This window comes from Rhinopithecus roxellana, chromosome 11 (assembly GCF_007565055.1).
Source record: "Rhinopithecus roxellana isolate Shanxi Qingling chromosome 11, ASM756505v1, whole genome shotgun sequence".
NCBI classification, from domain to species: domain Eukaryota; kingdom Metazoa; phylum Chordata; class Mammalia; order Primates; family Cercopithecidae; genus Rhinopithecus; species Rhinopithecus roxellana.
Window position 1 is genome coordinate 27,471,842 of NC_044559.1, and position 72,089 is coordinate 27,543,930.

The following is a 72,089-nucleotide window of genomic DNA, read 5'->3' on the forward strand; positions in this document are numbered from 1 at the left end:
AAGAGCTGCTGAAAGCCAGAATGTTGCAAAAACCTACATTAAGAATAAGGAAAAAGAAAGCCATGGGAAACAATAAAAGTGAAGAAGAACCATAAAAATGCATTTTGATAAAAACCTTAAAAAAGAAAGCTATCCAGAAGAATGTTGGAATCAAAGTACATCTAGTAATGTCAAATTTACAGAATTTCAAAGACAATGGGACTGGCTTGCTTTGGGGAAGGAAAGGTGCAATTTGATAAGTGATTTTTGTAGAGTCACAGGATAAAAAATTAGTTATCAAGGGACCAATTATGAATAAGTGAAGTGGCTGCAGTGAGAAAATAATAGCCAAATGTTTTGTGGAGCTGGACATTGAAGAAAGCTTGTTATATTGAGCAATATAAAAACTGAAGTCAGGGAAACGTTTTCCTGTTTTTATAGGGGAAGAATGATATAATGGGGAAAAAGAAAGTACAAAAGGGAATAATTGGTGGATAAAGATGCTGAGGATGAAGCACACTTCTTAAAGAAAATATAGGTGGAAAAGAGGATTATTTCCTCTAAGATGAGAGAGAAGAAAATGAGTAGAAAGAGAATTAGGATACAGAAGGAAAAAAAAAGGAAATCTGAAATAGAGATGAGAAAAGCCAGCAACATTTGGGATACACCTGATAAAGGAATTGAGTTAAAAATCTTAGAAGTATTAAGGTGATGAGACTTATGGATTACGGGGCCAAAGGAGCAGGCAGCTTGAGCAAAGCAAAGGGTTTTTGATCACTGCCATCAGAGTATGATAGGGTTTTAGCAAAGAGTATCAGCAGGGGCAGGGAGAATATATCATTGCATGTGTTATTATATTCTCTATTACATTTATTTATTTTTTTCCAAAGTGTAAATGATTTAAGAATAGGACTAAAATGTATATCACCCAGAACACTTAGCACAGTTGAATGCTTACAATAAATTTTAATTAATTTTTTCTGCTAAAAACCTTGCAATAAAACTAAACACTTTCCTACTAAGATAAGAACAGGGCGAGAGTGACCCTGCTCACTACTCCTTTTTAACATCATACTGGAAATCCTAGCTAATACAATAAGACAAAAAAATGAATTAAAATATATTCAGGTTAGGAAAAAAGAAATAAAATAGTTTTGCTGACAGATGAAACAATTTTCTCAATAGAAAATCTCAAAGAATGTAAAACAAAAACAACAAAAATAGCCTCATGGAACTAATAAATGATTACAGCAAGGTTTCAGAATTCAAGATAAATATACAAAAATCAAGCTGCGCATGGTAGCTCATGCCTGTAATCACAGCACTCTGTGAGGCTGAGGCGGGTGGATCGCCTGAAGTCAGGAGTCTGAGACCAGCAAAATTAGCCTGGCACAGTAGTGCAATATATATATATATATATATATACACACACACACAAAAAAAAAAATCAAATAAGTTGTTTTCTTTTTTTTTTTTTTTTTTGAGACGGAGTCTCGCTCTGTTGCCCAGGCTGGAGTGCAGTGGCCGGATCTCAGCTCACTGCAAGCTCCGCCTCCCGGGTTTACCGCCATTCTCCTGCCTCAGCCTCCGAGTAGCTGGGACTACAGGCGCCCGCCACCTCGCCCGGCTAGTTTTTTGTATTTTTTTAGTAGAGACGAGGTTTCACAGTGTTAGCCAGGATGGTCTCGATCTCCTGACCTCGTGATCCGCCCGCCTCGGCCTCCCAAAGTGCTGGGATTACAGGCTTGAGCCACCGCGCCCGGCCAAATAAGTTGTTTTCTATATACCAACACTGAAAAGTTGGAATTTGAAATTAAAGCCACAATACTATTTACCAACACCAGACAAAAAATACTTCAGTATAAATCTAACAAAATATTTATAAGATCTAAATGAAGAAAACTATAAATTGTGATGAAAGTAGTCAAAGAGGAGCTAAATACATGAAAAGATATCCCATATTCATGAATAGAAATATTCAATATTGTTAAGACATCAGTTCCTCCCATATTAATTGATAGATTTAATGCCATTCCTATCAAAATCCAAGCAAGTTGTTTCATGGCTATCAACAGACTGATTCTAAAGTTTGTATAGAAAAGCAAGAGTCCCAGAATATCCAACACAGTACTGGAGAAGAACAATATTTAGGACTGAGTTAAAGACTTACTGTAAACTACAGTGATCAAGACAGTGTGGTATTGGAAAAAGAATAGACAGCTAGATTAATGGAACAGAAGAGAGAGCCCTGAAATACACCCACACAACTGATCCTTCACAAAGGAACAAATGCAATTTAATGGAGAAAGTTTGGTCTTTTCAACAAATGACACCAGAACACCTGGACATCCACATTCAAAAAAACGAATCAAGACACCAACCTTACATCAAGCTTGTTTAACCCATGGCCTGCAGGCTGCATGCAGCCCAGGACAGCTTTGAATGTGGCCCAACACAAATTCATAAACTTTCTTAAAACATTAAGAGATTTTTATAGCAGGGCACGGTGGCTCACACCTGTAATCCCAGCACTTTGGGAGACCGGGGGGGGGGGGGTGGATCACGAGGTCAGGAGTTCGAGACCAGACTGACCAACACGGTGAAACCCCGTCTCTACTGAAAATACAAAAATTGGCCAGGCGTGGTGGCAGGCATCTGTAATCCCAGCTACTCAGGAGGCTGAGGCAGGAGAACCCCTTGAACCCGGGAGGCGGAGGTTACAGTGAGCCGAGATGGCGCCATTGCACTCCAGCCTGGGCGACAGAGCAAGACTCAGTCTAAAAAAAAAAAAAAAAAGTTAAGAGGTTTTTCTTTTTTTAGCGCAGCAGTTATCTTTAGTGTTAGTGTATTTTACTTGTTGCCCAAAGCGATACTTCTTCTTTCAACGTGGCTCAGGAAAGCCAAAAGATTGAACACCATTCACAAAAAAATTAACTCAAAATGGATAATAGACATAAATGTGAAACAAAAACTGATAACACTTCTAGAAAATGATATCACAGAAAATCTTCAGGCAAATGACTATGTAATGTAAATTAATGGCCACTGAGAATAGACACCATGACCACCATGTCTGCGGGGAAGCCACTCACTCAGGGCTTCGGTGAGATCTGCAGCTTCAGTTGTAAATATCCACTAGAGTAATATCCACAGTATTACCCGAATTTGTTGCCTTGAAGTGCACTTTGTCTATAACCTAAATATTTCCTTCTACATTTTTAATCTGTTTTCATGTATACCCTTCCTGTAATAAGCCTCCAAGCACGTTTCTGCTTCACGACCCAGAGAAGAATGAGACGGCACACTATCACTGACTACACATAAATTAGAGAGGTTTCATTAGCAGGGTCCTCTTCACAGATGTCCTGTCAAAAGCAGGTTTCAGGGTGAGAACAAAGGACATATGAAGGAGTTCGCGGAATGGGATGGAAAAAGAAAGCCTGTGAAAATGGAATCAAACCATAGGGTGACAAACTTCATTGCCTTCAAATTATGCCTAGAAATAATAACAAAATAGCATTCAAGTCAAGTTCAGCCCCATTTCCCTAGACTACACATCATAATTCTACTATTACACTGACACTGGATTGTACGTAATATTACTTAAAAGATTACACCATTTGACTTGGTGCAGTGGCTCACGTTTGTAATCCCAGCACTTTGGGAGGTCCAGGTGGGTGGATCACTTGAGGTCAGGAGTTCAAGACCAGCCTGGTTAACATGGTGAGATCCTGTCTCTACAAAGAATACAAAAATTAGCCGGGTGTAGTGATGCATGCCCGTTGTCCCAGCTACTCAGGAGGCTGAGGTAGAAGAATGGCTTGAATCTGGGAGGCAGAAGCTGCTGTGAGCCAAGATCGCACCACTGCACTCCTGCCTGGGCAACAAAGGGAGACTGTCTCAAAAAAAAAAAAAAAAAAAAAAAAAAATACACCATTTGAAATTCAGAAATTATTTCTGCATATGTCTTCTTTTTTCCTTATAACAGGAACCTTTTCTTTTATTCTTTTCTCTGCCATCAGCCACATGTAGTTTCACCTTGGAAGAATGTGGTTGATCCAGGTATATTTGCTGTTAATTGGAATGCCAAGGTAAATATAATTAGAACAGACTTTCATAGGATATAACAATTAAAAAATTGGGAGCCAAGTTTGGTTTGAAGTTGGGTTTCTATGGAAATAGCAAAGCTCTCAGAATAACCTGCCAGAAAAATCTGAATTCAGTATGAAGTATCTGGATACCAACAGCAGGTAGACAGCAGAGATGAGAGTCAAGAAAGAAAGATCAAAAGTGATTAAGAGAAAAGAAATAAAAAGTGGCAATGGCAAAAATACATGTTATTGAAGAAATGACCATGCAATGGATCTGAAAGAAAAAAAAATCTAGAGGGAAAGAAATGTGTGAGGTAGTATTAAAGTTCATATCGAAAAGTACAGCGATTATATTTAAAAAGAACATCCATATTCTTTGCCCAAGAATGTCATGAGAGTGAATGCCATGACATTAAATTATAATCTCTCTGGGGAAGAGGTACAAGCAAATTTACTAAGGTATTTAAAATTGCACTTTAAAATTTTTAAAAAGGAATTCTTAAAAATTCCACTGGGAGCAATAATTCATTGGCAACTATATCAACTCGACAAAACGTTTCCAGCTCTAATTTCATAGGGCTGGATTAAGTTCTTATTTTTATTCTCTGTATTATATATATTTAATTACCATCTTCAGAACTTTAAAGAGAGCTAAAAATTGAGGAAATGATGTCAGATGTCCTCAAGAAAATAGGCATGATTTCAAAAATTACATATTTAAATCTCAGATCACAATGAAACATTAAAGACTGATAGGGTTAGCAAAAAACTTAATTCATCTTCGCTCATCAAATCTGTATTATGTAGGAATTTTATTGCATTGATCCATTCTATTCCCAGCAAGCATTTACTCCAAGCTTGTCAAGAGATCAGCAGCATGGACTAGAAGACGCAGCATTTGTTTAGGGCAGCCAGGACCTGGTCAAGGCCTCCTCTCTCTTTACTGGCCACTTGGCTCAATTCAGTATATATATTTTTATCCAAAAATTGGAAATAAAAATACCTGCTCTGCTTACTTCACAAGGGTTTAGCAAGGATGGAATAGATGATTGGGTACTGAGCTCTGTCCAAAAAATTACATAACTCTTCCAGGCCGTGAGCCAATTTTATATGACAGTAGGAGAAACACATACCGAAAATATTTAAGTGCCAGACAAAATTGAATATATGATTAAAAAGAGCAATACATATAGAAAGTGCCATAGCAGTTCAGAAAACGGGGGAAGCCAACAGAGACTGAGTTAGATGTGTTTCTACAATCTCCCTAATGACCCACACTTTGCCTTGAAACGCGTCTCTAACCTGAAACCTTCATGCTCTGTCTTCACACTGCTTTTTCATTTGTTCTGTCCCCAGATTATAGCTGACCACTTACTATAATTAAGTCATTCTTCAACCTTCTGCCTGAGGTCTCCTCCACTGCTTTTGCTGGACCCAGGATTTAGCACTGAGTGTGGGAAACGTGGCTCCAGGTCCAGTGCGCTCTGCCCTTCTCATTTGGTACCTGGGGAGAATTCCTTTTCCTTCCCACTCCTAAATTTCTCTAATTCTCTGATTTCTAAGGCTGCTCTTTAAGAAACATTCTGGGATGAGTTCACGTCTTTTGCAGGGACATAGATGAAGCTGGAAGCCATCCTCCTCAGCAAACTAATACAGGAACAGAAAACCAAATACCGCTTGTATAAGTGGGAGTTGAACAATGAGAACACGTGGACACAGGGAGGGGAAAATCACACACCAGGGCCTGTCGGGGGCTGGGGGATAAAGGGAGGGAGAGCATTAGGACAAATACCTAATGCATATGGGGCTTAAAATCTAGATAACGGATTGATAGGTGCAGCAAACCACCATAGCACATGTACACCTATGTAACAAACCTGCACGTTCTGTACGTGTATCAGAGCTCAAAGTAAAAAAAAAAAAAAAAAAAAAAAAAAAAAAAAAAAAAAAACAATAAAATAAAAACAAAAACATTTTGTGTACTTCATGAAGCAATTCTGCCACAGGCCTTAATGATGGCCACTTCTCATTCCAAATCCCTACCCTACGTCCTCACTGTTTCAGGTTCCGTTTTGGTTTTAAAATAAATGATTCATCGAATTCTCCTGAAGCAAATGGCAGGAGACATTCTGCTTTGGTTGTAATAAAATTTCATTGCAAATGCACTGATAGAAGTCACAGTGAAATATTACAGGGTCTAGAGACCAAAGAGAAAACAACCAGGAATAAAGGAAACAAAAAAGGAAATCTTCTGAACACAGTTCTGGGGGAGAACTTTACCTTTAGATGGTGTAATGGATATGCCTCAGCCCTTTTTCTCATGCTAGTGCATTAGTCCATTTTCACACTGCTATAAAGAAATACCTGAGACTGGGTCATTTGTAAAGGAAAGATGTTCAATTGACTCACAGTTCTGCGTGACTGGGGAGGCCTCAGGAAACTTACAGTCATGGCAGAAGGGGAAGCAAATACATCTTACATGGTGAGAGAGAGTGTGTGTAAAGAAGGAACACTGCAACACTCCTAAAACCGTCAGGGATCTCATGAGAACTCACTCACCATCATGAGAACCCACATGGGGGAAATGCCAATCACCTCCTTCCCTCTACAGGTAAGGATTGAAAGTCCTTCCCTCTACACGTGGGGATTACAATTTGAGATAAAATGTGGGTGGGGACACAGAAGAAAACAGCATCACTAGCCATTGAAACAGTGCTATGTTTTGTCGGAAGAGTTTTGTTTTGTGTTCAGGGGCAGAGAGGATGTTGAGTGAAAGCGATTTAAGATATTTTTGAATTCTTGGTGTGGAGGAAATAAAGGGTGATTATTACTGTGTTGTTCAACACTGCGTCAACACCCTCTTTTCTCTGATCTGGACCAAGAGCATCTCCAAAGGAATGGGGATCTGTCCAAGACAAGAGCTTCCCAAAGCTGCTGCCCTGTGTGTAAAGTGACTCAACCATCCGTGATTGGCAACGAACTAGGTTCTGCAGACTGTGCTTCCCTGATTCAGGTCAATAGTTGCTACTGATTTATAGCTATGGTGGGATAATTTAGGCGGAAGGACATAGCGTCTTGGTTACAGAGATTTACGAAGTTACCTGACCAGCAAACCGCATTATTCGTGATGCCCGCCAACCAGGTTTCAGAAACATTTTTTTCAGTGACATTCTTCTAAAGCATCCATCAAAGACAGCCCCCAGGAACATTTTATTCCTGATTGCCATATTTTCTTCACTTATTGTCATTTGGTTAAGCAGACGTTACGATGCTAAATCGGCTTCGTATTATGCACAGAGGTACTAGCTTCCAATACCTTCTGAAATAAGCAAGCAGAAGGGGTAATTAAATCTTGTCTTTTTCTTCACGTTGCTCGGCATGTTCTTTTATTTTTCTGGCTCCTATGCTGACAACCCAGCAGGAGATTTTATAAGCCCAAAATACCTGATTACTTCCCAACCCCAGAGAAAGGGACAGAACGTGCTTGGGAAGAAGGAAAGCTAACGGCAGCTTTGCTGGAGGTGAGAACAGGGTGAAAGTTGAGGAAGCTCAGTGTGGAATGGATTCCAAACAGCTTGGGCAGGGGTGACCTTGCTGTCTGCTGTGTCCTGAGAGACAGGTGTCACACTGCAGTCACATCACTGTTCTTTCATCATGTGATGAATTTCCAATACATCCCTGATATGGCAGGGGAGGCAGCTTCCAAAGTGGAACCATGTTCGAGCATTCTGTCTTCTACTGCTACCTCAGTGGAATAAACATAGAAGTTGTGATTTGCTTAGAACAACTCCTGGCAATGAAGGGAGCGGCTGAGACACCGGCCCGGGATTCCAGGCCTTCTCTGAGCAAACACACAGTGCAGGTCACCTGTGCTCTGCTCCTGTAACGACGCCACACACTGTCTGGTGCGTCCGCACTGCCTGGGCCTGGGAACACTCCATTCCAGAGAAGAAAGAAACCTGATGTGCTCATCGATCAAGACCATGACTCTCAGAACAGGCATCGAACTAGCCGTCTGTGGTTGGATAGAGAGGCCCTGGGGCATACCTTCAGACCTGCTAGAAAGTTGGCCTCATAACTGGCCAGCTTATTCCAGGAATGTTTTCACTTTTTTGTCTAAGGTCAAGCTGATCACACTGCCGAGGCTACAAGCACACAAAGGCTGCAGGCGCAAAAACAAAAGATGAAAAAACAGACGCCCAGCAGAGAAAACAGGGTCAAAGGTGCTGCCGTGCCTGTGAGGCCTTCGCTGGCTGCCTGCATTCCTGCGGCAGCCAGCGGCCATCCTGTACCTTCCCGCCAACTGCAGAGACCTCAGTCCACCCTCAGCTCTGACCTGTGTCTCCCAGCCTGCCTCTGCACCTGCCTGCTAAAGCCCTCCTCAGGTTCCTTTGGTAAAATATTGAGTGATGAATTTTCTCACCAGGTTCTTAAGGCAAAGAAGAGTCCATGTTGGGTGGAGGCTGAGAGACAGGCCTCCGTGGAGGGGGGATGGAAGAGTTCTGTGTGGGAGTGTGGTGGTCTGGCTGGTGATTTCTTCATTTGCAGAGGGGGCAGGTTTGAAAGGGAGGTGAGAGATGAGAAAGAAGATGAGGGAAGGGGAGGGGAGGGAAGAGGAGGGGAGGGAAGAGGAGAGGAGGAGAGGAGAGAGGAGTGAGGAGGAGAGGAGGGGAGTGGGGAGGAGAGGAGGGGAGTGAGGAGGAGAGGACAGAAAGGTCTGGAGAAAGAGCCAGCCAGCCAAGGTGGAGGAATTTTAAAACACAGATATCTGTCCTTAACTTTAACTGAGTTAATGAGTGAATTTTCCCACCAGGCATCTTACCGGGATGTCAAGTAAGACGGAGGCAGAGGTTCAGGTACTGATGGTCACTGGGATGATACAAAAATTGACAGAAACTTGATGTCAGAGAAGTCCCACTTTTGTTCTGTTTTGCTTCATAACTGTTGTTTTTTGTCTTGTCTTTGTTTCTGACTCCTGGCCTTTGTCTCCCGTCCCCTGCCTGACCAGCCAGATGCACACACACTCCAGTCCCACACAGAGTCCCCTCAACTCGCTCCAGCCTGCCAAGCCTCTGCACAAGGCAATTTCTTCTTTTTTTCCTGGTTCGACCACCTCGACCCGGTTTTTCATCTTTTTGTTTTAACTCCTTTCGTGTATCACCCACTTTCCCTATCAACTGTGCTGCACACACTGGATTCTGCTGTTCTTTTTCCGAGTTAATTCCTACCTGTCCTTCGGTCCTCAACCTGCATGTCAGCTCTTCACGGAACCAGCTCCTCCACCTCCCTGAAAAGGTGCAGACCTTCCATCCTGTGCTACCTGATCATGGGGCTTCTTCATGGAATGTATCACAGTTGTCATCAACTAGTCACTTGGATATTGACTTGGATGAGATCTATTTCTCCCTGTAGCTATTTTTGCCTAATTGCAAAAAAAAAAAAAAAAAAAAAAGAAAAGAAAAGATGGTTTCTTCCTCAGTATTTCTGAGTGTCTTTCTGATGAGGGGAAGGTGTGTGCCTGGCCATGCTGCTGTGACCCACCACTGCCTGGCTTGACCTTCTCCTCCTCCCGACACCTCTGAGATGTTATCGTCTCCCATTATGCTTCTGCTCACTGCCGTTCTGTTTGATCTTAACCTGAACGTGGCTCCCATCAGGGCTCACACAGCGCTCCTGGTCACTTGCAGTGATTGACTGAAGCTTTGCGGAGGATGGTGTGCAGTGCCTATAGTAGAAGATAAATTAATCCAGTTTAGTCCACAAACGCTCTATAGTGGTTGATTATAGTAGCTTATCACAGAAATTTTGCATCATTTAACAGATTGATAGATTCAAATTTTAGTAGCTATAAAGTGACATTTAAAACAAAACATTACAAGATGGCAACTATGCTTTTACATTACTAGTGTTTTAACAGAGACCCACTTCTCACTCAAAACCAGCTGAAGTTAGAGTTTTGCCACAGCTAGCTCAGATGATGTCTCTTTCTCCTCTGCATTCAAAGCACTCATTGAACTCCTGGGAAAAGACTTATAGTTTCGAGGGCTACTGAGAGTTTTATGTGTCCGTCTTGTCTCAGGAATTGCATTATTCACTCATTGAGAGTAGTGAGGGTGTTTGCTAGTTCTTTGATTTGACGTAGAGTTTGACATGGAATGGTAATCAATACACGTTGACTGATGTGTTGGTGAAAACTGGGGGGCCCTGATGTCCCAGTAGAGTAAGAAACACGAACCCATGCTTTTAGGTCAACACCGCACTACGTCATAAATGGACAATTTATAAATCACTTGAATTTGCTATTTTTAACAAGTATACGAATCTTTGCGTAGCACTCTGAAAGATTTCATTGAAGCCTTACCAATGAAAAGTTATGATTTTAAACATGAAACAAAGCTAGGTACCTGTGCATGCAGCTTGACAGTTGGACAACCTGCCGGACCCTGCTGCACTTCGAAATGTTGCCACACTCAGCACTTCATCTCCAACTGAAAAACACTCAGAGAAGCGGCTCATGAGATGTTTAAGAAAAGCCTTCTGCGCCATCCCAAACTGAGTGTTAGTGCCTGGCCTTCCTCCGGCATCTCACAGGTATCTCTAAAGTAACCAAACCAACAGCCAAGTAACCAAACCAAAGTCATCCTTTTTCTCCATCCACCCCAAATTCTGGTCTGGGCCGTGTAGTCTCTACGTGGACATGTGGGGCCACCTTCTATGTGGGGCCTCCCAAACCAAATACCTCTGCCTTAGCCCAGCCCCATCCTGCCTCCTCACATCTGGTCAACAGCCAAATCCACCTCTCTGTGTTTCCTGAACTCATCCCTTTCTCTTTAATCCCTGTGCAACTGCCTTCCTTCAAGACTTCCCCGCCTCTTCTCTGCACTATCACCTACCTCCTAGCTGGCTTCTCTTGCCCCTTCTGCAGCATGCTTTGCACAGATGCCCTGGTGACCACACCAAAGACAAATCCCATTAGGTCTGTCCTGTAACTCAAAGCCCTCAAGGATACCCGGCATTAACACTCGAGAGTCTCCACTTTTAAAGCTGTAACAAAACCTCTCCAGCATCAGCTCCTAAAAACCCCGCCTTCAGTTCTAAATTTTCCAACTAGAAGCAAAACTTAAAGTTTCTCAAACATCCCCACTGCTGCATATCTCATTTTCTTGGTATCTGCTGTTCCCTCTACCTAAAATGCCACGAATCCAACATCAACTCAGCTTGTTGTGATGGTTAATTTTATGCGTCAACTGGACTGGGTTAAGGGATGCCCAGAGAGCTGGTTAAACATCCTCTGGGTGTGTCTGTGAGGGTCTTTCCAAAAGAGATTAGCACTGGAATTGGGAAACTGGGCAAAGAAAATCTGCCCTTAACAATGTGGATGGGCCTCATTCCATGTGTTGAGGGCCTGAGTAGAGCAAAGAGGTGGAGGAAAAGAGAATTTGCTCTCCATGTTTAGCTGAGACCTCCATTTTCTCCTGCCCTTGGATATTGTTGCTCCTAGTTTTCAGGCCTTCAGACTTCAGATATATATGGAGAGAGAGAGAGAAAGAGAGAGAGAGACAGACAGACATAGGTTATATATATATATATATCCTATGTCAGAAGACCTGAAATATCTAATGTAGAGAAGCGTATATACATATGTGTGTGTGTGTGTGTGTGTGTGTGTGTGTGTTAGTCCATTTCATACTCCTATGAAGAAATACCTGAGACTGGGTAATTTATAAAGGAAAGGAGTTTAATAGACTCACAGTTCTACACGGCTGTGGTAGAGGCTGTCCTTGGGTGAGGACACGGCCAAACCATATCATATATGTGTGTGTATATATTTGTGTGTGTGTGTGTGTATATACACACACACACAATCAATAGGATATATATATTTGTTCTGTTTCTCTGGAGAACCCTGACTAACATACTTGTCAATGTAGAAACATAACAACTTTCTTTCTTGAAATAAATAAGTGACCTCTTTCAGGTAGCTGTTGATGGACTGTCCAATATGTCTAATTATTTTCTTATTTCAGCCACTTCTCTACATTAGATACTTTTGATAGTCAATATATAGAATTATACTTTGAATCACTGAGCACAGTGCATTAAATCTTATACATGGAAGATTCTCATTAGATATTTATTTAGGACGGCTTTCTAATTGCTCTTACATTTAGTTGACAAGCACGAAAGCATTTTATAAGAGTTAGGAAGCAGCTGCTCCGACCTCATAAATGAAGGAAAGGAGAGGGCCACAAGGCCATTCTACCTCACACCCTGTCACCCACCAATCTACAATATGAGCTGTTAGACAACCCCTTTAAGGAGAAGTTTACATCCTGAGTATTGCCAAAGATCGGAAGTGTGTGGCTTACAGTCTCATGCAAAATTCAGATCTTAGAAAAGAGGAGCTGAATGTAGAGCCACCCAGAGCCTAAGCAAATGCATTAAAAGGCTCTCAACCTTGCAGCAGAAGTTGCGAATAGAACCCAGATAACTGACCATCCCAGTGGAATGGCACTGGGCCTCTCCCACTTAGCAGGACTTGTCTTTCTCCTGTCTCAGGTCTGGTTCCCCAGAAACAAACCAGAACTCACCAGAATTAAGACCAGAATTTACCTTCAAGAAGGGGAAACTGACAGGGAAGAGGAAGAAGAGGAAGGATCCCACCCACAGCCTCATCTCAGGTGAGGTCCCTGGCACTGCAGTCTGGCCCCACAGGGGAATCCTGAGTGTTCACTCTCTCCAGGGGCCGGGGAGTCAGGCTTTCAGACACTGCCACACAAGTGAGTCCAAGGCGCTTCTCTCTGACCCTCCAGGCAAAGCAGCTCTGGGAGCCCTAGGAGAAGCCCCCACAGAGGCAGCTCAGGAGCTAACGCTAAGAAGTAAAGGCAGCAGAGGCTGCCATTGAGATTTATTCTTTATCATTCCATTACTTTTGTTAACGTTTCTTTTTGGCCAGGCACGGTGGCTCACACTTGTAATTTTACCATTTTGGGAGGAGGCTCAGGCAGGCGGATTGTTTGTGCCCAGAGTTTGAGATCAGCCTTGGCAACAAAGGGAGACTCCCATCTCTACAAAAAATACACACATTAGCCTGGTGTGGTGGTGGACGCCTACAGGCCCACCCACTCGGGGCTGAGGCAGGAGGATCAGTTGAGCCCAGGATGTGGAGGCTGCAGTGAGCAATGGTCACACCATGGCACTCCAACCTGGGGGACAGAGCAAGACCCTGTCTCCAAAGCAAAACTCGTTTTTTCTTACATAACTGAACAAGTTGTAGAGAATGTAGGTAAGTCCTTATATGTGAATATTATATAGTCACCTAGGGTGTCAAATCCGAGAAACAAAGGGTTGGATATTTATAGCACAGTAAGATTTTTTAACTTCTAATTAGCACTTACTGCAAAACTTGTATAGCACATGGATTGAATCCTATTTGTGGTTTAAAGAAAGAAGAGCTATTAGATATAGGGATGTAATCGTTGAATTAGGATCTAAACATCTCACAACAGACCTACATATTTGGAGGTCAATAAAGCAGGCTCAGTTATATAAAAAAGAACCATACAATTCCCTCAGAGGCATCACTAAGTAGCGATGGAAAACATGTGCTCTGGAATCAGCCCCACATTTTCACCACTCCTCCACGATATGCACTGTGAGATCGTCAGCAAGTTATTAACCCGCACTGTGGCTCAGTGTCTTCATCTAATGGGTAGAGATAATAGCACCTATCTGCAGGGTGGTCATTGTTGGGGATTTAATGACACAGTATACATAAAGCACTTACTCTACTCAACAATTCCAGCCATCTCTCCTCCACAAGAAGCAGCGTAAATGAAAGATATTGTTCATGTGATCAGATGGAGATTGAGGTGTAAGGAGACCTTCTTATCAATAGGAGGACGTCATAACCAAATCACATGCAATAGGTTATTAAAATGTCAGAGACTGTGATAGAAATTTGATATATACTGTATCTTTGCATCCTCAGAGCAGCCTAAAAACTAGGTACTATTATTCATTGATTTATGTAAACAGAGACTCCGAAAAGTTAAGTCATACAATATACAAATCAACTAGAATTTGAACCCAAATTAACACCTTAAGATAGATACAGAAAAAGGTGTGCTAACCTCAGGGAGGGAAAAATAGAACAGTTAAAAAGCATGAAACTAGGACATATTCGAGGAGCCTGGACACGGTTCTTATAAACAATCAAACCACAATTAAACTCTCATGACACTTGTCACAAGAAGAATGTGTGTTTGTTCCAGAGGTCAAAAGTATAAGTAGGAGATAGAAAATGGGTTAGAAGAGCATTGATAGCTTGGTGATGAGATAATGTCCATTAAAACCTTAGCTTTTAATAGTTCTGCATCTTTTTAAGCAGTTATCAGAAGGTAAATATTGCCCAGTGGGACCTGAAATGTGAAGGGAATATTAAAACCATCTACCAATCCCACTCACATTCCAGGCAGAGAATGACTATGCTGAAACCAAGGGCCACTGAAGCAAATGCTGGAAATATTAAGTCTGGGCATCTGGTTCGAATTAATTTCAATGGCAGAAGAATATTATCAATTACATACTAAAATAGAATTAACAATATTAGTGTGGAACACAGAGATACCAATCATTATTTACCTCAGTGGACTGAGGTAACCTCCAGAGATCCCAACTCAACCCAAGCAGGGGAGCCTTTGGCTCAGAAAACCTTGCTCCGTGTTCAGCACGCAGACTGTGTATGCATTCGGTGCTTCCCAACTGAAATGGAGACCACCACGTTGTTACAAAAGGCTGGCACCGTGGTGAGCAAGTTCCTGTCTATCAACTCCAGGGTGCCAGCGCGAAGGGGTAAGACTCCAGGCACCCGGCTTGAAGACACATTGGCCCAGAATAAACGCCGTTCTGCCAACTGTGGGTATTGCAGCCAATTCTTTTCTCAGTATCCTTGTCTGTATGAAGGACAGTCATGGAAGTTGCATGAGACATGCATCCAATGTTTGCCACAGAGGAAGTCCTCTGCAAACATTAATTCTCATGTTATTAAAGCGTCTGCCATTTTCTGGTGACTTCCTCTTTTCACATTAATCTGTCTTATTCTGCTATCATCCTTTTCATGTCACAAACCTGAAAGCTAACAAAAGATTGCCAGTTCCACTACAGTATATATTCTATCCTTTGGTCTTCTATTTTGGCATAGTCTAAAACACTGTGCAGCACATAGAATTGTCCAATAAATTTTTGGCAAATTAAAGAGATTGGAATATTAATAGCATTAGCATTCGTTCTATATTTTCTTTGTGCTGGGCCCCGTCCTAAGTGTTTTACATGCTTGAACTCCTTTAATCTTTACTAACAGTCTTGAAACGTAAGTACTGTATGAATGAAATACATTTTTGATGAATTAAAAGAATGCCATTTTCGTTGCCATAGCAACGTGGGTCTGAAACTACCAATCCGAGTTTAGAAGACATAATCACTGTTTTCTGCCTCAGTTTTAATGTGCCATTGAAGGTATTTACATGAAAACAGCTACGGCATAGGGCCTGCCCCCAAGGAGATTTTTATCATGGATATTATTGCTTCCCAAGATTGAAAGTGGTTGTTCTAGAATCTAGATCCCCAAAATCTGGTAGGGCAGCATTTCGTGAACTAAGGCACCCAGACCCAGGAGGTCCTTGGTAACATTTCAGAGACCTGTAAAACCAAAGGAAGAAAGTTGGTGAGTATTTGGGAAGTTGGGTTTGGATTCAATTGTTAAACAACTTAAAACATTAGTTTCTAGTGAAACACACATGATGTATTACAGAAAGTTAACTGTTTGCATGAATGTTGAATATATATGTTGAGTTCACCTCAAACTGCCTCAGACAGACACCCCCAGGCTTCCACTGTTTCTGCTTACACTCGGGCAGCCCAGAGTGCATCACAGAAATCTCTGGCACGCTGCAGCCTCCACCTGCAAAGGAAATGTGCCTCATTGAGGGCAGAGCTGCTCATCATGATGGCAGCAACCAAGAATGTGGTGGAGGTGAGTCTTTAAGGTGTTATTCTTGAGCACAACATGAGCAACGCGGAGTTACTGCTATTATTTTGTTTTAATTTTCTCACAACTCACCAGCCTCCATGGACTGATTTTTATAATCTGTGCATAATGGTGCAAATTGGGCAAGGATGGGAATACGCCAACAGCAAGTCTGTACCATGGTGGTGGCAAAGGGCAACGCCTAGATACGGGGCCCAGGATTGACCTTGTATTTACCAAAGGCAGTTTTGCAGAGGTTGTCTTTAAAATACCTTAGAATCAACCTCAACATACATTTTTAAAGCAGAAAAACTTTGGTATCAGGATTCAGTTTTCTTTTTCTTTTTTGAGATGGGGTCTGGCTCTGTCACCCAGGCTGGAGTGCAGTGGCGTGATCTCGGCTCACTGCATCCTCCACTTCTGGGGTTCAAATGATTCTCCTGCCTCAACCCCCTGAGTAACTGGGACTACAGGCACACGCCACCATGTCTGGCTAAATTTTTTTTTTTTTTTTTTTGTATTTTTTGGTAGAGACAGGGTTTCACCATATTGGCCAGGCTGGTCTCGAACTCCTGACCTCATGATCTGCCCACCTTGGCCTCCCAAAGTGCTGGGATTACAGGCGCGAGCCATGGCACCTGACCCAGGATTTGATTTTCTAATTACTTTTTCTCTTAAGTGGATGGACTTTTTAAAATAAGTTTTATTTTGTTTTTAATTGACACATAATAACTGTACATGGTTATGGGGTACAGCGTGATGTTGGATATATATATAGATAGATTGTGTAATCATCAAATAACACAAGGATGACTGACCTATCCATCCACTCAGACACTTGTCATTTCTTGTGGTGAGAACATTCAAAATCCTCTTTTTTAGCTATTTTGAAGTATACATTATTATTAGTGGCCGTAGAACACCAGAACTTACTCCTTGTATCTAACTGTAAATTTGTACCTGTTGACCAACCTCTTCTCGCCCCCTCCCCTTCCCCTCTTCCTAGCCTCTGGTGACCACTGTTCTACTCTGTGCTCCAATGAGATCAACTTCTTCAGATTCTACATCTGAGTGAGATCGTGCAGTGTTTGTTTTTCTGGGTTTGGTGTATTTCACTTAATGTAACTTTCTGCAAGCTTATCCACGTTGCTGAGAATGACAGGATCTTATTCTCTTTTACAGTGGAATAGTGTTCCATTGTATGTGCCTTATTTTCTTCACCCATTCATTTACTGATGGGCACTTAGGTTGATTCCATATCTTGGCTATTGTGAATAGTGCTACACAAACATGGAAGTGCATATGTCTCTCCCATAGGCTGATTTTGTCATCTTTGCATGCATATCCCAGCAGTGGGATTGCTGGATCATCTTTGGTGTACAAGGCCGCTTGTATAGTACTTTATTCACAGAACACAGTCTAAAACTGTTTGCCAAGTGAAATAATTATTAGAGAATAACAGTGATGGTCTGGTTAAAATACATTCTATAACAGGAATTTTTAAGATCCCATTTATATAACAATCTCTAAATTTAAAACATGATTCATGCTATTTATATTAATTAGGTAGTAAAACAAGAAAAAAGGAGTAGAACTGAGCTGAACTGTCAAATTATTCTTTTGGGTTTTTTATTGGTTTGTTTTTAATAAAAACACATGAAAGACAAAAATAGGTGGCACATGCAGCTTTACTATCACCAAGTCACTACTTGCTAATATTTTAGAAATTCTTTAGTCTTTTTTGCATATCTTATAAGGTAATTATACTACCATGTTATTTGTCATCTAACATAAGCACGTTTTACATTATTAGAAACTTTTACAAACATTTTGAAGAGTACTTGATATTTTGTTGCCTAGTGGTAACATGTTATAACTAATCATTTCTATATTTTTAAATTTAGGTCATTTCTTATAATTTTATTATTATTATAAATACAGCTTGATGAAAGGTTTTGTATGCATCCAATTTATCCCATATTTTGGGATTATTATCTTAGGAAGATTTTCCAAAGTAAGGAAACTGAATTAGCGGGTATGAATATTTAAGATTTTTGCCAATTTTCTTTCTTAAAAGGCTTGCACTTATTTATATTCATACCAGCAATAGACCTGGGCACCCATTTTTCTAACTGAAAAAATTACACATTAAAAAAGATATCATTACTTTTCCATGCGAGTGTTTTGAGCAACAAGAATGGCTAAATGCCAGAACTGGGATAGGTAGTTAGTGCTACATGAATGTAAGCATGAAGTGCTATGCTAGTAAAGAAAGTTAAAAGGCAATTTAAAGAGTTAGCTTTGAAAGATAAGTAAGACTTAGAAGGGCAGAAGAAAACGGATGTAAAAAAGGACAGAGAAACAAGATCTTTGTGTGGCAGAGAAGGGTTTTGTTAGAACAAGAGGTTTATTGATGGGAATGGTGTGTGTGATATAGAATTTGATGTCAACTTGACTGGACCACAGGGTGCCCAGATATTTGGCCAAATATTCTGGGTGTTTTTATGAAGGTGCTTGTATGAGGTTGACATTTAAGTTGATGGACTGAATAAAGCAAATTGCGTTCCCTAATGTGGGTGAGCCTCATCCAATCAGTTGAAGGTCTGAATGGAACAAAAGACTGACCTCCTCTGAGCAAGTGGAAGTTTTTCCTGCCTGTCTGCTTGTGAATTGGGACACTGTTTTTTTCTTGCCTTCAGGCTTGAACTAAAACATCAGCTCTTTCCAAGTCTTGAGCCTTTCATTTGTGACTGCAACTCACCCATGGACTCTCCCAGGTCTCCAGACCGCAGACTGCAGAGCTTGGTATGCAGCCTCCATAATCATGGGAACCAGTTCCTTATAGTAGATCTTTTCCTCTGGATAAGCACATCCTGTTGGTCTGTTTCTCTGGAGAACCCTCATACAGCACCTTTTAACAGTTTCCTACATATTCGCTGACGAGCTGCATTTCCTTACTTTTGAATTATCTGTTTATGCTGTATACCTATGTATCTATTACGACATTTCGTATTGATTGCTGTGAAAAAATTCTATCAATTTTCACAGTGTTTGTTAGTAATCCTTTAACTGTCCTCACCGGCTTTCCACCCTAAAATTCCAAGAAACTCTACCAGAAACACTAAATTTTTATTAGAAATTAAGACAAAGGAACACTCATTTAGAAAAAAAAGAAGAATGGATAAGTAAAGTTTGTGGGACATGGCTTTTCATCTTCTGCGTCAATAAAAAGTAAATAAATAAAAGAAAAGAAAAAATGAAAGCAGCTCCTATAGTTAGTCCACCATGGATTTGTTGTTCTTTTGTCTCTGTTTAAACGTCAAATGCCAAAAACTGCATGTGGGTTCTCCAACAATCCACGAGACGTCACCACTGTGGAGTGACTTGACAGAACTATACAGTTAAGTTTCTATTTGTATTGGAGAGATTTTTGTCTATGAAAATAATTAAACTCGGAAAACCACTGTCAGGAGGAGCAAATACATTAATTTGAGAATACACGAGAGTTAGAAAGTGATCATTCATTAGGGTAAATAGATAAATAAAAGAAACAAGTCTTTTTGCTTTTAAATCATGTGAAGGTGATTAGCTGGAGGCATTGAATAGAGTGCCTAGTTTCAGGGCAGAAGACGCAAGTGTTTCTCCAGTCTGTGTAGACTTCCCCACGGACTGTCCATCTCTCAGTGTTGGCATTTCCTCCAGCTCTCAGCCTTGGGAAATAGCTACAATAACTATTTCAGTGTCTTCTTCAGCTCCCCACTGCTGCACAGGTGGCACCTTCCTATATATCACAGTCATCTGTCCTTAGACCAGTTGACAGGGGTTTCTACCAGCTGGTTGCTAGCTTGGAAGTTGAAGAGAAGTAAAACTCTGTCACCCAACAAGAGTTGTTTCTGACCTCTGCTGTGGCTTGCAGGAATTTACTTAGCTGTTCCTGGTTGTCTATGCAGAATCTCCTTGAAACACTAAAAAACCCTCTACTTTTGAATAAATCAGGCTGAAAGTCTTCCTGACCTCTTTTGCTGTTGTTCTGCCTTGTGGCTGACACGGAAACAGGTCAGGGATGCACAAAGCCCACAGTCGGCTTTGGCCAGAGCACTTCCTTCCAGGGTCTCTCTGGAGGCTACTGACTAGATTAGCAAAGGACATTTCCCCAGATCCTTATCCATAATGTGAATGAAGCATGTCTATAAAGAGAGGCTCAGAATCCATTATCCACACTGACAATCTCGGCATGCTCTGCTGCTTAATATTCAAGTGCAGAAAAAAAAAACTGGAATTAGACAAGCTGGAAGGAAATGAAATTCTAGCCCCAAAACCCAACTGGCCAATTACTAGCCACAGTAAGTGTAATCATTCATTGTTTTTTTGTTTTTTTGTTTTTTTTTTTTTTGGTCTGAGACTAAAATTAAAACTTTATTATTTTCCCACTTAATGGTTTAAGTTTAACAAATGGTTGTAAATATTTTAGCATGCAAAAAGCTTTTTCTTAATAGGAGCTCATTCAAAATATAAGATAGTAATTAAAGAAAACTGCTGGTGTTTATAGTCTGATACTCTCACTATTAAAATGAGCTATGTATAAAAAAATATGTATTATAAATGGCAATTATGGTGTGGGAGCTAAATACAGATAATTCATACTTCTTTCATAATAGCACATGTGATCTTGGATGTTTGATATAATTCATAACATAAAGAAACTGATAATACTGCCAAAAGAAAGTCATATAGATATTTCTAGTTTCCATTTTCTACTGTAAAAAAAAAAGTTCATAATTATTTAGAGTGAGAGTCTTTTATTTATTTATTTTTTATTTTTATATTTTCCTGAAATTTCTGTAACAAAACCACTTCCTTTAAAGATGCATGATAAAGTACAGGCCACTGCTCATTGCAAAACACATCTGTGCAAAATTGCTAAAGAATCGATTCTAATGTTCCCTTTCATTTTAGATTGTGCCAGCTTGTGCTATGATGCTCACTGAAAAGTGCTTCTAAAGTTGCAAAAGAAAACTTTGTGTGGAACATTACTTTAGGTAGAGCATTGGTTTAGGAAAAAAAAAAAAACACTTAAATATCTAAAAAGATTTAACCAGACATATTTATGCCATGTAGCCTCTAATATTTTCTTATTATTAATTTGTACCACAGATGCTTCCAATAAAGATTTGCAGTGGTTTCACATAAAACACACAGATAGAACAGACACAAAGACCATTAAAAGAAGACTAAAAAGAAATGAGGGTCAAGCAGTGATCTTCACAGACTCCTCTAGTAAAACTGTAATTTTAAATCATATGACCTCTCTGGGCCACACCTGCCTGGGAGAGGCAGGTTTATGGAGTAGAAAGATACCAGGGTAGAAAACGCACGCCTTCAGGTCACTGCATCCATGAGCCATCAATTTCCTTACCCATCAGCAAGAAGGACCAAGAGAAGACGAAAGAAAAAGAAAATGCAGGGAACAAACAGGTTGACTGAGCCCACGGAAACACTATTGATCCTGTGCTGTGTGACCAGCTCAGGGACGATGCAGATGAATCCATTCTCTGCCTCAGGGAGCTCACAGTCTAGTATAAGAGGGAGGGGGATGTATGGTCCTAAACACACAAAAAAATGCAATGACAGAAGAAGAAACGTGCACAGCAAGAAGCCACCTCACCGGGCCAGAGGCAGGCAGTGGGAGGTACTGCCCACAGAGCGATGCCAGAGACATATCTCCTAAAGCTCCACCTGCAAGCATGCCCTGGGGCAGGGAAGCTCATTCCAGTGTCTCTATTCCGCCCTCACCTCCACCTAGCCTTGGCTTTCTTCTCCATTCTGCTTCTTTTCCAAGCTGCCAAAGGAAATGTTGTAGCAGCAAGAATCTGCAAGGGATCACAAAACCAGCAGGCACAGCAACGTCCAAAGCTTCAAGACAGATCATGCTCTTGTCTCCCATCTGTCCCTTGGAAATAATCTCGGCATCTTCTAAGCAGATGGCCACACAACCTTGGCAGGAAGGATAGGAGTGTAGAGATAGCCGCTGGGTCTGGCTTATTTCTGGTAGAAGGCGCCTCTCCTTGAACAGCTCCTGACTCTCAGAGCGTCAGTTGGCACATTGTAAGGTGGTGGGGGGTTGAGTTTTGAGGATCTTTGTGGGGTTTCATCAACACTGGCATGACTTTGTTTTCTAACTTTAGTTTCAGCAGCTTTTGTGTATTTGAATCCATTGTCAGTAACAACTGCCCAGTGGCCACGGCAAATCCCCCAGCCCCGTCCCAGTCCAGTCTTGAATGGTTACAGTTAGACCATGCCTTAACATTCTCTTGTACTTCTTATCTTCTTTTAGGGACTCTCTTTTCCATGCCTGTGATCAAAGTCAACACTCCTCTGTGGACTTTCTGTAGTTTCTCCTACTCTCGCTCTAAGATTGGTGACGGAACATTCCACGATGTTCCAGGATGTATTAGTCCATTCTCATGCTGCTAATAAAGACATACCTGAGGGTGGATAATTTATAAAGGAAAGAGGTTTAATGGACTCACAGTGCCACATGTCTGAGGAGAACTCACAATGATGGCAAAAGACAAAGGAAGAGCAAAGGGATGTCTTACATGGCGGCAGGCAAGAGGGCGTGTGCAGGAAAACTTCCATTTATGAAACCATGAGGTCTTGTGAGACTTATTCACTATCAAAAGAACAGCACAGAAAAACTCACCCCTATGATTCAATTGCCTCCTACTGGGTCCCTCCCATGACACGTGGAGATTAATACAATTCAAGGTGAGATCTGGAAGGAGACACAGAGTCAAACCATATGGCAGGAGGTTCTCAATAAAGCTGGGTGTTTTCTACTGTCCTGTTCCTGATTCTGTAACCACCTTTGTGACCTAGAAAGTGCCTCCTCAGATTAAACACATTATTTTCAGAGTTTATAAACACCTCAGCTCTGTGAATTATATATTGAATAAGAGAATATCTTGATAAATGGTAAGGACTTCCTCAAATTTGAGCCACATTCATTCATTTACTAATATATTTATGTGGTAAACAAATCATTATTCAGAACTTACTCAGTTTTACATACCAAGCTAAGTGCTGGCAAAGATTTCGTAGGAAGGCAGCCATTAAAAGAAGCTACAGATTTAAATAGGCTTCATATTGCTATATATATATATATATATAGCACCTTCATATTGCTATATATATATATATATACACCACCTTCATCCATTTACCTCACCATCTTTATATAGATTGATGTATGATCCAACCATCCATGTGCTCACTCTTTCTAATACTATATTATAAGCCTCTCAACAATGGGGACAGAACTCTATCTACCTTTTTATAACCCAAGAACAACATCACCTTTTGATGACTAGCCAACCCTGGAATGCCAGGGGTCATTCATTCATTCATTTATTCATTCAACAAAATAACCATGTTGTGCCCTTCCCTGTGCTTGAAATTTAGCATCACAATGTAGGCAAGATCCTTGCATTCAACAACCTTACACTGCATTGAGGAAAAATGGAACATAAAAATTTACAAAAGGATAAACAGCAATATCACAAAATACCAAATAGGCATGAGTACTAAGAAGATGAGTAGAGGAGAGTAATGTAAGAAGGACTGACACAGTACTGTAACTTGAGGACTGGAGAAGGAGAGAGGAAGAAGAGGAGGTCTGGGCAGAGCCGAGATCTGAGTGGGGAGAAAGAGCAGGAAGATGTGAAGACAAAGGACAACGGTGTCACAGTGGAGAGAGGAGTTCATGCCAAAGCCAGTCCACCAGATCCCACATTCCATTCCAGGGAGAGAGACAGGCCATTGGGCTGAACGCCAGCAAACCTGGGAAGCACAGCACAGACTAGTGCACAGGAATGACTTCTTCTGTGGATTATAGGGAATGAGGTGCTTCCTCACCCATTGGCCAAGAGACCTTTTCAGAATATGTTAAATAATGCAACTCCTCCTCTGCTCGAAATATTCCACACCTCACCCGTTTGGAAGCAGTTCCAGAACTGAAACAACGACGCAGGCATTTGCTATGACCCTTGCTCCTAATTCTTGCTCTGGATCTCCATATTTCATCATCAGAAGTTTTCTTGGTGGCTTCCCCAGACACCTGTCTAAAACAGCACCTTCCATCTCCACCATCTGCTAGACCTTCCCATCTTCATCTTTGTTCACTGCCCTCACCAATGACTTGACATAAATTAGGTAGTTATTCACCTCCTCTTTTACAGTCTATCTCTTGCTCTACAATCACCTTAATTTTGTATATGATTCTATGTTCACTCTCTAAAATAATGTCAGAAACATGACGGTCCTCAATAACTATGGCTTGGGTAAATGAGTGAAGGAAATTGTTGATGTAGCGTGGGACCCATTGGGAATTTAGGAAGCTGTTGGGTCCGTTCTGATGAAAGATCATAGCATCTTGGACTGAGATGCTGGTGCTGGAGCAGCAGAAAATGGCCACACTTGATGGAAGCAATAAGATGTTGTAATGGATCAGATGTGGGAGATAAAGGAAAGGGAGGAATTAGCTTAAAATTGTAAGCCTGAAGCTTGAGAAACTAGAGCAATGGTGGAACTGTTCACTGCGGCAAAGAGGACTAGAAAAACACTGTTAATATTTTTATTTATTTATATACCTACTAGTTTTGCTGGAGAACTTTCTTTTGTTCCTATAAAACTTACACAATTGATGAGATAGCTCAATGGAGATGTCAAGTGGGCAATGAACATGAGAGTCTGGAGCTAATCAGAGAAGTCTTGGCTGGAAATATAAAGAGTGAGCTATTTGCATACAGGTGTTTTCAGAGCCATAAGTTTGCATGAAGTCACCCAGGAAGGAAGGACTCTCAGAGAAGAAAAGAGGGTGACGAATCTCTCTCTCTCTGACATTCAGAGTCTGAGAAGGGGAGAAAGAGACAGCAAAATAGACCTGACAGAAACAACCAATAAAGTAAAAGGAAAATCAGGAAATAGTGAAAGGTCTCAAGAAGAAATGTATGGTCCACTGCATCAAATGCTCCTGAAGTTCAAATGAAATAATTCTGAAGAAAGCATCATCAGGCTTAGCAACATGGAGAGCACTGCTGTGTTGATGAAAGCAGTTTTATGTGAAATCCTAAGAGCAGAGGCCACAGCAAGACTGCTATTCTTAACATGTGGATCAGAAGAAGGCATGGTATCTCCATCACTCATCTATATTTATCTGTCTATAAATGTAATCTGCTATTTATCCATATCTATCTATCCAAATCTATTTATCATCTCTCTCTCCATATCCATCCATCCATGCATCCATCCATCCATCCATCCATCCATTTATCCATCCATCTCTCCATCTCTCCATCCATGCAGCTATCCATCCATCTATCCATCCATGCATCCATCTATCCATCCATCCATCCATCCATCCATCCATCCATCCATCCATCCATGCAGCCATCCATCCATGCAGCCATCCATCCATCTATCCATCCAGCCATCTATCCAGCCAGCCAGCCAGCCAGCCAGCCAGCCATCCATCTGTTCGTGTATCTATTACCCCTTTAGAGAGAGCACTCAAGATAGAGACAATAGCTCATCTCCTAGTAAACAGGAGTTTGAATGATATGTGCAGTAAGGTCTAAAAATTCAAGAAAACAGTTTAGTCTTTAGGTAATAATATAAGGAAGTGTCAAATCCATGGGAGTGGGTGAAATCACTGAGGGAAAGGCTTCATAGGGGGAGGGGAGATACATGAGGGAGAGACAAGTGGTCTGGGACAGTGAGAGAGTGGTGAGAATGAGTAGAGCTTGCTTCAGGGATCTAATTCAGGGACCAGGCTGATAAACTGTAGGTAACCTTTCAGAAGTTACTGAATTAAATGTAAGTCAAGCTGCAGGATGCAAAAAGTTGAAGTATCCCCTAGCGTACTCTGTTACTGCTGGAGCATCTCCACATGCCTCCAGGCTGCAGTCTTGCAGCAACTGCACACAGCAAGTGGCCCCATGTGGCTGCCTCTTGCTCTGTGACTCAGGGGGCGGGGTGCTGAACTTCTGAAATTTCCAGCAGCCTGACACCCCCTCAGGAGGGCTGACCTTCCTTCCTTCTGATAAATTATAAGCTATTCTTCCCTGAAAGATTATAAAGAGAACTGAGATGAAAAGGCCCTGAAGTGTTCCGTCAGGGAACCCTTAGTGGTTTTCCTCTAAGAAAAGATATGAAGCTTGGAAGAAAAGAAGAAAAATGGGGTATGAAAAGTGAGAGAAAAATCAAGTATCTCCTAATGTGCTTTAGATAAGTAAAAATTGTTTCTCAATAATTATCATTCTTTATAGGAGTTCCACTTTGGTGGGTCAGAAAAGAATATCTGATTGGATTATACGGCGTGAACGATGACCTAGTTATCTTGCCCTTGCAAAACCTTTCCCTGGGACGCTAGAACCCAGACAAAAACACCTCCCTGGTGAGCACTCACTGGAATCACAGACGATGCTTGCAGGGAAACAGCCGCGGCTGGGTGGTCTGCTGACGGAGAACCCATCTGAGGAAGACCGTCCATCTGAGGAAGACCGTCCCTCTTCCCAGCCCATAGGGCCTCTTCCTGACCACGCTCCTCCTTCCTTCTTCCTGTCTCTCTGAGGGGATCCCAGGCATTTCCCTCTTGCGCTTCTGGAACAATCAGCTTGGTGGATTCAGGCTTTGAGGACTCAAAGCCTGTGAGGGAATTCAAAGGCTTTTCTTTGGGCTTGCTGTGTTTCCCACCGTCCCTGCGACGCTCACAGAGGGGCGGCTGGCAGATTGAGAATGGGGAAGGAAGGAGAGGAGACAGAAAAAAACCATTCCTAGTTAATATCTTAAACACACACACACACACACACACACACACACACACACACACACACACACAAACTATACCACGGCATCACCAATCCCAAATCCGACTACTCTTCAGCTGAAACTTACCATGGTCTTTTCTTCATACTAGTTTTCTTCATTTCTCTAAACTTCCCATGTTAGCTATTCTTATATCACTTCCATTATTTCCTACTTCTTTGCTTCCAAAACTCCTTCTCTTCTACTATCTTAGCTCTGTCCAAAGAGCTAATAGAGTGTATCTAATATATAATATAGTGTATATAGTATATGATATATATATATATATAAAAATGTGGGAACCCCGAAAATTTGAGACAGGTCTCAGTTAATTTAGAAGATTTATTTTGCCTGCTGTCCTGCTGGCCTGTGCTCAAGGAGTGGTCAGAGCACAGCTTGCTTTTATACATTTGAGGAAGAAATGAGACATTAATCAACATATGTAAAATGAACATTGGTTCAGTCCAGAAAGGCGGGACAACTCGAAGTGAGGAGAGGGCTTTCAGGTCACAGGTAGGTGAGGGATGAATGGCTGCATTCTTTTCAGTGTTTGATTAGCCTTCTCAAAGGAGGCAATCAGATATGCATTTATCTCCGGGAGCTGAGAGAATAGAAGGGAAAGCACCTTGGCCCTAAGCAGTTCCCAGCTTGAATTATCCTTTTAGCTTAATAAGGGATAATTTGGGGGCCCAAAATATTTTTCTTTCACAAATATTATATGTGTAAATACTATTATATATGTAAATATTATATGTGTAAATATTATTACAATATATATAATATTTATAGTATATATCAATTTTGGTGGTCCTTTAAACATTTCTCTGGCTAACTACCATTTTAGGTAAAAAGATTCTTTTCCCACAAAGGTTATTACATAAACACAACTGAAAAGTTACTCAGACACATACATCAGTAAGCAAGACTGCTTACTTGAAATTATAATTAAGTAATAATAATAAAAGGGTTAAAATTAAAATAATAATAATAAAATGATTTCACATTCAGAAACATGATATTGAAGGGATTTCTGGGAGTCATTTTAGCAAAAGGAGCTCACCTTTTGAAGTAACTTGCTTTATATGAGTGAAAAGCATGCTCATTAGCAAAACGTACATCAAGATGCATGTATTATTTGGGTAACCGCTTTGCCTAAACACATAGCTACTATCCTGATAAACATCTCTATTATTTAGTTAATATCACTATTAGCTGAAAATATAGGGATTTGCAGTGGAACTAATTTTAGCTACTAAAAAGTTATTTGTGACATTTGTAATTAGATACAAAGATAAAATTTAATTAACTTTAGCATAAAATGGGAGAACCGAGACCGGACTCCTTTAAATGCTAATACAGCATTTTCAAAGGAAAAGAAAACTTGGCTAGGATGAGGAAACCCAAATTATTCCTCTTCTATTTTTGTTTTGCTCAACCCGTAACATTACTGCTCATCTTTCTAGCTGGCTAACTGGTCCTCTGTATGACTTAAATATATTTTCATTAAATTATAAATGAGATTAAAAGCTTCCATTGTGATTAAAGGTTTTCTTTTTTCTATTTTAACTAAAATAATATAGAATTGACCTAGTCAAGCCTACTTAATTTCTTAGAACCACAGCAACTGGAAATTTTTTAGCAGAACAGGATTTCCTTGTTTTTAAGAAAGCCACATACATCAAAATGCATATCGCCAAGCCAGGCTGCAGCCCTGTGGGCAGAGGCCCTGCCAAGCAGGTTGCCGTATTAGTGTTTGCTTTCAGGGATTCTTTCTGACTTTTCTTCTTTTGCTGGAGGAATGACCGAGATGCTTCAGGTTTTGCCCCAGGACGTCAAACAGAAGTTCTCTCCCTGGGTTTTTTGGTTTGGTTTTGATTCTATTTCTGTTTTGTTCTGTGTTTGCTTTTTCATGAAGGAAAAAGCGAATGCAACTTTAAGAAGACTTTCTTCTTTTCAATGAAAGAGAAAATCCTTCTCTGGCTTCTTTGGAATTTTCCCTTTCATTCTACCTTGGGCAGTGTGCACCAGAATGGGAAACCCTGGGGCTCTTCCAAAAGCTTGGTCCTGGAGAAGCCAGGGCCCTGGGCATGGGGCTGGCTGGCCCACAGTGAGGTACGGACTGGGTGAATATATCTTCAGAGGAAGTGGGTTTGTGTATCTCTGATTGACTCTGTGCCTTTTTCTTAGTATAATCTGAGTTCCAAGAAAACCAAGTTTTGATACTGCATAAAGTCAGAGATAGCTTTATAATTAAGATCGTATTTGAAAGAGAAGTCTCATTATTTTGGAATGGCTTAGCTTTTCTACTTCAACTCCAATCCCCTTTCCCCCAGTATCAAAGTGTGCTGTAATTAATAAGCTTGTAAAACTAAACCCAAAAGTGTTGGCAAATATCAAACACGTTGTTCAGTTTTTCTTTTAAAAAATAAGGTTAAAAACAGGATAGACATTTTTTTCATTGAAGTATCAATAATCCTCTATATGCTAAGGAGAGTTAAGGCACCTACCATACACACCATTTTAATTTTCTTTAATCAATGACTTCAGACTTGTTAAAATTATGTATCGTCATTGAATTTTTATGCCTAGAATTTGGCCTTGTTAGACTCAACTCGAAACATTTCATGGAAGCCTGGGGACAGAGCCTCCATTTCCATCACAGGGCAACAGCGTCAGGCCCATTTTCTCCATGAAGTCTGATTGTTTAAACATTTTATTTCCAAGTGATAAGTATTTATCAGTGGGGAGGAGGTAACTTTCCTGTCTCATGCACTGCAGTCTCTCTTACATTCATTATTCAAGTTCAAAACATAATAGTCATTTACTGAATTAAGATCTCCCCTAAAATTCAGAATTACTACAGGGGAGCCAGCGTGTTTCCTTTTGCAAGTGAGCATGGACTAAGCCCACTCTGCGGGAGGCACTGTATGGGGTTGTGAGCACGGGTGATGGTGAAACCCTGTCCTCCTAGCTGCTTCCAGAAGAGACAGGTGCACAGGCAAACACAGGGTGAAGAAAAGATGTGGCAGGAAAGAGGAAAAATTCTTATCGCAGCCTGAGGACACACGTAGGACAGTCACAATTGGGTGTAACACCTCTTAAATCCTGAACCAAGAGTATCTGTAGATGCTAGAGAGCAAAAGGACTATTTATGTTTAAATTTGTTACTAACAAAAATTGCTGTGATTAAAAACGAATAATGTTGGCCGGGTGTGGTGACTCACGCCTGTGATCCCAGCACTTTGGGAGGCCAAGGCAGGCAGATCACGAGGTCAGGAGATCAAGACCATCCTGGCCAACATGGTAAAACCACGTCTCTACTAAAAATATAAAAATTAGCTGGGCGTGGTGGTGTGCGCTTGTGATCCCAGCTACTCGGGAGGCTGAGGCAGGAGAATCACTTGTACCAGGGAGTCAGAGGTTGCAGTGAGTCCAGATCAACACCACTGACCTCCAGCCTGGCGACAGAGCTAAAAAAACAAAACAAAACAAAACAAAACAAAACAAAAAAACAACTAATAATGTTACCTATGTTATCTTACTGTTACCCAGAGGAAAAAAGTGCAGGACGAAGAAGAGCCACATTTTTTCAACACAAACTTTAAGCTTTTTCAAAGTTACAGCCACCATCAAATAAGGAATATTTACTGACAAAGTCATTATTTTAAACCTTCAATTTGCCATTTGTCTTTTCCTTGAACACTCAGACAGAAGCAGTGAAGACGTGAAACCTTGGCTAGATGATGATAAAACCATCCTTAGTGTTAAAAGTCACGTTCAATAAGTCCCGAGGCAAAAAATTTCATGCATAAATATGTCATATTTAGTTGATCATTGGAAAAGGTGCTATCTCCTCACCCTAACAAAATAGTGGAAGGCATAAAATTTACTTGAACCTTTAACCCTAGCCAATATCTGACACAAAATGCAAACTTAACAGCAGCCTATTGCTTTCTTCTAGCTTATAAAACTGCCAACATTTGGTAGCTAATTTCTGGCTTTTATTTTTAAGACCAAAGGTCTGGATCTCAATGATGGAACAAGGGCACACGGGATGAAGCAAACAGGATGCCCTGGGTGGGAGGGAATATTCTCCACATTATCTTTTGTTGGGAATCCTCAGTTGCTTTTGTAACCGCCCAATGGGTTCACCCTGCCTGCTGCCTAGACAGAGTCGATTTATCCACACAGGGGAATGGCAATGGCAAAAGAATGATTCATGCAGAGCCCGCTGTGTGGGAGGCCGGAGTTTTGCTATTACTCAAATCAGTCTCCCTGAGCCTTCAGGGATCAGAATTTTGAAAGATAATTTGGTGGCTAGGGGCTTGGGAAGTGGAGAGTGCTGCCTGGTCAGGTTGGAGATGGAATCACAGGGGGTCTTCTGTTCCTGGGTGGGATGGCAGAACTGGTTGGGCTGGATGACTGGTCTGGGTGGTGTCAGCTGATCCATGGAGTTCAGGATCTGCAAAATATCTCAAGCACTGATTGCAGGTTTTACAATAGTGTTATTATCCCCAGGAGTGATTTGAGGAGGTTCAGACTCTTGGAGACAGAGGCTGCATGACCCCTAAATTGTAATTTCTAACCTTGTAGATAATTTGTTAGTCCTGCAAAGGCAGACTGGACCCCAGGCAAGAAGGGAGTCTTTTCTGGAAAGGACTGTTATCAATTTTATTTCAGAGTCAAACCATGAACTGAATTCCTTCCCAAAGTTAGTTCGGCCTATGCCCAGGAATGAACAAGGACAGCTTAAGGGTTAGAAGCAAGACAGGGTTGGTTAGGTCTAATTCCTTGGACTGTCATAATTTCCTCAGTTATCATTTTGCAATGGTGGTTTCACTTTCATAAAGGCAGTCTCATTAAAGTAAACAAATATAAGATGTAGGTCGTAGCTGCTCAGTCTACTAGCTGTTCTTCTCCACTAGTTTATGCTTGTAATGGGTTGTCCAAAGAACTGAAGTGAAAGCTTAAGCATTTATATCCAGAATTTAGGGGAAAACTCCTATTAGATGATTGTATGCATTCAGTTTTGGGGTGAACATGTTTTTTAACACATTATTCAAAATATCATCACAAATCTCTCCTGTGTTTTACTTGTAAAGATAACTTCTAATAGACTTCTGTCACCAAGATTAAAAGAAATGATAAATGCCGTGATAACTTTGTTGAAATTCATTAACTTAAAGCAGTGGTAAACAGTCTTGAAGTGCTATTTTTGCACTTAATTTATTCATTGTAATATGTGCAAGCATACGCCCCTGCAGTTTTCAGGAGACAAGTGGAAGAAAGGTGCCCCGTCCTAGGCATGCCATCATTACCCCAATGACAAGGTAGATGAGGGAGACACATCCCAGGGGAATGGTATTTCCAATCAGCCTCTACAAAGAGCTCAAGTAGGAATGCACCAATTATGCAGTGCTTTGCACATATGCATATAGACAGTCAGTGCTTAACAGGTGTACATGTATGGAGTCAGAGCTTTCCGTATTAATATGTATGGCCATGATTCACCACATGTAACATATATATTAAAAACTGAGATATAAATTAGTTTGTGAAGAAAGGTCATCAGTTTTTGTTGCTGTATTTGCTGTTATTGAGAAACAAGAGTGCAGAGACAGAAACAGGGATCGGTGAAGCAGTAAAATTATTCTAAGAATGAATCCTATGCAACAGAAGATACTTTTGTCCCATGTTCAAGCACCATTTTTTCTTTGTAGGACAGAAATGTGTTGCATCAAAATGTAAAGGAAGGAAGTTGACCAGAAAGCAAATGTTTTCTTAGTCTGACACCATATCAACCATCTCTGTATACACGTGATGCCCCCTCCACCCCGCCACATACACACACACTGGATATACTTTAAACTTAACTTCATACAGTCATTCTCTTATCCAAAATAATTAAGGAACAACTGCTATGTGTTAGGTGGTGTGTTGGGCAATGGAGAAGGGGCAAAACAATCAAGGCCCTAGAAAAACAGATATGCCCAGGCCCAGGCCGTAAATCACTCTTCCTAAGGACACAAAATGGCCCACAGGTCACCCTGATGTCCTGTGTTTAAGAGTCAAAATTAACAAAATGACAAACTCCAATTATTCAAGGCTGTTTAAAACATGGTGTCTTGGCCGGGCACAGTGGCTCACACCTGTAATCCCAACACTTTAGAGGCCAAGGCAGGTCAGGGGTTCAAGACCAGCTTGGCTAACATGATGAAACCCCATCTCTACTAAAAATACAAAAATTGGCCAGACGTGGTGGTGCAAACCTGTTGTCCCAGCTACTTGGGAGGCTGAGGCAGGAGAATCGCTTGAACCTGGGAGGCAGAGGTTGCAGTGAGCCAAGATCATGCCATTGCACTCCAGCCTGGGTGACAGAGCGAGACTCCATCTCAAAAAAACAAAGCAAAACAAAAAAACAAACAACAGCAAAAAGAAACATGATATCTTGATTACTGGGACAGAGGAATCCTCCGGACCAGTTATTTGCAAAGTACGTGGCCAAGGACCAGTTTAGATTTTATTTGTGTGCTTATTTGTTGAAAATATTTCAGAGCCGATAATTTTGTCTAAGACAATGAAAATGAACTACTAGAAAAAGAAATGATAAAAAGCATACAAAATAGAAGCCAGTCTTTTTATTACCAGACATAAAATTAGCCGACATAAAATTACTCTGTCAGATTGCTCTAAAACTTGTTGAGAGGTCAGTCTCAATGTCTGCATTTAACATGTAAGAGACCGATAGCACATGGTCTGCAGGTAGCCAGCAGCCTGGAGACCACTTCCCTGAGCAGCTCTGCTCAACACTGTATACTGGGATTTAAGTAAAGGTGAAGAAATGTAGGCAGAATTGTACTTCATGGAGGAAGACTCAAACCTAGTTTGGATATATACCAAAAGAGGATTGATTTGTGGATCAATGCAAGTCTAAAACCTAGGGAGTAGGAAAACTTAATTTTAATTGCTGGCAATAAAGTGGAAGAGTTCCTGGCACATAACAGGCACTTAACAAAAATGTGCTGAATGAATGAAAAAGTCCGCAAGCCAACAGTGACAGACGATGTTGAGAAGAGCATGGAGATAGAATGAATAAAGCCCCATGAGAAAGAATAGTGAGAGGGATTATGGTGTCCTGTACACACCTGGGAAAGGAGAGCAAAGGTGCAGATGTCATCAGATAAAATCAAGATGCAAAAGTTGTGAACATTTAGGAATTAACCAAATGAAATGTAACAGAAAAATGTAGATTCACTGACCCTAGAAAAAAGCAAACCACGCACTGGCTCAACCATATGAAAAAGACAAAAGACAGTCAGGCACGGTGGCTCACGCCTGTAATGCCAGCAAGGCAGGCGGATCACGAGGTCAGGAGTTTGAGACCAGCCTGGCCAACATGGGGAAACTCCGTCTCTACTAAAAATACAAAACATTAGCTGGGCATGGTGGTACACACCTGTAGTCTCAGCAACTCTGGAGGCTGAGGCAGGAGAATCACTTGAACCCAGGAGGCAAAGGTTGCAGTAAGTCGAGATTACGCCACTGCATACTCCAGACTGGCGACAGAGACTCCGTCAAAGAAAACAAAACAAAAAAAGACTCAAGTCCCTTCCTGGGCAGCAAGCTCAGCAGTAAAATGAGGGTTCACAGTCTTAAATTTCATTGATAAAAGCACACTGTGCAGACAAAAAAGTGACAGCCCTAAAATGCTCTGCTCAAGTTGTACCATTTTACGAGAGGTTTTGATAGAAAAGAGAATGTCTGTAGGCAAGCATGAGAGTACCAAAAGATATGAAGATGTAATGACATGGAGAATGGTGAAGAAACCAGTGACGTTTCATCCACTAAAGAAGAATTTGGCTGGGCAAAGGAGAGAGGGTGGTAAAGGCTCTGTACTCAGGTATTTCGTGCTGTCTCTTGTAGAGAAAACATAAAGTTTATGTTTGTCATGGTGGAGGGAGAAGAGAGGGTTGTGCATACTAAGTTGTAGTGAGATTTTAATGTTGATAGAAGGAAACACTTTGTAATAGTCAAATTTATCCATAGCTAGAGCAAGACGTCATCTCTGGAGGTGGTGAATTTTCCCCATTACGGGGGTTGGGGGTGTTCCAGAATAAACTGGGTGAGCATCTTTCAGAATGCTCCAGGGAGGACTTCTGGATTGGGTGGAAACTGGAATACCTGTTGATGGGCAAGTTCTCCATGACAGAAGCCATTGTTTCCATCAAAGAAGTATTTACTGAGCAATGGTTATATGCCTAGCATTGTCTGGGCACTGTGGAGACAGCAAAGAAAAGGGAAATGTTCTCACTTCTTGGAGTTTATTTTCTGCTGAGCAAATAATGAACATGTACCTGAATGGAAATTATATTTTAAGTGTCAAATCAAGTTTTCTTGTTAAGAACAAGACAATTCTTAGAAGCAGAGGAAAGAAGAATGCTCACATGGCAAAGCCCTTCCTTTAACATGTTGAAGAGCAAGTCTGGAAACAGAGTCACTCCACACTGATGGGGGTCCTTCCAAACAGGGAGAGGAAGGAAGAAAGCTCTCCCCTCCTTATCACAGGGCATTGTGGGACATTCAAGAGGAAAGGGAGTTGGTTCGATGCCAAATTTTGGAATGCTCCTTCAAGAATTGGCAGGTGACACTGATCTTGAATGTGTCCATCCAGGGAAGTACAGTGATATCTAAGGACTTGAGAGATTGACAGGCATTCCCCGGGAGGCCCCAAGGTGCAGTTCCACCTCCAAAGCTCCCCAGTCCTTGGCTGGACCACACTACTGCTTGTCCTATTCACACACCAACACTGCAGAATGAGAAAGAGAATGTATTTGTGTGTGGGAGGGCCAGGCATGACAGAGGCTAAAATGAAAGACCAAATATTTAACTGAAGATACCAAATCACCTGAAAAAAAATTTAAAAATATGAATACAAAATCAAGTATTAAAAGAATATTTAAAATAAGTAAAGAAATCGCAATACCAAATTTTTTAAATTAACCAATACTAGAAAATTCATACACTCCAGAAGAGCAACATAAGATTTTTATTCATGAATTACTTGACACCTGTTTCTAATTCTCCTTTTCATACCTTTTTAGCTAAATGCTCTTCGATCACCTCTTCACATGTTGATGAATAATGAATATTTTTCTATAAAGAATATAGAGGCCAGGCATAGTGGCTTATGTCTGTAATCCCAACACTTTGGGAGACCAAGGGTGGAGGATGGCTTGAAGCCAGGAGTTTGAGACCAGCCTGGGCAACATAGTGAGACCCTACCTTTACAAAAAAAAAATTAGCGGAGCATGGTGGCACACACCTATAGTCATAGCTACTCTGGAGACTAAGGCGGGAGATTGCTTGAGCCCAGTGGTTAGAGGCTGCAGTGAGCTACGACGGCCACCACTGCACTCCACTCTGGGTGACAGAGAAAGAACCTATCTTTTAAAAAAATAATAAAAGAATATAGATAATTTAGTCTTACCTCTAGCACAGTTGATCAAAAGTTGTTTATCATTATTGATAGTTGGAAAATTCCTTTTTTTCATAACTTGCTGTTGAGGATGCCATGTAAATTATTAGGATGGTGATCAAATTTGGAAAAGGCCACATTTCATTCACATGATCTGCATCGTTTGGGGGATAATTTCCTACAGACTAGCTTCTGACTCTGTTCACGGCAAATTAGTTCCCACTCTGCTTACAAGTTTCTGATGCTGAGCAGCATGGGCCACACTTCTATAACAATTTGACACCTGTTCCTGCACTGTGTTCAAGGTCAAGTCTAAGGGCACAGTGAGAAGAAAGCATATTGCAAAAGCCATTCCTACTTGGGGGTGCCCAGAAGGAACAAGCACTACGTAATCTGTCCCAATGCAGATGCCCTAACTTGATTTGTACTTACCCAGATCCTCCAAATGCTTGTGGTCACTTCAATGCCAGTAAACACAAAGGAAATATAAAGGAGGAACACATGGTGAAAAGCGTGGTCTTCATCAACTTCAGTACAAATACACTAGTTTTGCAAATATTATACAGAGGCCTATGCAAAAGTGTGACCTTAAATCTTAATCTTTGTTAACTCCAGGTAAATCTACCTTGACTAAAAGGGCAATTCTGTCATCTCTTTTTTTATTACAGTGGTTTTTTTCCTCTCTTCCAGTCATTTTATTTACTCACATTTCTTTTTAATGCTTTGAGTAAGGATAAAATAACTTGAAAGATTCATCATAATGACCTTTGTTCCTTAATTTAATGGTTATCTAGTTTTCACCATTAACATTTGACTGTAAGTTTTAAAAAGAGTCTTTAACCAGATATGGGTGCTAAATTTCATCAACATGCTTGGTCATGAAATCCTGTTATTGCAAAACAATTAATACTTTCCTCCAGCCCTTCTTAAGACCTTGAGGGAAATCAACTTAGAAGATGCCTTCTTTGAAAGTTGAGAAGCATGCCATCACTTTCATCCCTCCCCATGCAATTATCATATTCTCTGTGGAACCCAGGCCTTTATGGTCTTGCTTCTACCCTTTAGGAACATGAAATGGTACCTGGTCCTGTTCTGTCAGAGCTTAAAGACTGGATTAAAGATTATGAATCAAACGAGATCGTCTCATGGGGCTTCAGAAGCAACAGAGGCTTGGAAAGAAGCACATACTTCCCATCACATGAGGCTCTTGAATGAGAGATGCCATAGTTTAGTTGACTTTATTCTTTACCTGTTTCTTTACGTCACTTACGCTCTTGCACCCCTAGTTGTTGGCAGCTTGGTTTTCCAGAATCTGAAGATTATTGTGAAAAACAAGGGGACAGTTATTGATCAGGAAATCAGTAAATAAAAAATCAGGAGGATGAATACTATTTTTATAATTTAACCTCTTAAAAATGGTAAGAAAAAAGTCAGAGAAAGAACAAGCAAATTGCGTACATTCGCCATTTTATAGTTCAGTTTAAGACTGTAGTAAACATCTAAATCGCTCAGGTCTAAATTAAAGCGAGGAGAAAAAAATCCAGTCCTATCTATATGTCAAAACTGAAGTGTTTTCAAGTAGATAAACAACAGTGTTGCCAGGCAAGGTGGGGACATGCCTGTAATCCCAGCACTTTGGGAGGCCGAGGCAGGCAGATTGCTTGAGCTCAGGAGAATGGTACCAGTCTGAATAACATGGCAAGACCCTGTCTCTACCAAAAATACACAGAAATAACCAGGTGTGGTGGTGTGTGCCTGTGGTTCCAGCTACTTGGGAGGCTGAGGGGGGAGGATCACTTTAACCTGGGGGTGTGTGGAGGTTGTAGTGAGCTGAGATTGCACCACTGTGCTCCAGCCTGGGTGACAGAGTGAGATCCTATCTCAAAAAAAAAAAAAAAAGACAGTGGTACTGTACATAAAACAGAGTTCTTGAGTCATTTAAAAAGGAACCTTGGCTTGAAAACCACTCAGTCACCCAGCTGCCACCTATAACCTGATGCACTGAGGTGGACCAGATGATCCAGGAGGGAGATGGTAGGGCTCTCACGAGGCCTGGCACTCTCAGTGCAGAACTTACGTATGTGCAGCAAGAAACACAGACCACCTGCCGACAATGGCTAGAGCAAGGGCTACAGCCATGACCAAACGCCTATGCCTCGGCCAAAGGTTCTGCAGAGAGCTGTTGAGCTTATTTGATTTCCACTTTTTTTTTTTTAAATTACTTCCTCAGTAGGCTGCCAGATGCTGCACACTCAGAGTCTGGTTATTTGCGCACATACCTTTTTTACTTCCCAACTCCACCCTTAACACCAGTGCTTTACGTTGGAAATGGAATGACCCATTTCAAATCCATGGGCTTCATACCTCAGTCAGGCAGATCACAGTGCACTGGCCACCATCAGCATGATTTGTATGTCCTCGTGCACACCTTCAAAAGCTCAGGATGTTCTAACCCACCTGTACCAACTAGGTCAGAAAAGAAGAACAACTCTTCTTGGGTTTTTATAGAACAAGATTTTTTCTATGGGCCATGGGGGCTTGGTCAGGACCACTTGTATCTGCTAACCTTAGTCCTGTCTGGAATGTCCCCTATAAGGCTTGAAATCATTCAGTAACATACTTTAGTTCGACATCCTCTCCCCATAGAAGGGTTCGAGAATCCTACTGTATAAGGTCTTAGGTACATATATACATATGATAAACATAATGTAATTAATAATAGGCACTTGCAGAATTTAACACTTCTCCAAAATCTGTATTAATACTCTATTTTACTTAGTTATCTCGTTCATTTTTACCTTCTCAGTATTGATCAGATATTAATCCAAAACAGATTTTTAAAAATAACTGTCTGAAGTCTCACTGTTTTACAAAATGTTATAAAAATACTTAATTTGTGACATTTTTTTGTACAAATATTAACTCTTTCAAATATGCATCATCAAATATTTCCAAAATTGTTTCCAAATCCGATGTTCTAGTTGTGATATTCAGGAACTATGTACCCATTTAAACCAATAAATTTAGTGATGCCACACACCAGAGTAGCAGATGTGCAGCTGAAAATGCTTTCTAAGTTCGTTCTGAATTTCACCATTTTATAAACTCTTCTTAAGTTTCAAAGATGACAATGCTGGCTTAGGTCACTTCTTGTTCTCCAGTGCAATGATTCTTTTTCCTGTGCCATGGGGAGTTGAGGTTGACTCTGGCCATGAGAATGCCTGCTGGCCAGGTTTCTGATGGAATAAATTATTATTGAATAATGAACAATAATAAGAATATTACTTACTGTCTGCGTAGTACTTACAGGAAGCAGTGATATCTGTGCTGCCAGATGGCTCTCCGGATGGAGACACTTCTGTCTTCCAGGAAGGTGAGCTGCTGGAGGCCATCCGCTGAATCTCTCCCCAGGAATTGCTCTCACCCCAAGGAGTCATCTTTCCCAAGGTATATGCCCCTCCCTGGGGCGCACCAAATCTCCTGGCTGTTCCCAGCAAGGTCTCAAGGCCTAGGCACCTTGCCTCAAATGTGTACGGGCTCTCAGCTCCAGAGCGCCCGAATGACCAGCACAGGTCTCACTTGCAGCTGCACCACAGCTAGGCGTCTGCCCTGCCCATCTGGCCTCTCCTTCCCTTAGGCAAGTTACTTTGGAGGGCACCCACCAGGATATCTGCTTCCCAGAACCTGCTTCCTGAGAGCCTGCCCTATGTGCCTACTCTGTGCTGGGAATTGCTGGCCACTCTGCGTACATTCTTTCCTCTATGTCAGTAACCTCATGAGGTAGATATCATCATACCCATTTGAGAGATGAGAAGAATGAGAGTTCAAAGCCATAGAAAACTAGCACCAGGTAAGGGTCTGAAAGAGGCAATGCTAATCCACAGCGGGCACTCTCTTCCCACCACAGCATGTGCCCGCTCAGCCTCTGGGGTCTCTTTTGGAGTCTTTCTAAAATTTATCCAACATGAAAACCTACTAGGATCCGCAGAGAATTTTTGGATTAAAAAACAAATTGTACCGACTTAAAGAAAGAAAGAAATATTCACCGGTAGCTGCAGAGTTGCAAATCCTGGTGAAAGAGTAGCTCTAGCTCTTTCCCCTGAGATTTACCCGATCCCCTATGACATCTCCTGTAGAGTGACTAGGCTTCTCTGCAGGATGTGACACCCACAAAGTGAGAATGTTAAAGCTCTGTAGTGTGGTGGGTTCCCCACAGCACAGGTCCAGGAGCTCTGCCCTGGAAGGAAATGAGCCTTGGGTTAATCTGAATGGGCGTCTTAGGTGTGTGGCCTTCTTGCCAAACCCCTTAAACTTTGCATTTCCATTTGCGAGCAGAGACAGTAACACTCTCAACTCCTTGGTGCTGCTGCAGGGGTGAAGTGAACTACCTGTGAATCTTTCATGAAAGGTGTTCAACACCTGCTATTTGTAATCATCGATTCAAATGTATGAGGAAGTAAGAGCCATGGCCATTCCTAACTATTTGCATCATAAACAAAAATTAGAGTGTTGAAGTAGGCTGTGGCAATTCTTAGAAATGTCCTCAAAACTTTAGCTCAATCAGAAAGCTGTGAGAAGGCAGAAGTCCCTCCCGCCGTGGTCACAGTAAGGTTCCATTTAAGCCTGCGGCAGGAGCTGAAATCAGCAAACTCTTCCTAAGCAAGAAAGTGCACTCGAAGAGTAGAAACCAACTCTTGATTTGTGTGCCCCAGTGGAAGCAAAATAATAACTGATGGTTGATGGCCCTGGGGGCTGAAGTCATCTTTGGTTCTGAAGAATTCTCAGTGATAGACCACTAGCACACGTATGCACAGGCGTGCGGGGTGGAAACTCACTAGTCAGGGCTGGGTGGAGAAGCTGGAAGGAAGAAGACAGGCTGTCTGTTTCTTCTTGGTTCCTGGTTCGTGATCCTCGTACGGCGTCAAGGGTATTTGCAGATTCCTTTTGTGAGGCAGAAGGAGAGAACTGAGAAAATCCCCTCCTGGAAATAATTTTAAGTAACTATAATTATTTTTAAAAATTTAGAAGCTAATGTTTAATTTAATGACCAAAATAATGAAAATACTACCCAAAAAAGCCATTGTGTGATTTCATTTTTTAAAATTCTGTCTCCAGAGAAAGTATTTGCTTACCTACAGATGCCAAAGATGTCCTCTCAGGAGTAGTTTAACTGTGCAGCAGAACATTATTAAGAAAAGCATCAATCCAGCATCACATGAAAATAAAACCTGTAATGATCAAATTGAAGGTGACTTTTAAAAAATGGAAACAAGATGCAACCTGGCAAAGTGCCAGTCTGTGAAGGCTTTGTGGCTTCAAGGCCACAAAAATAAAATGTGGCACAAAAGGATGCACTAGAGGTTCCAACCATTATCATGGAAGCATTCTGCAGAATTCCAGATGGCCTTGGGTCCCCAACAGCTGTGTCTGGGAGGACATCCCTGACAATGGATGCAGGTCAGGACAGGAGCCTGGTGCCTGGGGAGGGCCTGAATACCCCACACTTCCCCACCAGCTCTACTCTGCATTATGAATGCTACCTCTCTGCAAATGAAGCTACCTCTCTAGGGGAAGAGAAGTAATAACAAACATTCCTCCCGTGATCACACACCTCCACCTGCACAGGGGCAGCCACAGGGCAAGCTTGGTTCAGCTTCTGTTTGCACTCAGCAGAGAGGCGCTGAGACCTTCGCTATTTCTATCTGCATCTTGAATAGCATCAACACAGTAAAATGCCACATTTTGGTATTGTTTTCTCCTCCTCCTTTTCTCTTTCCTTTACTAGGTGCATTGTTTCTATTGTTGGCTGTGGGGGGGCTTTTCGAGGTGAGGGGGAGAAAAGGTAGATGAAGTTTTGGCAAAGAGCATTTACGAATTCGTTTCCTTGGTTCTTAGTTGTTGCCTAAACTGCTGCAGTACTCTCCAAAAACAAAACAGAAGTGGAGGGAAGGGGGAGATGTGCCTGCCTCTGCAATATCCTATGTTAGAGAAACACAGCCTGAGAATAATACACATCATTGTCAAAAGAAGCTTCTTTTCTTCACACAAGGGATAATGAGATGCTTAGTATCTGCTGCAAAAACTGAGAAAATCAAAATTTCTAAAAATTTCCTTTCAAATTTCTTTATGATCCAAGATGATACCTAATTGCATATTTTCCAAACGTTCATTTTTCCAAAAGTAGAATGGGTGAAATTCCTAATGAAAGAAACCCTCAATAATCTGTTTTTTTGTTTTTCATTTCTAGTTTTAGGCTACAAGGATGAAGTAGGACCCCTTTTTAAAAAATTAAGACCAAAATCAGTGGTATTACAGTATCACTCATCAAATTTAGGAGGTGGCAAGATTTTAACTGCTATCCATGGCTTAGGAAAGATCATTACAGATAAACTCCCTGTTTTTGATTTGTTTATGTCTTATTATTCATTTTGTGTATTTTTTTCTTGTGGGTAACATATCAGCAATTCCTGAAAATACTCCAAAAAATTACAAAGGCGTATAGGAGAATGATTTCACAATCAGACTGTATTTAAGAAATACAAATAGAATCTCATGGTTTGGATTTATTCTCTGCAGCTTTATTATATATTACACATCTTTCGCATTACTAGCCTGTTGTCGACATACATGGAGCTCCATCCTATACTAAAATATGTCCCAATGTGTGTTTTTAACCCATCTCTTGGGAGAGTACAGGTTGTATAAAGTGTTGTCGCCCTTGAATTTGAACAGAGTAGCTTCATGTCAACACAGCAGAGCATTTATTTCTTAGAATGAGGAACATCCGTTTCCATCAGAGATGTTCCGTGCGTTCCCAGAGGTGGTCAGGATAAAGTTCTTTCCCCATTTCCATCCTGCTGCTCTCACTTCTCCGTGAATAAATTGCCCCGTGTCTATCTCATCAAGCAGCGGGTCTCCCTCAAGGTGTGGTAAGTACAGAATTATCTTCCTATGATGAGCACAAAATAGTTTCTATGATTTGAATGGAATGCAGTTCATCTTCTGCTATTTGTTTGGAAAGTGGAAGGTGTATTTTCAGAGATTTTATTGCAGGGTGAATCTAGTGCACTGAGTTGTGAATTTGCTTCTCCAAGGGGTAAGATCATGTGTCAGACTTAAATTATCTCCGAGAAAAGTTCAAATAACATGATCTCTACTCCAACAACACTGATTTGACCTAAGACTTTCTAGTTCTCCTGGGCTTGGTTTTGATCACTAGCTCACAAAAAAAGCATTGTATTGTTTGGTTTAATGGTTCATGATTTGCTTTGTATATGTAGGACGGCCTATATGTAATAGTAATGTTTAGTGTTTAATGGTTAATGATTTACTTTGTATGTATAGTATGGTCTATATGTAATAGTAATGTTTAGAGAATTTTGACTGGGGCATCTATTCAATTATTTGATTTGGCATAATTTTTTTTTTTTTTTTTGAGACGGAGTCTCGCGCTGGAGTGCATTGGCTGGATCTCAGCTCACTGCAAGCTCCGCCTCCCGGGTTCCCGCCATTCTCCTGCCTCAGCCTCCCGAGTAGCTGGGACTACAGACGCCCGCCACCTCGCCCGGCTAGTTTTTTGTATTTGGCATAATTTTTTTAACTAGAATACACTGTGCAGATCAATGAGACTCCTATATCCTGATGACTGAGTGGGGCTGGAAATAAAGTATAGCTACCGAAATTTTAAGCTGGATCCCATAGAAAGGGCCTCGGGAAGGAAAGGTACAACTAACATTTTCCATGCTTTGAATAAATCCCCCTCTTTAAAATAATACTGAAGGTTCAAACCCTCCTACCCTATTCCATCCAAATCAGGTGCAGAGAGTGAGATGAGAAAATGTTTAAATTAAAGACTAATTTACAGCCAGGTGTGGTGGCTCACACTTGTAATCCCAGCACTTTGGGAGGCCGAGGTGGGCAGATAACCTGAGGTCAGGAGTTTGAGACCAGCCTGGTCAACATAGTAAAACCCAGTCTCTACTAAAAATACAAAAATCAGCTGGGTGTAGTGGAGCACACCTGTAATCCCAGCTACTCAGGAGGTTGAGGTAGAATTGCTTGAACCCAGGAGGCAGAGGTCACAGTGAACCGAGATGGGGCCACTGCACTCCAACTTGGGCAAAAAGAGTGAAACTCTGTCTCATAAAAATAATAATAATAAAAAGGACTGATTTACAAAGCCACTGGTTGTACCAGCGCTCCAGTGACAAACCCAACTCAGAGGGCAAGGAAACATTATTCATTTGGATTCTACACACTGTAAGTTGTTGGTGCAGGTTGAGGTTACACTGTGCCATCTTACCATTCAAGAAAAGACTGAAAACCCTCTGGAGATGTTGATGGGAATTTCTATAAAAGTCCTGAATGACTATTAGTAAAATTAAAGCAGAGCAGAGGGAACTAAGTAGCTTCCTGATGTCCCATGGGATACTGCTGTCATCATTCAGAGACATTTTTTAAGTGGCTGATGAGTAAATCGCCATGACTAGCATATTACTTCAGCAGAGAAGCACAGTGTAAGATCAAAATAATTTTAGGACAGGCACAGTGGCTCACGCCTGTAATCCCAGTGCTTTGGGAGACCAAGGCAGGAGGATCACCTGAGGCCAGGAGTTCGAGACCAGCCTGGGCAATATAGTGAGACTCCATCTCCACAATCAAATAAATAAGTAAATATTAGCCCAGTGTGATGGCACTGGCCTGTAGTCACAGCTACTTGGGAGGCTGACGTGGGAGGATCACTTGAGCCCAGGAGCTCGACTGTGATAGCACTACTGCATTCCAGACTGGAAGACAAAATGAGATCCTGTCTCAAAAAATACGTGAATAAATATTTAAAGAGTAATCATTTCAGAATGGGCTGGATTACACAGTCCCCTTTCCTGGTGAAGGTGAGGTGGAAGCCTTGGGCCCTGCCCTAAGGCAGACTCCAGCACAAAGAATGCAGCTGCCAGGGCAGGACACCGACACTGAGCCCAGGCCACACAGCACGAGGTCGCCAACAGAGTCCCCCATTTGTCCCTTCCCACCCCTCCCAGCCGTTCCCTGAAAGATCACTCAAAAGATGGTGAAGGACAGCGGCTTCAGCTGGAGCTCGCTCCCTAACACTGGGTCCCTTTCTTCACCCACAGGGAGTGGAGCCTGCTGCAGACAGCACCGCTCCTGTTTGCGTAAACACACACTCCACAGCAGGCTCACAACACCAGCGTTTCACTAAACGAAGCAGAGCTCCTTTCCTGAACAAAGGCTCCCAGTTAGGAGGATAGTTGAACCAGGAGGTAGGAGACCAGGGCCCAGGGGCCATTTGCTAACTGGCCACCTGCGGACAGACATGTCTTGATCTCTGACTTCCGAACTTCAAAGCTGGGGAATAAACAAGAGAATGTCCAACACTTCCTGCACTTCTAAATTTTATGAAATGTAACAAGCCAAGGTTTTCATAAAAATAAAATGTGGCTGATAAATATGCACTCACGTGTTTCATTACTTTTGTGGAAGGAAAAGTTTATGGTTCCCTCTGCCTGCTTGGAGTAAGAAACTAAAAGGGAAGAGGCTATCTATTGGCGTGACTGAACATTGTTCTTCAATCGAGGGCCCCTGTCCAGCTCCTGAAAGACAAAGCTGGGAACGCTGGAGATTGTGCTGAAGCCTGAAGAGCACCGGAGTCTTCCATGTTTCACAATCAACTGTCTCCTGCGGAATCCTTGCCACAGCCCCAATCACCCCTGCTGACCAATCGTTCACCTTGCCCTTAATTTCTCTAAAGGAACCCAGTAGTGTAATTGCGTTCCCTAAAAAGCGACTTGCCATCTTCTTTGTGTCCCTGAATATATGATGAAGAGGTGGCTTACTTCAGCTCCAAAGGCAGCAAAGCCTGTTGCACTGCAGGGTTAGTTTGTAAAAAAAGAAAAAAACAATAAATATGGAAAAGTGTATGTTCATTTGCCATTTCAAGTATTTACAGAGGTCACAGGGGCCCGAAACATTATCCAACTCTGGGATAGAATGCCAGAGTGAATAAGAAGTACATTTTTTGTCAAATTTTATAATATTTAATTGCATTGTTTTGGTTAGACACTGTCTTAGAAAACTAGACATTTTCTGATTATGAAATAATTTATAAATACCAATTGAGAAGTTATATTCAGTTCTTCAGAACAGATAAAGCTGTAGAATGTATTTCAAAAAACAGAAATCGTTAGACCTTTCCTATAGACCTACTAATACTTTTGAAGGTAAGATGAAGCTATCTTCTTTTGGACAACAAAAATCAAGAAAATAGTATTAACTGTCTGGATTAGCTTCAGCTTGGAGAAAAGTCTGGCACTGAATCATTGAGAAAATTAATTTCACATATTATAGGACTATGATACAGTCTATCCCGAGTCAGGCAGCAAAAACTATTGCTTTCTAAAAGCACCGAGTGAATTAGGTAGCTGTGCCGGGCAATTAGGGGAGGGACCTCCTGAAGAGCCAAGGGCCCTCACCCCCGACAGCACTGGCTGCCAATGCTCTAGGTGTCCCTGAGCTATTGACTGAAGGCTTCTTTGTCTCTGTTTCTGCATTTATAAAGTCAGGAATGAAACAGGCTTCTGAAATTACTTAAGGACCTCTGATAGAAAGGTGAAGAATTGCACTGGCATCTTTACGGAGCTGTACATCAAAGAAATAAAGACTGTAGAGAAAAAGGGCATTGCTTGGGAATGAATAGTTTCAAATGCAATAGCAAATTAAATGTAAATTAAAGCGAACTGCAATCTCCTTATGTAAGACTCTTTTTTTTTTTTTTTTAACTTTAAGTTCTGGGATACATGTGCAGAATGTGCAGGTTTGTTACACAAGTATACATGTGCCATGGTGGTTTGCTGCACCCATCAACCCATCATCTAGGTTTTAAGCCCTGCATGCATTCGGTATTTATCTTAATGCTCTCCCTCCCTCTCACCCCCACACCCACCAACAGGCCTCAGTGTGTGATGCTCCCCTCCCTGTGTCCGTGTGTTCTCATTGTTCAGCTCCCACTTATGAGTGAGAACATGCGGTGTTTGGTTTTCTGTTCCTGTGTTAGTTTGCTGAGGATGATAGTTTCTAGCTTCATCCATGTCCCTGCAAAAGACATGATCTCATTCTTTTTTACAGCTGCATAGTATTCCATGAGGTATATGAATCACATTTGTTTTATCCAGTCTGTCATTTGTGGGCATTTGTGTTGGTTTCAAGTCTTTGTTATTGTAAATAGCACTTCAATAAACATACGTGTGCATGTGTCTTTATAGCAGAAAGATTTATATTCTTTTGGGTATATATCCAGAAATGGGATTGCTGGGTATAATGGTATTTCTGGTTTTAGATCCTTGAAGAATGACCACACTGTCTTCCACAATGGTTGAACTAATTTACGTTCCCACCAACAATGTGAAAGCGTTCCTATTTATCCACAGCCTCACCAGCATCTATTGTTTCTTGATTTTTTAATAATTGCCATTCTGACTGGTGTGAGATGGTATCTCATTGTGGTTTTGATTTGCATTTCTCTAATGATTGAGCTTTTTTTCATATGTTTGTTGGCCATATAGATGTATTCTTTTGAGAAGTGTCTGTTTGTATCCTTTGCCCACTTTTTTATGGGTTTTTTGGTTTTTACTTGTAAAATTGTATATGTTCCTTGTAGATTCTGGATATTAGCCCTTTGTCAGATGAGTAGATTGCAAAAATTTTCTCCCATTCTGTGTAGATTGCCTGTTCACTCTGATGATAGTTTCTTTTGCTGTGCAGAAGCTCTTTAGTTTAATTAGATCCCATTTGTCAATTTTAGTTTTTATTGCAATTCCTTTTAGCACTTTTGTCATGAAATCTTTGCCCATGCCTATGTCCTGAGTGGTACTGCCTAGGTTTTCTTCTAGGGTTTTTAAGGGTTTGGTTTTTACATTTAGTTTTTTAATTCATCTTAATTTTTGTATAAGGTGTAAGGAAGTGGGTCCAGTTTTAGTTTTCTGCATATGATTAGTCAGTTTTCCCAGCACCATTTATTAAATAGGGAATCCTTTTCCCATTGCTTGTTTTCGTCAGGTTTGTCAAAGATCAGATGGTTGTAGATGTGTGCTGTTATTTCTGAGGGTCAGGCCCTCTTAAAGGTCATGTCTTTGCGTGTCTGAGTTTGCACGACGCATTTGTTTTGAGTCTATAATAAAAAGCTAAAGTTATTTATACATTATTGGTTTGGTACCTTAAAATATTGCACCTTTAGCTCAATGGGTTAAGTTATAGGACATGAAACTATTGGAAGAATATGGGTAAATCATGTTCAAGTCATCTGAGGTCATGTAGGAGCTACTCTACTTTGATTTTTAAGTTTAGAAAACAAATGTATGGAGTTGGCTCCTAACTTGGGTGAAATATTTTACATATATACATATATATACACATATATATATAATGGAGATCACTGTTACAAAATATAGAGATTCACATGAGTAGATTGATTTAATTTTCAAGTTTTTAATGTTTTAACAATATATTAGTATTTAGTAATTTTCCTAGTTTTGGCCCTATTATGCTCTCAAATTTAATAAACATGACTTCTAAAATTTGTTAAAGATGGTCTTGGATTTAAAACATAGCCCCCAAACTTCTTAGCATTTCTCCAATCAAGAGTTGGAGTCTTATGTTCCCTCCCCTTGACTCCATCTCAAAAGTGTGTATTGAACACCTATCTACCATATGGCAGCTAGTCTTTAAAACATACAGAAGGATAGGGCTCTACAACAATAATAGCAATGTTGTAGCCAATTAGAATTGACTGGCATTAAGCCCGGAATTATCAATGTGGATTCCAAGGTCAATATTTTCATCCAATTTTTTAATATTACTTCTGTGTTTGAGTTTGTCTTCTGAGAAATTTGGCTTTGTCAGTGCTAAAAGTTGACTTTTCTTGGTAAATATTTTTTGAATCTTAAAAAAGAATGGTTTTGGAACTCTTCTGATCAAGACTTCGATTTCTACTCATTGTTCTAGCTTGGCTCTTACCAGGCAGTGAGCAGGAAGCCAGGCCTGGCAGCTTTGCCAACGGTGCCAAATGGTAATACAAGTTTGTCTAGCCATGGTCGCGTCAGAGTCTCGTGTGTGTCCAACTCGACTTGAGCATTATTTTTACACCAGAGAACAATGAGAGGGAAATTCATTAGTGTTGACGAGGATAACGAGAACAACCATCACCGTGGTAGAGTTAGAGATTCAAAGTTTATAGGCCAGGAGCAGTGGCTCACACCTGTAATCCCAGCACTTCAGGGGGCCAAGGCGGGCAGATTACTTGAGGTCAGGAGTTCGAGACCAGCCTGCCAACATGGTGAAACCCCGTTTCTACTAAAAATACAAAAATTAACTGGGTGTGGTGGTGCACCCCTGTAGTCCCAGCTACTTGGGAGGCTGAGGCAAAACGACTTGAACCCAGGAGGTGGAGGCTGCAGTGAGCTGAGATCATGCCACCGCACTCCAGCCTGGGTGACTGAGTGAGACTCCATCTCAAAAAAAAAAAAAAAAAAAAATTAAAGTTTATAAAGTTCTCGTTATGGCCAGGCACTAATTTAATCACTTTTTATGTATTAAGCAATTTTATTCTCAGAACAACCTATGAGTTAAGAATTATTTTTAATTTTTCATTTTTCAGAAAAGTAAACTGAGGCACAGAGTTCAGGTAATTTGGCTAAGTTTATAAAAACCAGTAGGTGGTTGACCCAGGATTTTAAACCACATACTCTAAAAGCTAAGAATATTCCATTTAAGAACATAAGACACTGGAGGAGACGTTGAATGTGTTCACCAGGTACTATTAGTTGAAGTTAATAATACAGTTAATCTTAGTGCTTGGAACTCCTCTCACATAAAAAAAATTAGATGTTTAAGTCCTGCTTGGTGGCTGTATTGTTTCATAAATGTCTTTATTAGCATCTATCACAATTCATTATAAACCTCTGCTTACTTATGTTTCTACTTTACTGACATGTGAGCTGTGTCAGAAATGAGACTTATTCAAAGTTAGTATATTGAATGTGTAGCATTGTACCCAAAATACTTGACAATGCTTAAGAAATTTAAAATTTTTTTAAAAATGAGATAGGATAATAACTCATAGCGTGACTTGGGCATCAGAGGCGGCCATCTCCAAACTCATCCTTTGAACTCTGTGCTGGAGGAGGGTTTTCTCGGCACCTTCACCACTGCACCACCTCGCCTCCCGTTTGGGGGCCAGGCAAACACCACTTCCTTTCTTGAGGCTTGGCACGCACCTACCCCAGAGGCATTTTTTAAAGGGTTGATGTGGGCAGGGAGGGGTGGTGCGGGGGGCTGTGCATTTGCAATAGAAGTCAAGGCTGGTGAAGAGAAAGAAATTCTTCTAGCAAAAGCAAACTTCCCTGGGATATGGTAAGAGCACCCGCCTCACCCGAAGGACATCGACCACCCTCTTCCTACCCCAGCCACCCCAGCAGGCCTCTCCAAGGTGCAGCCAGCAAACTGGGACACAGTGGTTAGAGAAATCTCTGGGTTTAAAGCAAAGAGATTCAGGGGAAAGGGGACACGGGACTGAAGTGAAAGCACATGGGGCATCTGAGAAGAGGAGGTTGGGGTCTCTGCTGGTCCGCAGGGACAGTCACATCACAGGAGCAGAGCCAGGGCCTGGTGAGCTGCTGCAGGGATAGTGGGGAGGGCCCAGGAACCCCCAACCCCCTAGACTGTAGATGTTGCCTGGATGGGATGACACAATCCAGACTGAATGAAGGACGTGCGACAGGTGCTTCAGACGTCCTCACATGCTCTGCTGGGTGTTTTCTTGTTTCTTTCTCTTTCCAACTTTTATTTTAGGTTCATGGGGTACCTGTGCAAGTTTGTTACATGGGTTCATTGTGTATCGAAGGAGTTTAGTGTACACATAATTGTGTCACCCACATAATTAGCATAGTACCCGAGAGGTAGGTTTTCAATCTTCCCCCTCCCATGCCTCCACCCTCGAATAGGACCCCGTGGGTATCGTTCCCGTCTTTTGTTCACATGTCCTCAGTGGGAATTTTCCAATAAATAGCCTCACTCCCCTCCTGTACAGGGCCTGTCACCCTGGGGTTTTAGATAGAGTCAGATATTGTGGTGCTCCCTACCTAGATTTAATAGCTCACCTGCAATACCGGTGATCTCATTCCTTTCATTTATAAAAGTTTATACTCTCTATTTGGTTCGTATATTCTCAAAATATAAGCACACAAAGCTACTTTCAAAGTCAATGAAAGGAAAAGTGTCCACCTTTCGCCTCTCCCTGGCTGCCTCTCCGATCTTTTCTTGCTACCCGAATTTCTTGATCTTGTTTCAGACCTAATCAGCAGCCCCTCTGGGACTTGTTAAAGCTTCAGGTGACCCTTCTCCTAAGAGCTAAAAAGCAAAAGCAGAAAGGACTCCGCAGGAGCAGACTGAAAGGTCGATGTGGAAGACAGCACGGTCTCCCAGAGAGATCCCACCAACACCAGCATCAGGGTTCGGCACCACCCAGGCTGAGCCCCGGGTCACTGAAGATCTGGTTTCAGGAGGGCTGCAGAGTGAACGCCAAATGCTTCACGCTGCGAACACTGGAGGAATAAAAGCATCTCTTTCTCCCTGGCCTAGATTTCAGATTTCTCTGTTAAAGGCAGAACTCTGTGCACTAGCAGGCAGCTAACCCTTTTTCCTTTTTTAAGAAATAAAAAGGATACAGCAAAAGGGGAAAATCCAAAAATAAAATTCAGTCATCTAATCAGAAAGAATCCCACCAGCCTGGCAGAATTCATCCGTGTGCAGTGCTTATAACGTTAAAAAAAAAAAAATTCTTTTATTTTGCATTTGGTTCATACTTTCTGAAGACCTCCTCCTAAAGCATTACAAAAGGTAGCATTTTGTGTGTCTCAGGTCTTTTAAAAATCACCCCATATTATCTGAGAGTTAAAAAAAAAAAAAAAAAAAAAAAAAAAATCAGCTGGAGGCTTTTTCTGCAAAAAGGTGTTTAATTTTATACTCCAGGCAGCAGTGACAGAAGCTAGAAAAGTCACCCCCACTAGATGAAGACAAAATCGTAAACCAAGTTGTTTTACAGTGATTCAAATACAGGTTAAATTTGTTGGACTGTTCCTTACCTGCGAAAGTACTTTTCGGTATTTAAGGTAATTTTTAATGTATTTTTCTTAAAGTGATAGTTTCATGCAATCTTTACGGCAAGTTTTGCTGCATGCTTATTTTCTGAATTGTATTCATGTTTGTTAAAAGTTTGGAACTGTATTCTAGTGTGTGTGCTTAGTCAACACAGGATGTGGAAGACGGTACCAGTCAATCTCCATGGTAACCACACTTGCACCCTCCAAGCATTTTACACAGATTGCCTCATGTATCCTTTGCCACACACCAACCACAGGAGGTAGCACTGTTAGCATCCCCATTTCACAGATGAGGAAGCCGAGGCCCAGAGCGTTTCGGTTGCTCCTGCCAGGTCACGGGGCTGGTCCAGGGCAGGGTGAGGACACACTCTGGCTTCAGGCTGCAGGGAGCCCTGAGCACCACACACACATTATGGAGACCCTACTTCCTCCTCCAGGATAAGGAAGATCTTCCCTCCTGCTATGGCCAAACCTTTTGCCTTTCTCTAACCTCTATTCCATAATAAAGCCAAAAGAACTCTCAAAAAGAAAACCTGAACAGCAGGGTGACGGGGCCGTCCACTTTCCACACGCATATCCGGCTTTTTTCATGCAGCATGCTATGTTTGAAATCTGTCATGTGGATGCGGCCATCAGTAGTTTGTGTCTTCAGGCAAAGCTGGAAAAGGACCAGAGGCCCTGGGGTGTTGGGAAGACACCACTCTGGTTTGGGTGGTGAGTGATAAAGGTTGCATACGTAAAATTTCACTGATCTGTGCATTTCACTGCAAATTATACCTCTGTAAATAAAACACAGTAGGGCAAACTGTTTTTAAAAAGTCTATGTTATTAGAGCATTTACCTTCTTAAAAATCTTTGATGATTGCCCACCGCTGTTAGCCCCAATTTAGTGCCATCTCCCCCAGCCTCCCTTCCACCCTCTCTACAGCCCACTAGACCAGCCTCCTGGTCATCCTCGAATGCTGCAAGCCCTACCCTCTCCTACTACTGGGCTCTGAGTATGTCCTTGCCTGTGTCCAGAAAAAGAAATTTTCTTTTTCTTTCCAACTTTTATTTTAGGTTCAAGGGGTACCTGTGCAAGTTTGTTATATGGGTTCATTGTGTATCGAGGGGGTTTAGTGTACACATAATTGTGTCACCCACATAATTAGCATAGTACCCGAGAGGTAGGTTTTCAGTCTTCACCCATTTGCCATTTGCCTGGCCAGTACTAACTCTTCATTTAGATCTGGGCTTCCACAGAAAAAAATTAGGTCAGGTCACCAAAATACACCCCCTTCTGGCTCCTCTCTATGTTTCTTTCATGATTTTAGTTTTACAATTTTTTTACTGTTGCTATTTTTTGTTTGTTTTCATTTTAATAGATTTTATTCTTTCTACTTTATTTATTTTATTTTATTTTAAGACAGTGTCTGGCTCTGTCCCCAGGCTGGAGTAAAGTGATGTGATCACAGCTCATGGCAACTTCCACCTCCACCACTCAAGTGATCATCCTGCCTCACACTTCCTAGTAACTGGGGCTGCAGGTGCATGCCCCCACACCTGGTTAATTTTTGTATTTTTTGTAGAGACAGGGTTTCACCATGTTGCTTAGGCTGGTCCTGAACTCCTGGGCTCGAGTAATCCGCCTGCCTTGACCTCCCAAAGTGCTGGGATTATAGGCATTAGCCACCATGCCTGGCTGATTTTATGCTTTAGAGAAGGTTTAGGTTGACGAAACCTTGAGTGGAAAAGTCAGACAGTTTCCGCACATTCCCTGCCCCGTTTATGTACAGCCTCCCCCACCCTCAGTACCAGCACATTTATCTTTCCAGTTCTTTGCTTCATGTGTTTTTCCATCTTGACTGTGAACTCCATAAGGATCAGAACTGTCTGCTTTTGTTCTAACGTATCTCTATCCTTTCCTCTGATACCCCGTTGCTTCTTTTCTTTGAATTTCAAATTCAGTTCTTATTCTAGTTTGCTTTGCAGGTCACTGAATTAGATTAAAACACTTATTATTAGACACGTGAAAATAAATTTTTATTTTATTTTTGGAAGAGGAGATAAAGCTGTAAAATGACTTTTAAAACAAAGGCTTCGTGGTCTGCAAAAGTAGTAGAGGCTAACAGGGAGAAACCAGAAACTTTGAGGTTTATCATTGTATTCTTCGTAACTAAATGAAAGAAAGTTTACTGGGAGCTGCATCCCTACTTCCTAAACATTACAGAGCTTCTTTAAAGTTGGGTGTTAAACATCACAGCACAAAAGAAAAAAAAAAATTAAAAAGATTTTTTCTATGACTCATTAAAAGAGAAAGAGAGAGGTGGAGGAAGAGAGAGAGAGGAGAAAGAGAAGAAAGGAAAGAAAGAAAGAAAGAAAGAAGAAGAAAGAAGAAAGAAAGAAGAAAAGAAAGCAAAGACAGACAGAAGAAAGAAAGAAAAGACAAAGAAAGAAAAGGGAAGGAAGGAAGGAAGGAAGGAAAGGAAGGAAAAGAAGGGGGGAAAAGAGGGAGAAAAGAAAGAGGAGAGAGAAAAGAAAAGAGAGAGGAGAAAGAAAGAAAGAAAGAAAGAAAGAAAGAAAGAAAGAAAGAAAGAAAGAAAGAAAGAAAGAAAGAAAGAGAGAGAGAGAGAGAGAAAGAAAGAAAGAAATGGTTTGTCCTCCTTAGCAGTGGTGAGTATCCCTGCCTGTCACGTGAGAGACTGGGGTTCAATTCCCAGACGGGGAGGCCAACAGAATTAACCTCTTGCTGGGCATGGTGGCTCACACCTGTAATCCCAGCACTTTGGGAGGCTGAGGCGAGCGGATCACGAGGTCAGGAAATTAAGACCATCCTGGCTAACACTCTACTAAAAATACAAAAAATTAGTCAGGTGCCTGTAATCCCAGCTACTCTACTAAACATACAAAAAATTAGCCTGGCGTGGTGGCGGGTGCCTGTAGTCCCAGCTACTCAGGAGGCTGAGGCAGGAGAATGGCATGAACCTGGGAGGCGGAGCTTGCAGTGAGCTGAGATTGCGCCACTGCACTCCAGCCTGGGTGACAGAGTGAGACTCCGTCAGGAAGGGAGGAAGGGAGGAACGAAGGGAGGGTGGGAGTAACGAAGGGAGGGAGGGAGGGAGGGGGAAGGGGGAGGGAAGGGGAGGGGGGAAGGGGGAGGGAGAAGGGGGAGGGGGAAGGGGGAGGGGAAGGGGGAGGGGGAAGGGGGAGGGGGAAGGGGGTAGGGGGGAGGGTTGGGGGGAAGGGGGAGATTTTTGGTTGAGTGGGGGGAGGTGACGGGTATTTAAGAAAGAATGAAGATTACAAAAAGAAGCAAGGAGGAAGGAGAAGGAGAGAGAGGGATGGATAAAAAGAACAGAAAAAAGAATGAAAGTTTAAAAATGAAAGAAATGAAGGAAGAAAAGATAAAAGAAGAAAGGAAGAGAGGGGGAAAAATCTCCAAGTATCCATATAAAACAGGAATAAGAAATTTGTATCGACAGCGACTGCTCCCTTGAAACCCCACCCTGGTCTTTACCTGGCTAGAATTTTGATTTCCCACCTAATGTCATAAAACTCCCCTTACTCATTTTGCAAGACATAGTCTCCGATATTTTCTGTTTTATCCCTACTACTCAATTATAATACATTCCACAATGTCTTAATCTATTAAATTCTACTCTATTCCATTTTAAAACTCTGCTTCGCAACTAAATGATTTTACCACTATGACACGCCTTTGAAAAAGGAGCCTGCCAAATGGTAAGTTTGGTGTTCATGAGGTAGAGCCTACCCAGACAGGGCCAAACTGAAATCTGCTCAAACTGGTTTGCAGCCACTGTGGAAGCTGAGCAGCCTGACTGTCACTGGCCATGTCTCCCTTCTTCGGTGACTTGTTTTGTTAGTATTCCTTTACCTCTCTAGAGACAGGAACTACAATGGTTGTAGAGGCTTAACATCATTCTCATCAATAAATACAGAAGGAACCTTTCCCGGAGTTTCCCTGAAGTTTCATGTTAATCGGAGAAGCATGTGGTCATAGACATCTGCTCTTCAGGGGAGGTCATTTTGCAGTCCAGAGCTGCTCAGAAACTTTCACCTAAGTTATGCACCAGTTGAAAAGCCCTGCAGTGAGTGAAACACCACAGAAATCAATTGTCAGATGAAAACCACATATCCATCCGCTCCGTCCTGTGACTCAGAGTCAGGTATTCACACAAATTACCACTCAAGGCTGTGACAGTAGCACACAAGGGCTTCTGGGTGACTCAATCAGTTAGCAAAAGTGACTGTCCATACATGAGCATCTAGATGCATTTATCACAGTGTGCCTTTGGTATCTACAGAAATGGGTGGAATGTCTAACTTTAAAATTAGTTGTGATGGCAACTGTTGTTAACAACAGCTTTGACTACTGGCTGGGGGACAAGGCTGATAGCGTCTGTTTAACGGGCAATGTCTGTTAACCAGAGGTGAAAGCTCTCACATTAACGGATTTTTAAGGCTTAGCAGAATATTTAGAACTCAATAAATGTCTGCTCAGTGAATGAATGCACGATCAAAATGTCTTCAATGGGCCTGGTGCGGTGGCTCATGCCTGTAATCCCAGCACTTTGGAAGACCGAGGCGGGCAGATCGCCTGAGGTCGGGAGTTCGAGACCAGCCTGACCAACACAGACAAACACCGTCTCTACTAAAAATACAAAATTAGCTGGGTGTGGTGGCAGGCGCCTGTAATCCCAGCTACTCAGGAGGCTGAGGCAGGAGAATTGCTTGAACCAGGGAGGTGGAGGTTGTGGTGAGCCAAGATTGCGCCACTGCACTCCAGCCTGGGCAACAAGAGCAAGACTCCATCTCAAAAAAAAAAAAAAAAAAGTCTTCAACGTTTTTAGCTGGATGATGACAGAGGGGAATCCAAAATTCCTTCCATTCTAAACACCAGAGGCTGCTTTGAGAAAATGTTCCTCCTACACTCATTTCTTTCCAGGCTCTCCGTGAGTCCCGCCAGGGCCCATGGGCATCTTTACCTCTAATAACTTCCCCTTCTGTGACTCAAAACGCTGCTACCAGAACGTCAACTTTGCAGGCCCCAGGCCTGTCCACCACAATCTCTTCTTCCTGGAATCTTGTACTCCAGCTGGAGCAAATCTTTGAACTCACCGACGCCTCAATCCATCAGCCTCACTCTTTCTCCTCACCCATTGTTATCTTCCCTAAGAAGATGAGTGGTTGCCCCTCCCCACCCTTCCTACTGGTGTTCCATAGAAATAGAGATCCCAGGTTTATCTTGACAAATGACTATGCAGAATAGATTCTCTATGTTGAAGCTAACCATGAAGGAAAGAGTCATTGACTGTTTCCAGAAGTATCCCTTAAAATGTGTCTTTGCCACTTCATTGCTGTGTCCCTTCTTATCCTACTGCCCGGAATGTGGATGTGATGACTGGTGCTCTGGGCACCTCTTTGGGCCATGAGGGTAAAGGCTAGGGATGGCAGAGAGTGGGTGTCTCAGGACCACATATACCTGGGCTGCCCTACTGTGTCTTGGTCACCCACCTCCTGATTTTAATGTGAAAGAAACAACAACAGGCTGGGTGCAGTGGCCCACACCTGTAATTCCAACACTTTTGGAAGCTGGGGAGGGTGGACCACCTGAGGTTAGGGGTTTGAGATCAGCCTTGCCAACATGGCAAAACTCTGTCTCTACTAAAACACACACACACACACACACACACACAAAAGCTGGGTGTGGTGATGCACATCTATAATCCCAGCTGCTCAGGAGGCTGAGGCAGGAGAATTGCTGGAACCCAGGAGAAAGAGGTTGCAGTGAGCCAAAATCGCACCATTGCAGTCCAGCCTGGGTGACAGAGTGAGACTCTGTCTCTAAAAAGAAAAAAGAATAATAACAAAAACCCTTCAATTGTATTCAAGACCCTTTAGTTTTGGTCTTTGTTACTCAGAGAAGAACCTGATCCTAGCTGAAATGTTATTCATCTCACCTTGCCCAACTCTCTCTGGCTGAACTCCCCTGGCAAATCCCAACCCTGGTCAAAACATCATCAGCACCCACCTAGGGCTAGTGTTGGGGTTAGGGTTAGAGGTTAGGGTTAGGGGTTAGGGTTAAGGCTTAGGGGTTGGAGTTGTGGTTAGGGTTAGGGATAGGGGTTACGGTTAGGGTTAGGGTCATAGTAAGGCTTAGGGGTTATGGTCAGGGTCAGGGTTTAGGATTAGGGTTAGAGTTATGGTTAGGTTAGTCTTATGGTTACTGTCGGGTTTGTTAGAGTTGGGGTAGGGTCTTGGGTTAGTGTTAAGGGTTAGCATTAGGGTTAGGGTTAGGGTTAGGGTTAGGGTTAAGGGGTACTGTTAGAATTTGGGTTAGGATTAGACTTCCAACCATGCCTGTAACTCAGCAGTGGAATCAGGAAGGAAAGGTAGCCTGCCCCTTCCTGCCGCTGTGATGACAGCTTCACTTTGTTCAGGCCCCGATCTCAGGTGCACCCACACTCCCACTTGCGGCTCCCTTCACCTTTACTATCTCTGCCTCACTTCACAGGCCTCCACAACAGAGGTACACACTCTCTGCTAACAATCCTTCCTCATACTCCATTAAGAAAATGGAAAGATTTGTTTAGGAACATCCTGGTTTTTCCAACACAGTGACTACCCACACACTGCATGGCTACCCACACTCATGCCTTCCTCTTATCACTGTGAAGTTGTCCTGCCGTCGGCAAAGGTCCAATCCTTCCCTTATGTTTTCAGCCCAGCCAAGCCCTTCTTGTCTTCTCAAGAATGCGACTGACAATTTTCCTTCCCCTTCCGCAGGATGAGTGTCTCTCTTCTCTAGCGTCACCATCTGCAAACCGACATGGTTTAGTAACCTCTGTCATTTAAACAAAACAGAGGAAGACCCACTCTCACTGCTCACACACCTCTCTCCATAGTTCCACGGCTCTGCTAATCTTTGTGCGCTCGCGCCTTGGAGAATCACCTCTCCTTGTCCTCTCCGGCTCCCCACCCACTCCAAAAGTCTGCTCTGGCCATGTCCCAGGGAAACTGCTCTCACCAGCCAAGCGCCAGGGACACCACGATTCCAGAGCCAGCAGTGGCATCTCAATTCTGAATCTGCTTGACCTAGGAGAATTAAGCCCCTTGGTTACTCAATACCATTCTCCTGAAACAATTTCATCTCCTTCAGATTTTTCTCGCATGTGGCTGGCTACTCCGCAGTTTCCTGGTTCTCTTCCTGGACTTGTCTTCTACAGAGGCAGGGACCTAGAGCACCATTCCCTTCTCTGTGCTGGCTCACAGGGCCTTCAACACGGCTCTCTCTAGAGGCTGTCTAGAGTCTTGTTGCCCCAAATTCTGCGTGCTCAGATCTTACCATGTGCTTGTCATCTCCCTGGCTTGGTGTGTCTCTGAATCTCTTCTTCTCTGAGTATTCTCAGTAAACCAGCTGATAATTTAATTTATCCTAGTCCCTCCCTCTTTCTTTTAGTCTGAATACTTGATCTTTGAGCAGTCCTATCAACTTTGAGATCACACCAAGTCAGAGCACTTCCCTGTATTGCTAATATCATGCCTTACTCAGAGTCACCGATCTCTCTCTCGCTCCAGCTACAGAGCACTTTTCACAACCTTGTTCTCTGCCTTTTCCTCTGTTTTCCTGTCTGCCTGTCCCTGTCCCGCTTTCCTAGATTATAAGCACTATGAGCACCTTCATGCCCTTCCCCTCATCCCCCCACCACGACTCTGGCATCTTGAGCAGCTCTGGGGAACCTAGTAGGCCTCAGTTTTTGTTCATGGAGTGAAAAATAGATTAGTACATTGTAAAGTGCATCAACTGCATCTTGGTCTTGAAGCCGGCCCAACTAAACCGCAGCCATTCCTGTGTTTTGGGGGCTACACAAGGAAACTTGCAGTGTTTCAAAGAGTGATGTCACGAAATAGCATCGTCCGTGGGATTCTCTGGCCTCAGGCAAAGCATGAAGAGGCAGTAGCAGGCAGCTCTAGAAACAAGGGCAGAGGAGGCCTATCACTTATCTTCCTTCTCCTCTCCCCTCCCCTCTCCTCTCTCCTCCCCTCCCCTCCCCTCCCTCTCTCCCTCCCCCTCCCTCCCTCTCTCTCTCTCCTTCCTTCCTTCCTTCCTTCCTTCCTTCCTTCCTTCCTTCCTTCCTTCCTTCTTTCTTTCCACAGAGTCTTGCTCTGTCGCCCAGGCTGGAGTGTGGTGGCAAGGTCTCAGCTCACTGCAACCTACACCTTTCAGGTTCAAGCAATTCTCATCCCTCAACCTCCTGAGTAGCTGGGGTTACAGGTGCACGCCACCACACCAGCTTTATTTTTGTATTTTTAGTAAAAACATGGTTTCACCATGTTGATCAGGCTGGTCTCGAACTCCTGAGCTCAAGTGATCTGCCCACCTCAGGCTCCCACAGTGCTGGGATTACAGGTGTGAACCACTGCACGCAGCCATGTCACACACGTTCAACACAGGCCAACTGCGTGTGTGTTCAATACTTTACGTTTTACACGACGTGGGCATTTGGGCCTTGAATTGATCATTTTCTCCTTTGTGTGCTTTTCTTCTCATTTGTCATTTGAAATTTATAGACTGTCCTTCATTCTATTTTTACAAACATGTTGATCACAGCAGCCCCTTGCAAATGCCTTGTGAATTCTCTCTTGAGCAGCTAAAGCTTTCAAGTCAGGGTGCGGCCTTTTTATTGCTCTGAATTCCTTTTCAAAGTCGATTTGAGAAAAGAAGTCAGCCTCAGTTAATCCAATTGTCCTTTTTATTCAATGTGTATTTGATGTATGGAATCTTTCCAGAAGCATGGTAACATTTTGCTTTATCAGAGAGTAGCTTCCACTACTGGTTTCAGAGAACTTTCTGGCTCCTTCCTCAGGAACTTGCTTTTAAATCAGCCGTGGAGACTTCAGACTCCAGGACTCTTAGCAAAGGGCGTGTGAAGCAGCATCTGTTTTGCTGCTGCTGTGGACTCTCAGCTCCCTTTGTTGTCTCCTTGTTCTTGGAAGCGCACATTAGCTCCCCTGACGTCTTAGCGGCCTGGGACTGAGGGAGGAGAATCGCTCTTTGAGAAATAGAGAACTTATCCCTGGTTGAACAAACGAACGACGGAAGTCTCCTTGGCGGAGGAACAGCAGCATCTTTTAGCCATGCTTTCTCGGAGCCGTGCTGCCATGGGACATCCTAGCGTTCTTCCTCTTCCCCTGGGATTTCAAGAAGTTGTTTTTATTTATTTTATTTTTTAATGTTTTTCAGCTTAGCTGAGGATTAATTGACAAATAAAAAATAGTATATATTCAAGGTGTAGAATGTGATGTTTTGTGATACATATACATTGTAAAATGATTACCACAATCAAGCTAATTAACACATCCACCACCTTCCGTTTGTGTGTGTGTGTGTGTCGTGACAACACTTAAAATCTACTTTCTCAGCAAATCCCAAGTATACAAGACCTTATTGTAAACTATAGTCACCACGCCGAACCTTGGTTCTCTAGAATTCATTCCTTTTATAATAGAAAGTTTATGCCCTTTGATCAACAGCTCCCCATCTGCCCATCCGCTGGACCCTGGCAACCTCTGTTCTATTCTCTGCTTTTGTGAGTCAACATTTCTAGACTCCACATGTAAATGAGATCATGCGGTGTTTGTCTCTCTGCACCTGGCTTATTTCACCTAACATAATGCCCTCCAGGTTCATCCACACTGTCACAAATGGGCAAGATCATCTTCCTTTTTAAAGCTGAATAATATTTCATGGTGTGTATGTGTGTGTGTGTGTATATATATATATATATCACAAAAAGAACAATTTTTTTTTTTCAGATGCAGTCTCGCTCAGTCACCCAGGCTAGAGTGCAATGGTGTAATCTCAGCTCACTGTAGCCTCTGCCTTCTGGGCTAAAGTGATTCTCCTGCCTCAGCCTCCTGAGTAGCTGGAACTACAGGCATGAACCACCACATCTGGTTTATTTTTGCATTTTTAGTAGAAATGGGGTTTCACCATGTTGGTCAGGCTGGTCTTGAACTCCCAGCCTCAGGTGATCCTCCTGCCTCGTCCTCCCAAAGTGCTGGGATTACAGACGTGAGCCACCACACCAGCCAACAAGGACAATTTTTGTGTCAGCACAAAAACAGGACAGCGCGTTCTCTAATATTTTCCACAGTTATATGTTTAAGAAACAGGTTTTGTGTTTTGTTGGAAGGTTGGAGAACAGTGATGAAACGATTAAATTTTGTTTGTAGATCATCCTGAGTGGTTTGACAGAATATTTTGTTCTGTACATGGACACTTGCTGTCAATGGACAAGATATTAGGGCTCCTATGAAATTCTCTGTACAGTTGAGATACATCCCTAAACAAATTCAGAGATGCAGAGAGAGAGAGGGATCAAAAGAGCCCACACCTGTCATCACAACACTTTGAAAGGCTGGAGGATCGCTTGAACCCAGGAGACAGCCTAGTGACCCCATCTCCACAAATAAAAACAAAAACAGGAAAACAAAGCTGCCTTACAGACCTCCTGATTGGACAGATGGGAAAAGGGGCCCCTGTTGGGAGTGCAGAGCCCTATGCATCTGCAGCCCTGCAGTGGGGGAAGCTCTTGATTTAGGGGGCCTCGCACATCATTTCTCCTGGTTAGTTCACCAGTTCTGCCCAGTCCCCAGTTCCCCTTGGTTCTTCCCTAAATCATTTCCAGGTATGTGTCTTCCAGAGTCTGTCACTATGGCATACAGACTCCGAACCTGCAAACACATAACAGGGCGCAGATATCTGTCCATGATGAAAGGGGCTTGCTTCTACCTACCACGTTAGTTCTTTCTTAAGACTGCCTCAGTAAGTGAGCCTGTATAGGCCATAGTCTGTGCTGTGACGCTGTGATATCAAGGACTGGTAGGCTGGTGTCTTAGCCATGTGGGCTGCTGGAACAAAATACTATAGACTGCGCATCTCAGCTTAAACAACACACATTTATTTCTTGCCACTCTGGAGCCTGGAAGTTGGAGATCAAAGTGTCTGGCAAGGATCTGCTTTCTGCATCATAGACAGCCCTGCCTTCCCGTGGTGTCCTCACAGGGAGGAAGGGGTGAGGGAGCTCTCATGGGTCCCTCTTATAAGGGCACCAATTCCATTTGTGAGGGCCCCACTCTCATGACCTCATCACCTCCCAAGGCCTGACCTCCTGATACCATCACCTTGGAGGTGAGGATTTTGACCTATGCATTTTGGAGGAACACAAACATTCAGATCATGACCGGTGGTGTGGAAATGGGGTTCCTAGATTCAGGACAGCAAGGAGGCTCAGCAAGGCCTGAACTGAAATTGGCTTTCTTTTGATACCTGGATACCTCTAAATCCTTTGGCTCTGACTTAGTCAGGACTATCCAAGGAAATCCACCACACAGGAAGCCCTGGACTTCATCCTACTGATAAAAAGTGAGTACTTTTTAAAGTTTTCCTTCTGATGATGAAGGTCCCTCAAAGCCGTGACATTCTCCCAGCTCCCTACCAGCCTGGACTGTCTCACTTTTTATGCAAAAGGAAACTTCTGGCTCCCTTCTCAAAAGTAAGTTCTACCTAGACACAACAAGACACTGAATCAGGGCCTCACTCTCACCACAGCAACCCCATGAAAGCTGCCCAGGATGGCAGGTCCCGTGTGTACATAACCATGACCATGTTGGCCACAAGCACCATGAGTATGGCATGGGTCACCCTCTTCCCTGTCTCCCTGCTGGACACCCACTCACCCTTTAGTGCCTGCAGAGAAGTTCCCCCAGGAGTCTGGGCCTGGGTCCCCGTGGCCCTGGAGGGTTTGTGGCAACGCCAACACAAGCTCTCTGTGACTGCACACATGGGTGTGTAGCCCACACAGCCCTTCCGTGAGCTCTTGGACTGGGGCTCATCCATCACTGCACCTGTAACACTGGGCATTCTGCCCTGTAAACAGGAGACATAGGTTTAATAAGCATTGATTTCATTTAACAAGTTAGTATTGAGTAATCTCTGTGTACCTCAGTCCTAGGAATATGGCTGAAAAATGGTAAAAATGCATCCAGGCACTTGTAAATTGACATTTGAATCTCATTTGCATTCTAATCAGTAAGTAAGTTAATAAGTAAATGAACAATTTCAAATACATTATGAAGAAAAACCAACAACATGATAGATGGGGATGGAGGGGATGGGTGGGAGCTGTTTTCGATGCAATATTTGGGGGTATGTTTCTCAGAGTCTGAGTGAGATGTGGGCAGAGAGAAGGAGCCATCCAAGTAGGAGATAAGAAAGGGTTTTCCTGCAGAGGGGGCCTCTAGAAACCCTGAGACAGTATTAGCTTGGGGTGCTCCAGAAACAGAAAGGATGTCAGTGTCCCTTGAGAGCTTAGTTGGGGAGTGGAGAGAGAGAGAGAGATGAGTTTATAGACAGAAAGCTTCACCCCTGCCTTCTTGGAGGTGCAGGGGGGATCTTGAGGGTCCAGGAAGAAGTGTGGGGCTTACTTGAAGAAAATGGGAAGCTGTGGAGGGTGATAAATGGGAGGGATATAATTTTTTTAGGTTTTGCAAAGGACATACTGGATGCAATGTATTAGGAGAGAAGAAGTTGACATGGATGGACATTTTTGAACTGATGTTAAAATAAAACATGATTCCTTTTTCTGTACCTTGATGAATGCAGATGAACATACCCACTGTATTAGTTCATTCTCGTATTGATATAAAAAAATACCTGGGACTGGGTAACTTACAAAGAAAAAGGTTTTATTTGCTCACAGTTCCACAGGCTGTGCAGGAAGCATAGCGGCTTCTGCTTCTACAGAGGCCTCAGGAAACTTACAATCTCAGCAGAAGGCGAAGGAGAGGCTGGCACATCTTACATGGTTGGAGCAGGAGGAAGAGAGAGCAACGGGGGAGGTACCACACATTTTTAAACAACCAGATCTCACAAGAACTCACGACAGGGACGACAGCACCAAGGGGGATGGTGTTAAACCACGAGAAGCCACCTCCACAAGAACTCACGACAGGGACGACAGCACCCAGCGGGTGGTGTTAGACCGTAAGAAGCCACCCCATGGTCCCGTCACCTCCCACCAGGCCCACCTCCAGCATTGGGGATTACATTTCAACATGAGATTTGGGTGGGGACACAGAGCCCAAACATATCACCTCCACCTGTCTTGAAAGGCCAGGGCTCCCTCCCCAGCCCCACCTGAAGGCAAAGTTCTAGAACCACCCTGAGACAATGAGCCAGTCACTTCAAATTGAGCATGAAACGACTCAGCATCCAGAGCAAAGGAAATACATAAAGTGCCTAAGTGGGCCTAATGGGCTCTTAGTAATCAAATCTATCATCATCTGTATACTTTCCGTATTATGGTGGGAACACTTTGTAGCCAGCCTAGCTCCCCTCCTGTTCCTGTTAGAATTTTGTTCTTAGAATAAATTTACATCCGTCCCCTGGTGCCAGGGTTCAGGCTGTGTTGCACTTTTCATTATAAGCCATGTTTACCGAAGGTTTACAACTTGGCTGTAAAAACCAGTTGGCACCGAAACTGGAAACTTGGCATGAACAAATTGGCATAAACATTGGCCGGAAGCAGTTTTTCTATATAAATCTGAGAAAAACAGACTAGGTCATTTTCAAGTTATTTGTATTATTCATGCATAAATAAAATGAAGCTTGACATCTTCAAACAGTTGTTTGCTTTTGCACTCTTCAAAAATAGATTGGATCCAAGAAAAGTAACATTTGGTAAACAAATACTCTGTGACGGACTGTAAAAAAAAGTAAGGAAAAAAGAGTGGAGTGCAGTACATGAAATAGAAAGGGAAGATGGAAGGGTTTCAAAAGTCACTTGTGTCAGAAAGTAGAGTCAGGAAAGGTATTATTAGGTGATTATATGGTTTCTAGAGGCAAATTTAGAGATTCCCCTGGACTCTAAATTAATAGTGTAAATAAGCAGAAAACAAGCTTTCAAATAAAATACTTTTTTGTTGAGATCTGAAGCACTCTTCATCTAAACACACAAGGTAACTAAATATATGATGTTCAGGCAGGGAAGATCCAAGAGATTTCTAAATATGTTTTCTAACAGCAGTAGGCTTGGCCTGTAAAACAAACAAACAAAAAGTTCAAAAATTAGGGGAAGAAAAAATAAAATATAAATGATATATTAAAACATGTTGGTTAAAAACAATCGCATCAAAGCCTGAAGCCCCTCCCCCCATCTATGTATCGAATTAAGTTTAGAAATGCAAGTTTGTGGGTTTTGCATTCCAGCAGCCAGTAGCAGTTCTCTAAAGAGGGAAAGTGATGGTGCCGACCGTTCCCCCAAAGAATGCCTTTTTGGCAAATTTAAAAGTCAGCCTTGACGTCAAGTGACTCCTGAGAAGGCTCCGCGTTGAGTTCTGTGAAGCGTGGGCGGATCGGACTTTCACTCTCGAAACTCTGTAGGGGGATGACTACAGAGACAGTTTAGGGCAAAATAAAACCAAGCCAATTCAAACAGAAAGTAAAAATAAGTCAGAGAGGAAAGAATGTGGAGGATGGACCGGGCCTGCTGGGGCCTGCGTTCTGTAGCAAGTACCGTTTGGGGAAGGAGTCGTTCCATAGACTTGCTTTTTATCGATGTTCCTTCCTAACGGTTGTTAGCAGCAGTTAAATCCATATGGTTGTTCTTGGCAAAATGTATCTTGTCCTCTATTTGTAAAGTGTTGTTTCCCCAAACTACAGGCAGAGGAATAGAATTCTATCATCGGAAGTGGAAGGATCTTCCACCTGGGGATTTCACCGAATGACACCCTTTGGTCATTACCTGGCTCTTAGGATCAGCATGGTTCCATCCGCGTGGTGATTCAAGCTAACAATTATCTTGGGACACATCTCAAAACTATTAACTCCCCAAAATGATCCACAGTGTTGATTCTCAGGTGGATGCTCCCAGTGTTTCCTCCCTCGGAGAAAGCTATGAAATCACTTGTTCACCCTAATATGAAGATTGTTCCAGCCGGGCATGGTGGCTCACACCTGTAATCCCAGCACTTTGGGAGGCTGAGGCGGGCCGATTACCTGAGGCCAGGAGTTCGAGAGTAGCCTGAGCAACATGGCGAAACTCGGTCTCTACTAAAAATACAAAAATTAGCTGGGCATGGTGGCGCCCGTCTGTAATCCCAGCTACTCAGGAGGCTGTGACCAGAGAATCACTTGATCCCAGGAGGCAGAGGTTGAAGTGAGCCAAGATCGCCCCAGTCTGGATGACAGAGCAAGACCCCGTTTCAAAAAAAGAAAAAAAAAAAAAAGAAGATTGTTCCTATAGCACCTATAGCAATGCCAGGTTATTGAGGATTCCAGCTTGTCAGGTGCTTCCTGGATACGTTTTTACACCACAGAGAGTTCACTTCCACATTGAGAAGTATGAATAAATATATGCAATGACTCCATTGAGATTATTCTGTAGAGATGAAGAAATTAAAGACCTAGGGCATACTATCAGGGTTCCATAGACCAGAGACAAAACAACTCAGCAATTAACAGGCCTCATAGAAACGAGACTGGGAACCCCTTAGCATTTCTGCAGAATTCGCAGTTAGTTCTAAGTATATTCCCTCCAGGTGCACAGTTAGCTAATCTCACCAGTTCCATAGATTCCTTGAGGGACTGGTTTACACCTAATTTTTGTATTCAGTTCCTAACACGGTGCCTGACGCTCTCCAGGGCTTCGGTGAAATACTGATGCCATGATATGGGTAAGTGTTCCTATCTATAACTAGAGAGAGAGACAGGTGTTCTGGTTTTGTTTTCTTTTAACAGACTGGGGAAGAAAACTGTTTGGAGGCTAAAATAAAATTTGCACTGATCAGCATAAACGAGTGAGTTGTCTGGAATTGCCACATGGTAGATCTGAAATGCCGTATCCACAGGAGCAGATGCCTGGTGAAGAGGGACTGTCTGGACACTGTGATCAGAGAGAACTGATAACTTCTACAGCAGTCTGCTCTTCAGCTCAATATTCCACTACTAATAGACTTTGGGTTTCGGGGGGTTAATGGAGCAGTCGGATGATTAGTGATGGAAACTCCAGGGGAAGTAAGGGTGGGAAGAAGTGTAGCTTGTAAAAATCTTCCCATCTTTTAGTCTTCAACTTACAACTGGGGGGAAAGTATTACATTTTAAATCCAACCCAAAGAAAGGGAGGTTCATCAGAATCTCCAAGCCGAATGGGATCTACGACCTTTTCCATTCAGACAGACCAGATAGGCCTGGCGCAGCTTTCTACTCTGCTTCCCAGAGCTGTGCAACGTGTGGTCCTTGGCCCATTCCTGCTGCATAAATGTGCATTCTTTGTATTGGAACCCAGAGTGTAGGAAGTAGTGGCTTTGACAGAGAATCAGGCTGGCCCTGCATCCATGTTAGACATTCCTATTCTTTTCTTAAGGTTTCTTCGTTGTTACATAGTATCTTGGGAAATGAAACAGAAAGCTAACTGCAGTGTTAATTCTTGGAACTGGCATGAAAATGAAGAGGAGAAGTGACACAGCGAAACAGCTTATGTTTCGGAATCGAAGACCTGGATTCATTTTCTACCTCTGTACTCGCAGGATTTGTGCAAGACTTTGACCAATTACTTAACCCACCTGAGCCCCAAGAATCCTGACCATAAAATGAAGCTTCCTACTTCTGGACAAGGTATGGATTGGCTGGGCGGGGAGGGGCAGAAAAAATTGTTCTGGATGTCCTCTTTCTTTTCTGGTGCATATCTTCCCTGCCAGCAAACTCAGTGGACTGGACCTCCAAATGTATCCTGACTCGGAGCTGTGTGATTTCTTTTCCTTCCAAGCCACAGCCATCTCCATTCTGGATGGCATCCATGTGCTCCTAAAGCTCTCCTGCTTCCTCTCAGACTTCCCGACCATCCCTTCCCCGGGGCACCCGTGGGATCCAACGGCATGAACCTCATCACCTTATGCCTACTGAAGGCCCTACTTGGCTTCCTAAGGCTCTGCAGACAACAGAGCCCATGAACACCCAAGCAGAGCCTGGGCCCTGCCCGGTTCTGGTCTCCCTCACCCCTCCCCTCTGCCCAGGTCCCACTCATCCTGGCCTTACCCCTTCAACCTCCCTGAAACGCACCAGACATCCTCTGGCCCCCTCTGGCCCCAGCTTCCCCTGCCCCCAGCCCTTGCCACAGACCTCCCATGCCTGGCGCTCCCAGTGTTTACTTCTCAGGTAAAATCTCTCCTCTTTAGAGACGTGAGACTGAGTCTTGATCTTTCAAACCAAAGGAGCCTCCACACCTCTCTCCCCACCAAACGCTTTATCTGGTTCCTTTGTATCACTCACCTGAATTCTGTTTGTATTTGTCAGTGCCCCCAGAGTGAAAGTGCAGGGCCCTACATGAGCCCAGAAGGTGTTTTTTCCCAAAAGTCTGGGAGAGAAGAGGTTCCTGGAGAACCATGAAGCCCACCTGCATGGGAGGTGTGACAGCGGCAGTGCTTCTCCTGCACCCCGTCCCTGTGCCGTTCCCGAGGCCATGAAGCCACTGGACAACTATTAGACGATTGAGCTCATTATTATAAAATAATCACATTTTTCTACTATAAACTTAGAGTAATATTCCAGTTTAGACAGAATGAAGAGCATCCAGAAAAGCTGAACAATGAGCTCCTAAGATGGGCCGTGATTCCAGCGTATGGCTTGGGTGGTCTCATGGCAAGATGTGCACACAAACAAGCAATAGTGAATTGTGAACACCTCTGGCAAGTGCTCTGGTTGGACTGTATTTTCAGAGCTTTGTAAATTTCCTAATTCCTTTTGCATAATAGCATTAATGATGCGAGGAGGCCGGTTACATTTTCAGTCATACTTCATTGCATTTTAGAGGGAAATTATCTATTACATTTGAATTTGCAAAGTTAGGTATTTCCAAAGGTCACGGGATTTGCGCCCCACAGCAGGAAAGGCACACCGTAGAGCCAACTCTTTACTGCCTGTCTGAAGGGTGACTTGGTCTGTTACCTGGTTTTGGTGGCATCCCCAGGTTCACAGACTGTCTGCCTCACTTTCCCTTACTGGGTGTGCAGCCTGTGAACAGAGGGTGTCTGCCTCACTTTCCCTTACTGGGTGTGTAGCCTGTGAACAGAGGGTGAAGACACACATGTGGAATCTCAGCCTTGAGACACCCTGCAGCAATGCCGGACAGGATGAGAGAGTTGTGGGCAGGAACAAGTCCAGCTGGGGATGCAGGAATAACTCTCAGGACATGACACAGTTTTCCGTATCACAAAATAAAGGAGGAGAAAGCTGGCTTTGGGTGGCACAGTTTCCAAGGGGTCCAATCTGTTAAATGTAGAGTGCTTCAGTCTTATTTCTTGGCAAAGTGTCGCACTTAAATTATTGAGTATCTGCTGTGCACCGTGTACTGGCCATCTGATCAGGTGTTTCATACATGCCCATGTTAACCCTCCCAGTAGTCTGCAAGGTATTATGTTCCCTGAATAGGTTGGAGAACTCCAGCTCAGATCATGAGGCAGCCCACCCAAGAACAGCTGGTGGATGGCGATGTCAAGACTCAAACCCAAGCCTGTAGTTATCTGTGAAAAAGATGATGGAGGTGGTGAAAAGGATAATGAACATGTATGTACACTGGTTATAAACATGATACATGAACTGGAGAAGCAGCAGTCCTGAGATGGGCACTATTAAGGTGAAAGGTGGGACTCAACTCCGGAGGTGGGGACTCGGGCTCTGGACGAGATTGAAGACCTGCTATAACAAGGAAGAGGTGAAAAAGCAGCTCTCCATAAGACAATCCCACCAGCGCCATGTCAGTTTACCATTGCTATGGCAACGCCTGGGAGTTAAACACCCCATTCCATGGCAGCGACTTGATAACCCAGAAGTTACCATTCCTTTTCTAGAAATTTCTGCATAGTTGCCTTTTATTTTTTATTTATTTATATATGTATTTATTTTTGAGAAGAAGTCTCGCTGTGTCGCCCAGGCTGGAGTGCAGTGGCATGATCTCGGCTCACTGCAAGCTCTGCCTCCCGGGTTCACACCATTCTCCTGCCTCAGCCTCCCGAGTAGCTGGAACTACAGGCGCCCGCCACCATGCCCGGTTAATTTTTTTGTACTTTTAGTAGAGACGGTATTTCACCATGTTAGCCAGGATGGTCTCCATCTCCTGACCTTGTGATCCGCCTGCCTTGGCCTCCCAAAGTGCTGGGATTGCAGGCATGAGCCACCATGCCCAGCCTCACAGTTGCCTTTTAATTTGTTTGTAATTAAGATGAGTAAAAATGGCTGGGCACGGTGGCTTACACCTGTAATCCCAGCAATCTGGGAGCCCAAAGTGGGCGGATCACTTGAGGCCAGAAGTTCGAGACCAGCCTGACCAACATGGCAAAACCCCATCTCTACTAAAAACACAAAAATTAGCTGGGCTTGGCAGCATGTGCCTGTAATTCCAGCTACTCCGGAGGCTGAGGCGGAG

The 72,089-nt window shown here is 42.5% G+C and overlaps 1 long non-coding RNA gene across 3 annotated transcripts; it reads right to left on the reverse strand.

Annotated features, from left to right (window-relative positions):
* Window positions 1-17,760: 17,760 nt before the first annotated feature.
* On the reverse strand, window positions 17,761-38,146 carry LOC115900437. Of its 3 annotated transcripts, none has more exons than XR_004060113.1 (6): window positions 36,449-38,146; window positions 34,418-35,767; window positions 26,564-26,878; window positions 22,802-22,873; window positions 21,892-22,583; window positions 17,761-20,340 (listed from the first exon to the last, which is right to left on the reverse strand). It is a non-coding gene; the product is annotated as an uncharacterized LOC115900437 (long non-coding RNA). The 3 variants fall into 3 exon arrangements; XR_004060112.1 differs by having other exon boundaries at window positions 21,764-22,583; XR_004060111.1 differs by lacking the exon at window positions 17,761-20,340 and having other exon boundaries at window positions 20,932-22,583.
* Between the last annotated feature and the right edge of the window lie 33,943 nt (window positions 38,147-72,089).